The 65,000-nt window shown below is 37.1% G+C and overlaps 1 long non-coding RNA gene across 1 annotated transcript; it reads right to left on the bottom strand.

Moving 5' to 3' along the window:
* Positions 1–18,164: 18,164 nt before the first annotated feature.
* LOC137631958 (uncharacterized) lies at positions 18,165–50,068 on the bottom strand. The gene is made up of 5 exons (XR_011041963.1): positions 49,983–50,068; positions 29,461–29,651; positions 29,168–29,280; positions 19,096–19,228; positions 18,165–18,795 (listed from the first exon to the last, which is right to left on the bottom strand). It is a non-coding gene; the product is annotated as an uncharacterized lncRNA (long non-coding RNA).
* Positions 50,069–65,000: the final 14,932 nt, after the last annotated feature.

The raw sequence follows: 65,000 nt of genomic DNA, 5'->3' as shown, positions 1-65,000 counted from the left end.
GAAGGATGGATGTATTGGCCTTGTGTGAGACAAAGATGAAAGGAAAGGGTGAAGTGATGTTTGGTGAAATGTCTGGTAGAGTGTCTGGGATTGAAAGGGGAAGAGCGAGAGGGGGTGTGGCTTTATTGTTCAGTGAATGGATGACAGGTAAAGTAGTGGAATGGAAGGAGATATCATCTAGGTTAATGTGGGTAAGGGTTAATGTGGGTAAGGGTTAGGTTGGGTAGGGAATGTTGGGCGTTTGTCAGTGCGTATGGGCCAGGTAGTGAGAAAAGTGAAGAAGAGCGGAATGAGTTCTGGAGTGAATTAACTAGGTGTGTAAAAGGACTGGGTAGAAGGAATTATGTAGTTGTTATGGGTGACTTAAATGCTAGAGTGGGTGCTGGAGAGGTAGAAGGTGTCATTGGGAAATATGGCGTACCAGGTGAAAATGAGAGTGGTGAGAGACTGGTAGATATGTGTGTTGAACAAGAGATGGTAATAAGTGCTAGCTTTTTTTAAAAAGAAAGATAAAAATAAGTATACATGGGTAAGAGTGGCAAATGGAAGAGTAGTAGAAAGGGCATTAATGGATTATGTGTTGATAACAAAAAGAATGTTTGGAAGATTGAAAGACGTGCACGTGTTTAGGGGTATGGCTAACGGTATGTCTGATCATTTTTTGGTGGAAGGAAAATTGGTTGTAGCAAAAGAGTGGGGGAATAGAGTAGGTGGATGTAAAAGGGAGCTAGTGAGGGTTGAAGAGCTAATAAAACCGGGGGTAAAAAGTAAATATCAGGAAAGGTTGAAAATGGCATATGACGAGGTGAGAGTAAGAGAAACTGGTAATTTAGAGGAGGAGTGGAAGTTAGCAAAAGAAAATTTTGTTGGGATTGCAAGTGATGTATGTGGCAAGAAGGTTGTTGGAGGCAGCATGAGGAAGGGCAGTGAATGGTGGAATGAAGGAGTGAAGGTAAAAGTGGAAGAGAAAAAAAGGGCTTTTGAAGAATGGCTGCAGAGTAATAGTATAGAGAAGTATGAAAAATATAGAGAGAAAAAGGTGGAAGTAAAGCGCAAGGTACGTGAGGCAAAGAGGGCAGCTGACCTGAGGTGGGGTCAGGGACTGGGTCAGTCATATGAAGAGAATAAGAAGAAGTTTTGGAAAGAAGTGAAGAGAGTAAGGAAGGCCGGCGCAAGAATTGAAGAGACAGTGAAAGATGGAAATGGAAGGTTGTTAAAAGGAGAGGAGGTAAGGAAAAGGTGGGCGGAATATTTTGAAAGTTTGCTGAATGTTGAGGATGATAGGGAGGCAGATATAATTGCGGTTCCAGGTGTTGAGGTGCCAGTGATGGGAGATGAGAATGAGAGAGAGATTACAATAGAGGAAGTGAGGAGAGCACTAGATGAAACGAGAGTAGGAAAAGCATCGGGTATGGATGGTGTGAAAGCTGAGATGTTGAAGGAAGGGGGTGTGACTGTACTTGAATGGTTGGTGAGATTGTTTAATGTGTGTTTTGTGTTGTCAATGGTACCAGTAGATTGGGTCTGTGCATGTATTGTACCACTATATAAGGGTAAGGGAGATGTGCATGAGTGTTGTAATTCAAGAGGTATTAGTTTGTTGAGTGTAGTTGGAAAAGTGTATGGTAGAGTACTAATTAATAGGATTAAGGATAAAAGAGAATGCAATCTTGGAAGTACAGGGTGGTTTTAGAAGAGGTAGGGGTTGTATGAATCAGATTTTTACAATTAGGCAGATATGCGAGAAATATTTAGCAAAAGGTAAGGAGGTGTATGTTGCGTTTATGGATCTGGAGAAAGCATATGATAGAGTTGATAGGGAAGCAATGTGGAATGTGATGAGGTTATATGGAGTTGGTGGAAGGTTGTTGCAAGCAGTGAAAAGTTTCTACAAAGGTAGTAAAGCATGTGTTAGAATAGGAAATGAAGTGAGCGATTGGTTTCCGGTGAGAGTGGGGCTGAGACAGGGATGTGTGATGTCGAAGTGGTTGTTTAACTTGTATGTTGATGGAGTGGTGAGAGAGGTGAATGCTCGAGTGCTTGGACGAGGATTAAAACTGGTAGGCGAGAATGATCATGAATGGGAGGTAAATCAGTTGTTGTTTGCGGATGATACTGTACTGGTAGCAGACACAGAAGAGAAGCTTGACCGACTAGTGACAGAATTTGGAAGGGTGTGTGAGAGAAGGAAGTTGAGAGTTAATGTGGGTAAGAGTAAGGTTATGAGATGTACGAGAAGGGAAGGTGGTGCAAGGTTGAATGTCATGTTGAATGGAGAGTTACTTGAGGAGGTGGATCAGTTTAAGTACTTGGGGTCTGTTGTTGCAGCAAATGGTGGAGTGGAAGCAGATGTACGTCAGAGAGTCAATGAAGGTTGCAAAGTGTTGGGGGCAGTTAAGGGAGTAGTAAAAAATAGAGGGTTGGGCATGAATGTAAAGAGAGTTCTATATGAGAAAGTGATTGTACCAACTGTGATGTATGGATCGGAGTTGTGGGGAATGAAAGTGATGGAGAGACAGAAATTGAATGTGTTTGAGATGAAGTGTCTGAGGAGTATGGCTGGTGTATCTGGAGTAGATAGGGTTAGGAACGAAGTGGTGAGGGTGAGAACGGGTGTAAGAAATGAGTTAGCGGCTAGAGTGGATATGAATGTGTTGAGGTGGTTTGGCCATGTTGAGAAAATGGAAAATGGCTGTCTGCTAAAGAAGGTGATGAATGCAAGAGTTGATGGGAGAAGTACAAGAGGAAGGCCAAGGTTTGGGTGGATGGATGGTGTGAAGAAAGCTCTGGGTGATAGGAGGATAGATGTGAGAGAGGCAAGAGAGCGTGCTAGAAATAGGAATGAATGGCGAGCGATTGTGACGCAGTTCCAGTAGGCCCTGCTGCTTCCTCCGGTGCCTTAGATGACCGCGGAGGTAGCAGCAGTAGGGGACTCAGCAGTATGAAGCTTCATCTGTGGTGGAAATGTGGGAGGTTGGGCTGTGGCACCCTAGCAGTACCAGCTGAACTCGGCTGAGTCCCTGGTTAGGCTGGAGGAACGTAGAGAGTAGAGGTCCCCTTTTTGTTTTGTTTCTTGTTGTTGTCGGCTACCCCCCAAAATTGGGGGAAGTGCCTTTGGTATATGTATGTATATCAGAAAAAGTACAAAGAAGGACTTTTTCACCGGCCGTCACAGGTCGACCCAGAAAAAGTTTTGATGTCAGATGTGGAAAGGAGGCAATAGAGCTCCAATTACTATAGAGTCCTATTCTTCATCATAACATTGGCCTGTTTTGATAACAAATCATCGCATGTAATTAAAGATAATGCATACAAAGTAATCAAATAACATTCGGAAACAAATTGAATTCCTTAAGTATTTGGTAAAAGCAATTCACTCATTTATCCTATAGCTATGAGACTCCTGGAGATAAAAGACATGTAATCATCAACTACTTTCATGCACGAATATTCTTATTTGAAATCACTCAACAGCAGCTTTAAGATAAAATAAATCATGCATTTTTCTTGAAAGATATATACAGTAGGTGTATTTACGATACTGTACTTTAAAACACGTACTAAAACTCAACCCAAGAGATTTGGAGGCAAAGCTTGGGAATCCAAAGGTACCTGAAGATACCAAACTTTTATTTCTTAGTGTGATGATTACGAATAAAAGAAGATTCAAGAAATGAGTTGGAAAGGGATACTGGTAAACCTGCAGACATGGAAACACAGTTTCAAATAACCTGTGCAAATCGTTAACAGATCTGCCTAAGTAAAAGAGGCCAAATAATCACTTGAAAGATGAACCTCCAGGTGATGTATGTACTAAGCTAATATGTATCTTCCATCATACAGATGAACTTGTGCAGTGTCTGGAATAATTTATAGACCATATGTTTGCATATTTAAGCAATGGGATTGAGAGTTTACTTTTATAAGATGACAAATTTTCTACCCATATGAAATAAGGAGATATATAAATTCTTCAAAATCTTAAGATAGATGGAGTTACCACAATGTGCCCTGTTTATTACAATTTTTTTCTAAACATCAGTAAAAGTATCATTAGAAAATAGATATTATTTCTAAACTTCAATGTAAATAATTTCCATTAGTGTTAATTTTCAAAAACTCAATCCTTATGATACCAGGTAGTTAAAAATATAACCTCAATAAATTAACCACTGAAAAAATTTGAATCATACAGTAGATATACAATCTTGTCCCTAGTTCATATAACAGTTTATTAAAAAAGCCATGTTGAAATTCATTAGATAAAATATATTACTGAAACTCCCATGTCCCTACTAATTTCTTTACCAGTAAAATGATATTTTAATTATAAAATAAATTTTTGAATATACTTACCCGGTGAATATATAGCTGCAACTCTGTTGCTCGACAGACAAAAAACTGTACAAAAAAACTCGCCAGCGATCGCTATACAGGTTGCGGGTGTGCCCATCAGCGCCAACTGTCGGCCAGATACCAAACTCCATGCGAACAAAGACTCAATTTTCTCCTCATCCCACTGCGTCTCTATTGGGGAGGAAGGGAGGGTCGTTTAATTTATATTCACCGGGTAAGTATATTCAAAAATTTATTTTATAATTAAAATATCATTTTTAAATATTTAACTTAGCCGGTGAATATATAGCTGATTCACACCCAGGGTGGTGGGTAGAGACCAGTTAAATATGTTTACATCTTATGAGCTAAGAGTTTTTATTTCATTTTAGAAGTTATCAAAATAACAAAAACAAAATAAATAGGTACCTGGTAAGGAAGTCGACTTAGACGATTACTCTGCCTTATAAGTACGTCTTCCTTACGGAGCCTCGCGATCCTCTTAGGATGCTGACAGACCCCTAGGAGCTGAAGTATCAAGGGCTGCAACCCATACAACAGGACCTCATCAAACCCCTAATCTGGGCGCTCTCAAGAAATGACTTTGACCACCCGCCAAATCAACCAGGATGCGAAAGGCTTCTTAGCCTTCCGGACAACCCATAAAAAACAACATTTCAAGAGACAGATTAAAAGGATATGGAATTAGGGAATTGTAGTGGTTGAGCCCTCACCCACTACTGCACTCGCTGCTACGAATGGTTCCAGTGTGTAGCAGTTCTCGTAAAGAGACTGGACATCTTTCAAGTAAAATGACGCGAACACTGACTTGCTTCTCCAATAGGTTGCGTCCATTATACTTTGCAGAGATATATTTTGCTTAAAGGCCACGGAAGTTGTTACAGCTCTAACTTCGTGCGTCTTCACCTTAAGCAAAGTTCGGTCTTCCTCACTCAGATGTGAATGAGCTTCTCGTATTAACAATCTGATAAAGTCTGACCAAGCATTCTTTGACATAGGCAAGGATGGTTTCTTAACTGAACACCATAAAGCTTCAGATTGGCCTCGTAAAGGTTTAGTACGCTTTAAATAGAACTTAAGAGCTCTAACAGGGCATAAGACTCTTTCTAGTTCATTGCCTACGATCTCTGATAAGCTGGGAATATCGAAAGATTTAGGCCAAGGCCGAGAAGGCAGCTCATTTTTTGGCTAGAAAACCAAGTTGCAGCGAACAAGTGGCTTTTTCCGACGAAAATCCGATGTTCTTGCTGAAGGCATGAATCTCACTGACTCTTTTAGCCGAGGCTAAGCATACCAGGAAAAGAGTCTTAAGAGTGAGATCTTTCAGGGAGGCTGATTGTAACGGCTCCAACCTGTCTGACATGAGGAATCTTATTACCACGTCTAAATTCCATCCAGGGGTAGCCAAATGACGCTCCTTGGTGGTCTCAAAAGACTTAAGGAGGTCTTGCAGATCTTTATGTTGGAAAGATCTAAGCCTCTATGCCGGAAGACCGATGCCAACATGCTTCTGTAGCCCTTGATAGTGGGAGCTGAAAGGGATCGTCCTTTTCTCAGGTATAAGAGAAAATCAGCTATTTGAGCTACAGAGGTACTGGTCGAGGATACAGAAACTGACTTGCACCAGTCTCGGAAGACTTCCCACTTCGATTGGTAGACTCTAATGGAAGACGCTCTCCTTGCTCTAGCAATCGCACTGGCTGCCTCCTTCGAAAAGCCTCTAGCTCTCGAGTGTCTTTCGATAGTCTGAAGGCAGTCAGACGAAGAGCGTGGAGGCTTTGGAGTACCTTCTTTATGTGTGGCTGACGTAGAAGGTCTACCCTTAGAGGAAGACTTCTGGGAACGTCTACTAACCATCGAAGTATCTCGGTGAACCATTCTCTCGCGGGCCAGAGGGGAGCAACTAACGTCAACCTTGTCCCTTCGTGAGAGGCGAACTTCTGCAGTACCTTGTTGACAATCTTGAACGGTGGGAATGCGTAGAGCTCCAGATGTGACCAATCTAGGAGGAAAGCATCTATATGTATTGCTGCTGGGTCCGGGACTGGAGAGCAATAGATTGGAAGCCTCTTGGTCAGCGAGGTTGCAAAGAGATCTATGGATGGTTTACCCCAAGTGGCCCAAGGTCTCTTGCACACATCCTTGTGGAGGGTCCATTCGGTTGGAATTACTTGCCCTTTCCGACTGAGACAATCTGCTATGACGTTCAAGTCGCTTTGGATGAACCTCGTTACTAGGGAGATGTCTTGACCTTTTGACCAGATGAGCAGGTCCCTTGCGATCTCGTACAACGTCAGTGAGTGGGTACCTCCTTGTTTGGAGATGTACGCCAAGGCCGTGGTGTTGTCCGAGTTTACTTCCACCACTTTGCCTCGAAGGAGATACTCGAAGCTTTTCAAGGCCAGATGAACTGCCAACAGCTCCTTGCAGTTGAAATGCATGCTCCTCTGACTCGAGTTCCACAGACCTGAGCATTCCCGACCGTCCAGTGTCGCGCCCCAGCCCAAGTCCGATGCGTCCGAGAAGAGAACGTGGTGGGGAGTCTGAACAGCCAGGGGAAGACCCTCTCTTAGGTTGATATTGTCCTTCCACCAAGTCAGACAAGACTTTATCTTTCCGGAAATCGGGATCGAGACCGCTTCTAGCGTCTTGTCCTTTTTCCAGTGAAAAGCCAGATGGTATTGAAGAGGACGGAGGTGTAGTCTTCCTAGTGATACAAACTGTTCCAAGGATGACAGCGTCCCCACCAGACTCATCCACAGCCTGACTGAGCAGCATTCCTTCTTCAGCATCTTCTGGATGGATAGCAGGGCTTGATCTATTCTGGGGGCTGATCGTCTTGTTGTTCAGCAACGTCCTCATCAGATAGTTCCTCATCCGAAAACTGATGAGGAAACGGCAACGGAGTGGGCAACGTCTGGCTCGCTGAGTCTGGTCGCACTGGTGCAAGCGTGACGGAGCCGGACGCAACGTCATGGAATTGCTGCACAGTCTGTGAACTGTCAACAACCATGGGTGCGCGAGGAAGCACAGCGTCCACCCGAGACTGTCTAGACCGTCTGGGTTGTGCAGTCAACACCATACCGGGTTACTGAGGTTGACGCACCACGTCAAAACAAGTCACCTCTGATGGTTGTTGAACGTCCTGAACGTCAACAACCACCTCCGAGCGTCGCTTAACGTCAACGTGCGGCTGCCAACCCACACTGGGTCGCATCGGTGGAGGAACCACCTCAACTGGTAGACGCGAGGTTACCTCAGCGTCAACAGGACGCACAACCGACCGGTTGGAAGGTTGTTGGCCAGAAGGTTCAGCAGCAACCTTCTCCGCATTAAAGTCCTCTATCAAGGACGCAAGCTTGGACTGCATGTCTTGCAGCAAAGCCCATTTAGGGTCTACGGGAGCAGGTGCGGCAACAGACGGGGTTAGCGACTGAGGCGGTACCGCTTTCCATCCCTGAAAGCCTTGTTTATGCATGACATAATTGTACAGCAAAACTTCAAAGGCTCGAAAACAGCTGTGAAGTTGACCTGTAAAAAACTTGGAGCGTCTCCTGGCCAGGCGCCAGGGAGAGTCTACGAGATTTGAGAAGTCTATCTGGGCAGAGGCAGGAACTCCCAAGCCGAGAACTTCTCTCGTGTCATATCAGACTCTCGCTTTATAAGCCAGTTTAAAAGAAGGGAAAGCAAAGGCTGTATCCCCCAAACTCCTCCTGGTGATAAACCAGTTGCCTAGCAGACGTAAAGCTCTCTAGGAGAGCGAGAGAGCACTAGCTTATAAACAACGGCTTCGAAGTAGCTAGGCCTAGTGTAAGCTCTGACGTTTAGGCGAACGAGGAGCAGCAGTTACAAAAAGATCCGGACAAAGATCCTTAAAAATCAGCATGATCTAATTAAAGTCCATAGAGGGCTAAGCAGCTTTAGGCTCCTCTCCGTCTGACAGAGTCCTCAAGGGAATGTCAGTAGGAGGGGGAACAGCAACTTCCTCATCTAAAGGAACCTTGTCCGATAAAAGCTGAGTCTCAAGCAAGGGAGAGACCTACCGTGGTGGCAATGCTTACAAGCAGAGTCCACACACACTGGTGCATTAGTAGCGGACCAGGACGCAACGTCATGTAACTGCTTGACAGTCTGTGAACTGTCAACAACTGAACTGTCAACAACAACAGGTGCGTGAGGACGCACAGCGTCCACTCGAGACTGCTTTGACTGCCTAGACTGAGCAATCAAAACAACTCTAGAATGCGGAGGTTGACGCACAGCGTCAAAACAAGTCAACTCCGATTGTTAGCGAACGTCCTGAACGTCAACAGGAGCATCAGCAAGTGGCCTAACGTCCAAATGTGGCTGAAAATCCACACGAGACCGCATCGAGTGTGGTTCTAAACAACCTGACTGACGTGACTTAGCTACACCAACGTCAACAGGATGCACAAAGGAACGTTAGGTTGGCTGAAAGCCAGGATATCGATGAGATAAACGGCTAGACTCAACGGACTAATCGGCAGAATAGTCTTCCATAAGGGAGGCAAGCATATTCTGCATGTCTTGCCGTACAACCCATTAAGGATCAACGGAAATGGTTGCGGTAAGAGACGAGGGTAACGTCTGTGACCGCAACACTTTGCCAACAAAAAAGACTCTCGGAGTCTGTTACGCTTTTGTTAGGCGGCGAGCAGTTTTCCGATGACTGCATAGGGTCAGAGCTGTCCTAATGGCTGCAACCAGGACGCTGGACCTGTCCTGAAAGGACTGACTTTCGCTTAAGGGTCTCGAAACCTTGTTACAGGTTTCTTATGCGAAAAGCCTTCGGATGACGAGGAGAAAAACGTCTCTCTCGCCTTATGGTAGGGGAGATCTTGGTAAGATACACCCAATACCATAGAGGGAAACGTCTGTTCGCTGATCAAGGCCTCTCGAACCCGTAAGTCGTACGACATTACTTCTCCCCTGGGCTTGGGAGCTTGCAAGAGGTCCCGGACTAGGTGAACGATAGGCACGAACAGACGAACCCTCGGACGCAACACTGTAACACTTTGCGTAATATCACTTAATCACTACGATTTTCTGTTTTGCACTTATTTCACTGAAATCGAAACTTTTACTGATTTCTACCTGAAGCACGCAATTCTACCCTCATCAAAAGGTAGTAAATGCGAAATCAGGCGTATAATGCAAGCACATTAATACCAGCAAAAAAACAGAAAACATCTTTTAAGATAAAAGAAAAAAATTCAGTGGTTGGGGAAGAGAATAAACACTAGTTCATTCAAAACTACGTTTTCAATCTCTCACCGTACATTGCCTGGGGACGAGAATAAAACTAAAAACGTTTTATCCTTTCTCCCCGTACAGAGACTAGGGACAAGAGTAACTCGAGAACAACGTTACCCGCTTGAACGGAACGTTTTCTCTCCTCTCTCTCCCTCCGTCTCTATCTCTCTCTCTCTCTTTCTCTCTTGATTTCGCACCTAAGAGAAGAGCCCAATTACGTTTCGTCAAAAAAACATGTTATTTGACCAAAGGAAAAAACTGAAAGGTTTTTCAATTAAAAAGTTCCTTTAAAATAGAATTTAAAACATTTAAGCTTTGAAAGAAGAATGAACAAAACGTCAGAATCGATTTACTCTTTCTGCAAAGTGAAACCGTGATACACTCTCTCTCTATCGTAACGATAGAGCGCAAACTGCGTAGCATAAATAAACTAAACGTTAGTTCATCTTTGAAAACAGTACGAAGACTATTCAAAGAAAGACTATTCAAAGAAATTCTTTCATAAAATATTTCATTTAAAAAGTTTTAAATCCTTAGCTCTTTAAAAGCTATTTACGATTTAAAGGGCTCAACGTTGATTAACTTCGGTTTCCAAGTTAGGACCGCCTACTCTCAGGAAAGGTCGCATATAAACAAAACATAAATAAAATTTATTTTTTATGTTTATTATAAATGGAAAGTTAATCGAAGAGGAAAATCTATAATTAATTTATAACGTGATAAGATAATTACTAAAAGCCTAAACACACTTCCGTCTAAGGGAAGGGTCGGCCATTTAAAAGTCAAAGAAAGTCCATACTCTCTTTGTCACCAAAAATTAAATCTATCCAAAACGAGTTCAAGATTTAAGATGAAGATAAAACACCTGGACTGCGAAAGCTCAAACCAGAATATAGTACTTCACCAAAGATGATGGGAAAAACTCCAGGTTTCAACAGCGAGTAAAGTACGTCTTGTCGACACGTCGACAGAGAGAAAATCGAGTCTTTGTTTACATGGAGTTTGGTATCTGGCCGACAGTTGGCGCTGATGGGCACACCCGCAACCTGTATAGCGATCGCTGGCGAGTTTTTTTGTACAGTTTTTTGTCTGTCGAGCAACAGAGTTGCAGCTATATATTCACCGGCTAAGTTAAATATTTAAAAATATCATATATATATATATATATATACATATATACATATATACATATATATATATATATATATATATATATATATATATATATATATATATATAAAATGCATTCATTTAATGTAACTTAATGCAATACTCCATATTATAAATTTATTCCTGCATTTCATCATCCTTATTAAATACGGAATAGTCGACACACACTGCAATATTGACTCTCCTGCACTCCCTTGGCATACAAAGCACGACCCTGTTTACATAAGACTTATGCGTATATTGATTTACATACTCTGTTCATACACCATGTACACGTTTCACCACCAGCACATCATATAGTGTTTTTGTCTAGGTCGACTTAAATTTTTTTTCTATATCTCTCCCTATCCGATACTGAGTTTTTCAGTTTCCTCTCATCCTATTATAAAGACTAGCCTGAGAGAACAGTCATTTAAAGAGCTACCCACCAACCTCAAAGGTTGAACTTTCTACATAGGGACTTCTGAAATTTGTTCTTGGTAGAATAAAAAGGATTCATTTGTACTTTTATTCCTACCATTTTATTTTTCAACTTGAGTGGACAATTATTTTTTCTTCTTTATGAATTTTTCCTTTAAAGGCATATACTTTAGATATAAACCATACTAGTCACTTAAACAATAAATTCCTATCATGATAATGACTCAATCAAATCCTTCCTATCATAATGCAGCTCAAATTATATTTGCCCGCCAAAAAAAAAAAAAATTAAAAAAAAAAATTGAAAACTGCTACCTTGTCTGACAAAAATGATAATTTACTGCAAACACTCACCACTGTAAACCAGTCTTGAAATAAACATTAATTCAGGAAGATTGACTGTACTAAAAAACCTAATCACAATGTTGCAAAATCAAAGTAACTGACTATCCTTATAAAGATAAAGCTAACAAATTATTGTTGTTAAATCTTCCACTCTGTTGCAAAAGCAAAGTAACTGACTATCCTTGTATTGATAAAGCTAACAAATTATTGTTGTTTTATCTTCCACTCTGTTGCAAAATCAAAGTAACCGACTATCCTTATAAAGATAAAGCTAACAAATTATCATTGTTAAATCTTCCCTTCTGTTGCAAAATCAAAGTAACTGACTACCCTTATAAAGATAAAGCTAACAAATTATTATTGTTAAATCTTCCCTTCTGTAGCAAAATCAAAGTAACTGACTACCCTTATAAAGATAAAGCTAACAAATTATTATTGTTAAATCTTCCCTTCTGTAGCAAAATCAAAGTAACTGACTACCCTTATAAAGATAAAGCTAACAAATTATTGCTGTTAAATCTTCCACTCTGTTGCAAAATCAAAGTAACTGACTATCCTTATAAAGATAAAGCTAAAAAATTATTATTGTTAAATCTTCCCTTCTGTAGCAAAATCAAAGTAACTGACTACCCTTATAAAGATAAAGCTAACAAATTATTATTGTTAAATCTTCCCTTCTGTTGCAAAATCAAAGTAACTAACTACCCTTATAAAGATAAAGCTAACAAATTATTATTGTTAAATCTTCCCTTCTGTTGCAAAATCAAAGTAACTAACTACCCTTATAAAGATAAAGCTAACAAATTATTGTTGTTAAATCTTCCACTCTGTTGCAAAAGCAAAGTAACTGACTATCCTTGTATTGATAAAGCTAACAAATTATTGTTGTTTTATCTTCCACTCTGTTGCAAAATCAAAGTAACCGACTATCCTTATAAAGATAAAGCTAACAAATTATTATTGTTAAATCTTCCCTTCTGTTGCAAAATCAAACTAACTAACTACCCTTATAAAGATAAAGCTAACAAATTATTGCTGTTAAATCTTCCACTCTGTTGCAAAATCAAAGTAACTGACTATCCTTATAAAGATAAAGCTAACAAATTATTATTGTTAAATCTTCCCTTCTGTAGCAAAATCAAAGTAACTGACTATCCTTATAAAGATAAAGCTAACAAATTATTATTGTTAAATCTTCCACTCTGTTGCAAAATCAAACTAACTAACTAACCTTATAAAGATAAAGCTAACAAATTATTATTGTTAAATCTTCCCTTCTGTAGCAAAATCAAAGTAACTGACTATCCTTATAAAGATAAAGCTAACAAATTATTGTTGTTTTATCTTCCACTCTGTTGCAAAATCAAAGTAACCGACTATCCTTATAAAGATAAAGCTAACAAATTATTATTGTTAAATCTTCCCTTCTGTTGCAAAATCAAAGTAACTAACTACCCTTATAAAGATAAAGCTAACAAATTATTGCTGTTAAATCTTCCACTCTGTTGCAAAATCAAAGTAACTGACTATCCTTATAAAGATAAAGCTAACAAATTATTATTGTTAAATCTTCCCTTCTGTAGCAAAATCAAAGTAACTGACTATCCTTATAAAGATAAAGCTAACAAATTATTGTTGTTTTATCTTCCACTCTGTTGCAAAATCAAAGTAACCGACTATCCTTATAAAGATAAAGCTAACAAATTATTATTGTTAAATCTTCCCTTCTGTTGCAAAATCAAAGTAACTAACTACCCTTATAAAGATAAAGCTAACAAATTATTGTTGTTGAATCTTCCACTCTGTTGCAAAATCAAAGTAACTGACTATCCTTGTATTGATAAAGCTAACAAATTATTGTTGTCTTATCTTCCACTCTGTTGCAAAATCAAAGTAACCGACTATCCTTATAAAGATAAAGCTAACGAATTATTATTGTTAAATCTTCCCTTCTGTTGCAAAATCAAAGTAACTAACTACCCTTATAAAGATAAAGCTAACAAATTATTGCTGTTAAATCTTCCACTCTTGCAAAATCAAAGTAACTAACTACCCTTATAAAGATAAAGCTAACAAATTATTATTGTTAAATCTTCCCTTCTGTAGCAAAATCAAAGTAACTGACTATCCTTATAAAGATAAAGCTAAAATTATTGCTGTTAAATCTTCCACTCTGTTGCAAAATCAAAGTAACTGACTATCCTTATAAAGATAAAACTAACAAATTATTATTGTTAAATCTTCCCTTCTGTTGCAAAATCAAAGTAACTAACTACCCTTATAAAGATAAAGCTAACAAATTATTATTGTTAAATCTTCCCTTCTGTTGCAAAATCAAAGTAACTAACTACCCTTATAAAGATAAAGCTAACAAATTATTGTTGTTAAATCTTCCCTTCTGTAGCAAAATCAAAGTAACTGACTATCCTTATAAAGATAAAGCTAACAAATTATTATTGTTAAATCTTCCCTTCTGTTGCAAAATCAAAGTAACTAACTACCCTTATAAAGATAAAGCTAACAAATTATTGTTGTTAAATCTTCCACTCTGTTGCAAAAGCAAAGTAACTAACTACCCTTATAAAGATAAAGCTAACAAATTATTGCTGTTAAATCTTCCCTTCTGTTGCAAAATCAAAGTAACTGACTATCCTTATAAAGATAAAGCTAACAAATTATTATTGTTAAATCTTCCCTTCTGTAGCAAAATCAAAGTAACTGACTACCCTTATAAAGATAAAGCTAACAAATTATTGCTGTTAAATCTTCCCTTCTCTTGCAAAATCAAAGTAACTAACTACCCTTATAAAGATAAAGCTAACAAATTATTGCTGTTAAATCTTCCACTCTGTTGCAAAATCAAAGTAACTAACTACCCTTATAAAGATAAAGCTAACAAATTATTGTTGTTAAATCTTCCCTTCTGTAGCAAAATCAAAGTAACTGACTATCCTTATAAAGATAAAGCTAACAAATTATTATTGTTAAATCTTCCCTTCTGTTGCAAAATCAAAGTAACTAACTACCCTTATAAAGATAAAGCTAACAAATTATTGCTGTTAAATCTTCCACTCTGTTGCAAAATCAAAGTAACTAACTACCCTTATAAAGATAAAGCTAACAAATTATTGCTGTTAAATCTTCCACTCTGTTGCAAAATCAAAGTAACTGACTATCCTTATAAAGATAAAACTAACAAATTATTATTGTTAAATCTTCCCTTCTGTTGCAAAATCAATGTAACTGACTATCCTTATAAAGATAAAGCTAACAAATTATTGCTGTTAAATCTTCCACTCTGTTGTAAAATCAAAGTAACTGACTATCCTTATAAAGATAAAGCTAACAAATTATTATTGTTAAATCTTCCCTTCTGTAGCAAAATCAAAGTAACTGACTATCCTTATAAAGATAAAGCTAACAAATTATTGCTGTTAAATCTTCCACTCTGTTGCAAAATCAAAGTAACTGACTATCCTTATAAAGATAAAACTAACAAATTATTATTGTTAAATCTTCCACTCTGTTGCAAAATCAAAGTAACTGACTATCCTTATAAAGATAAAGCTAACAAATTATTGTTGTTAAATCTTCCACTCTGTTGCAAAAGCAAAGTAACTGACTATCCTTGTATTGATAAAGCTAACAAATTATTGTTGTTTTATCTTCCACTCTGTTGCAAAATCAAAGTAATTGACTATCCTTATAAAGATAAAGCTAACAAATTATTATTGTTAAATCTTCCCTTCTGTTGCAAAATCAAAGTAACTAACTACCCTTATAAAGATAAAGCTAACAAATTATTGCTGTTAAATCTTCCACTCTGTTGCAAAATCAGAGTAACTAACTACCCTTATAAAGATAAAGCTAACAAATTATTGCTGTTAAATCTTCCCTTCTGTTGCAAAATCAAAGTAACTGACTATCCTTATAAAGATAAAGCTAACAAATTATTATTGTTAAATCTTCCCTTCTGTAGCAAAATCTAAGTAACTGACTACCCTTATAAAGATAAAGCTAACAAATTATTATTGTTAAATCTTCCCTTCTGTTGCAGAATCAAAGTAACTAACTACCCTTATAAAGATAAAGCTAAAAAATTATTATTGTTAAATCTTCCCTTCTGTTGCAAAATCAAAGTAACTAACTACCCTTATAAAGATAAAGCTAACAAATTATTGTTGTTAAATCTTCCCTTCTGTAGCAAAATCAAAGTAACTGACTATCCTTATAAAGATAAAGCTAACAAATTATTATTGTTAAATCTTCCACTCTGTTGCAAAATCAAAGTAACTAACTACCCTTATAAAGATAAAGCTAACAAATTATTGCTGTTAAATCTTCCACTCTGTTGCAAAATCAAAGTAACTGACTACCCTTATAAAGATAAAGCTAACAAATTATTGCTGTTAAATCTTCCACTCTGTTGCAAAATCAAAGTAACTGACTATCCTTATAAAGATAAAGCTAACAAATTATTGCTGTTAAATCTTCCCTTCTGTTGCAAAATCAAAGTAACTGACTATCCTTATAAAGATAAAGCTAACAAATTATTATTGTTAAATCTTCCCTTCTGTAGCAAAATCTAAGTAACTGACTACCCTTATAAAGATAAAGCTAACAAATTATTATTGTTAAATCTTCCCTTCTGTTGCAAAATCAAAGTAACTAACTACCCTTATAAAGATAAAGCTAAAAAATTATTATTGTTAAATCTTCCCTTCTGTTGCAAAATCAAAGTAACTAACTACCCTTATAAAGATAAAGCTAACAAATTATTGTTGTTAAATCTTCCCTTCTGTAGCAAAATCAAAGTAACTGACTATCCTTATAAAGATAAAGCTAACAAATTATTATTGTTAAATCTTCCACTCTGTTGCAAAATCAAAGTAACTAACTACCCTTATAAAGATAAAGCTAACAAATTATTGCTGTTAAATCTTCCACTCTGTTGCAAAATCAAAGTAACTGACTACCCTTATAAAGATAAAGCTAACAAATTATTGCTGTTAAATCTTCCACTCTGTTGCAAAATCAAAGTAACTGACTATCCTTATAAAGATAAAGCTAACAAATTATTATTGTTAAATCTTCCCTTCTGTTGCAAAATCAAAGTAACTAACTACCCTTATAAAGATAAAGCTAACAAATTATTATTGTTAAATCTTCCCTTCTGTTGCAAAATCAAAGTAACTAACTACCCTTATAAAGATAAAGCTAACAAATTATTATTGTTAAATCTTCCCTTCTGTTGAAAAATCAAAGTAACTAACTACCCTTATAAAGATAAAGCTAACAAATTATTGTTGTTAAATCTTCCACTCTGTTGCAAAATCAAAGTAACTGACTATCCTTATAAAGATAAAGCTAACAAATTATTATTGTTAAATCTTCCCTTCTGTTGCAAAATCAAAGTAACTAACTACCCTTATAAAGATAAAGTTAACAAATTATTATTGTTAAATCTTCCCTTCTGTTGCAAAATCAAACTAACTAACTACCCTTATAAAGATAAAGCTAACAAATTATTGTTGTTAAATCTTCCCTTCTGTAGCAAAATCAAAGTAACTGACTATCCTTATAAAGATAAAGCTAACAAATTATTATTGTTAAATCTTCCACTCTGTTGCAAAATCAAAGTAACTAACTACCCTTATAAAGATAAAGCTAACAAATTATTGTTGTTAAATCTTCCACTCTGTTGCAAAAGCAAAGTAACTGACTATCCTTGTATTGATAAAGCTAACAAATTATTGTTGTTTTATCTTCCACTCTGTTGCAAAATCAAAGTAACCGACGATCCTTATAAAGATAAAGCTAACAAATTATTATTGTTAAATCTTCCCTTCTGTTGCAAAATCAAAGTAACTGACTACCCTTATAAAGATAAAGCTAACAAATTATCATTGTTAAATCTTCCCTTCTGTTGCAAAATCAAAGTAACTGACTACCCTTATAAAGATAAAGCTAACAAATTATTATTGTTAAATCTTCCCTTCTGTTGCAAAATCAAAGTAACTGACTACCCTTATAAAGATAAAGCTAACAAATTATCATTGTTAAATGTTCCCTTCTGTTGCAAAATCAAAGTAACTGACTACCCTTATAAAGATAAAGCTAACAAATTATCATTGTTAAATCTTCCCTTCTGTTGCAAAATCAAAGTAACTGACTACCCTTATAAAGATAAAGCTAACAAATTATTATTGTTAAATCTTCTCTTCTGTTGCAAAATCAAAGTAACTGACTATCCTTATAATGATAAAGCTAACAAATTATTTTTGTTTATTTTACACTCTGTAGAGCAAATTCAAATTACTGTGCACCCACACTACCAAAAAAGGAAGTTTAAATTACTGTTGATCCTCATCCCTATAATGTAAACTCAAAGTACAAGTTTCCCTTGTCAAATTAATTGCATTTTCATTAATGCTCACTCTCCTATCCTTAAGTGGATCCATTTTTATATATGCTCACCACGGTAGAGCAGACTTGAAACAAATATTTGCAATAAAAAATAAATGAACATTTTATCATGATAAGAATGACTTACTTAACATCCTAATTACTGTATGTCCAAGTTAAATTAAACCCTATCAATAATTGCTCCCTATTCAATGGTTTACTTTCTAAAATTTAGTATTCAAATAAATCCTCATATAAAGAAGCTGATTCCCATTAAAAATTCATTATCATATACCTAACAAACTTCCTCTATTCATTAACATGGAGTAAACGCCAAAATACTTTGCCCATCAAAATAGTCATTAACCTTTTTCAAATCCATGATATACATACAATTATGATCTCAATCATACAGCAGATTTAAATACACTTTTGAATATTTATATAAAAATCAGTTGCAGTTCCCTTCATAACCCTCGCTAAACTCAAGTTTTAGTACTGAAGAATCAGCATTACTTCCACTGACACAATTCAAAATTAGATTATAGTAGAATCAACACTAAATACTCTTTCAATTACTCTCTCACTTCTTACACTAAATACAGCTAAGAAAACATGGTAGATTAATAAAATTGAGATACGACTGTGTATTCAGTACCATAGTAGATATTAATCTACAAAACTGGTTGAGATAATATTAAACGGAGAGCAGATAAATTATCAATTATTATGATAAATCTCTTCAAATGACATCATCCATAGTGAATTTTCATTGAGGATCCTGAGTTGAAGCCTTGTTAGTAAGATGGAGAATACTCAATGCACCTGTAATAAATATCAGAACTATTATAAATGGCAAAAAATATATATATAAGTAAACATACTTCATCCATGATGTGCAAATTTCAAAATGGAGGCTTACATGTTTTTTATTAGTAGTAATTAATTGTTTTTTTTTTAATCAAATCACACAAAGTATTAAGTGAAAAAATAGTCAGTCAGTCTTATACCAAGAGAAAACTGCTATAACAAAAAATATAAGACAGTAATTTTCTCACTTATAATTTATACAATATTTGTAAAATTGCCAAAATGAATGAACCAATGAATCCCTGCAAAATTTACCTTTCGTGCAAAATATTCCAGCATCCTTATTCTAATTTTTCTTTGGGATACCATGAGCAACAAATGATCATGCTTAAAGCATAAGTTTTAATGCGTTGACATAACAGCAGACAAAGTAAGTCTCCTTCACTAACTGTAAAGTAAAGAAAGGAAACGATTAAGACCGGAACATTTCAGCCCTGTGAAAATTAAACACTACATTGACAAACATACATGGTTCTCATAACCCTGTTTGCATAATTATACATATTTAAATCTATTTGTATTTTTCCTAAACAAACAACCCTGAGACTTTTAATAGGAGTAGGACTTCAGCGTACCTTGAAACGGCTGTTTCAACTTTTAACATAGTAGTAGTAGTAGTTGGAAGATGGATGGTAAACCCTGCCCTAACATAACCTTCAAATTGACCTTAACCTAGGACTTGCGGAGTATTTACTCCGGTAGTGTAACTTAGATGTCTCAGGTTTTTATGGTTAGGAAAAAACAATTGCTTATGAATTAGTGCTTGTGCCTACACATACAAACCTTTCACTTTTAAAGCGACTCAGTCTCAGGAGGGAGGAAGTCACTAAAACTGACCTGGCTGGTTTACTGAGCACAGGAAATTCAATGGACTTTGGTCTTGAAAAATTATAAAGTGGCGACTCCTGTCAACCTTATAACAAAATGAGCCGCATATGACCACTTGGGTAACATAATAACTTGAAAGCCCACCCAGTCTACCAGACATCATCTTTCACAACCTTATTTCACAGCTAAATTTAAGACACCTTACATAATCTTGTTTCATAGCTAAATTAAGCTGATGCTGGTTCGATGACCCAGAAAAGTCTTACAACACAATTAAAAAAGATGTCTTGAATAACAATTCCAGAATCCAAATGGTTTGCTAGTTCAGAAGGATAATTACACTTTTCTGGAGACAGAACTAAAGAGCTATACCATACTCTCTTAAGCATAAAAAAGCACTTTGAGAGTGCGGACCTCCATCACGGCAGCTTATTTCTAAAAACTAGCTTGCCTTAGGGTTAATTGGGTCAACCTACAACTTTCAAAATTGAATCACTTCAGGTCTTATTGTAAACTTAATAACTGAAAGTTTCATTACTCTATGAGTAAAATTGTGGCCAGGAAGTTGTTCACACACAGACAAACAGGAACAAAAAACATAACCTCTTCCAAACTTCGTTGGCAGAGGTAATCACCACTCTGTCCTACTGATACCAGAGGTTAAAAATAAAATAAAAATGGATTGACTGGTGTTCAGTTCCATATTTTCTCATAAGAATAAGGATCTGGTTCAACAGATTATCAAGAAAATGAATAGCAAACAAGTCATTCATCCTGATCCCCAGCTGAAGCAAACATGATAGCACAAACTTTTGCGACCATCTAAATCTACCAAACTCCCACAAGGCACTAGATAAAAATAGATTGCTCTCCTTTGTAATAGAAACACTGATCAATGATGCTTGCAACATGCCTAACAACACGAATGTTCCCTATATGATGGACAAGCAGGGACAGACCTCATTACCTATGCCATGCTTAAAAACATGGGCTACCCTGCTATAGCTGTATATCTTCCACTATTTACCAGAAGTCCTCAAGATAAAATTTGTCCTCGTCTAAGGAACCACCAAGAAGCTCAACTCATCCACAAGCTAAAAGATGACAATACCTACAGAGACCCCTTCATCTTATAAGTTGCACAGAAAGTTATTGAAAGAAGGGTACTTAACCGTCTCAAGTGGAAAATGGGTCCCCTACACTACGGAATCTAATGGCTGCACAAAACACGGGTACTCATGAGTGCTTAACACCATCAATGACAACAAAGCTCTGGTCATCTTTCTTGAATTTGAAAAACTATGAACTTGCCAGTTCTCCCATGCTTTTTTCCCTGGTTCATAAAAAAGCTAAAGGTAACCTTCTGGCATGGACACAGAAACACGTACACACTTGTAAATTCAGTCACCTTTCAAGGTGCTACTTTAACTTTTATTCCTTCATATATGGCACTCCTCAAGGGGGCATCTTAAGCCCATTACTCTTCTTTAATCTCCTTCGTGGATCTGAAATGTTCATATAAGCTGTTGATATCTGCAGTGTTCCCACACCTCATCCCACACATATTGCAAAAAATGCAAAGATCAGAAAACTCTTGAACTCTAGCTAAATCTAAATAAGACAAAAAACAATAAATTTTTACTCCTAATCTCATTCTTGAAAATAATCCTATCAAATGGGTTCAAGATTTTACATATCTAGATGTCATCAATAATAACAAAACTTCTTCCTATTATTGTACACAGGTTAATCGAGACAGAAAATTACCAGCCGGCACTCAGCAATGAAGAAAATCCCCTTTAACAAAAATTGATATCACTACATTTGAAGGAAATCCTATATCACAGTCAATAAGAACACAAGGTGAATATGCCGTCCCTGTACTTAGCTGCCTCTCTCCTGCCTTAAAAGCTTTCCTATAAGTCATACAAAATAATGATATTCCACTCATCACAGTTGCTCTCATGTGGACAAGGCACTCCAAACATTGTGCCCCTAGCTATTAAAATGAGTGTAACAATGAGCTGTATAATCTTTGATACTCTTAAAACTGACAAGAAAACTCTTCTCAAAAATAGAAATGACAGATTAATTAACTTTTATGAAGCTGCATACCCACCCATATACTGGAAGCCTATTAGATTCCATCAATAGAATTAATATACAACAGGCAGCACTCTCATTAAAGAAGGATAAGTTACATAAAAATTACATTTCCCTGCTCCTTGGATAAAATGAATCTTTTGACAAATTTCAGTTTCTCCGGCCTGCTAAACCTTCTGTACACCTAAACAAATGAAAAGAGTTCCACAAATTACTATTATATATATATTACTGCCAAGTGCCTTGGTAGATAGATAGACAAGCTAACCTATAACCCCAGTTGGAAAAGCGAGATGCTATAAGCCCAAGGGCTCCAACAGGGAATAAAAGCCCATTGAGGAAACAAATAAAGAAAAACACACACTACAAGAGTAATAAACAGTTAAAATAAAATATTTTAAGAACAGTAACTACATTCACACACATTTTTCATATATAAACTATAAAGACTTGGCAGCCTGTTTACCATAAAAACATTTGCGCCAAGTTTGAACTTTTGACACAAGGAGACAATACAATTCATACAGACTCCAAATTTGACATTCAAACACTCAAAATGTAATACAGAGCTAATATCCACCAATAAAGCCTTAGTTTTTGTAAATTCATAAATAAGCAGATAAATAAAAACTATTTGGATCTCTAGTCATGTTGGAATCCAAGGAAATGAAGGTCTACTTGTAAAACGTGCTTTGCGCTGCACTGTATACAATAAGCATAACTTTGCACCCCTCTCACAAGCAAATTAAAAACAAATGATACCCTACGGCATTTTTCAAGAATTGAGAAATAAGACAACCTCTCCTTGCTCGATCTTGATCTGACAAATGGTATGTAGAGATAACTAATCTCACCTTAAATAAAACCCTACCAATAAACTAACCCTGAATTTCTTCTCTATTATACACAAAATTGACATCCAAAAAATTTCCCTTTTTCTAATAAAATCTAATGGTTCTTCAGAGAAATTTTAACTATCTCTAACTACAGTCTCTCAATTTAAATCTAAGGTTAACTAGTCTCTCAATTCAAATCTAAGGTCTCTCCACACAATTTTTAACTTACTATCTTACTTTCATCGTTTGTTTCTTTCATGCGAGTATGTTTCCTCTTTCCCCTTCGTCACAGCAAAAGGCTCCCCAAAAATTCAAATATTTTCAACTACCGAGAATCAATGCTCTATACAGTATTTGATTTGGTAAGGTATGGAAACTTCCCCTTTCTTACCGTAATTGACTTATTTCCTCAAGGTGTTTACTGGGTCCCAACCACAAAAAAGATGGTTTACATATGCCTAGGAAGTTGTTATATAGCACTTTAAGTGTCATCAAAGACCATCTTTTCCAAACCTTCTCACTTTCCTGTTTCTTCACGGCAATATCCTTCCAAAGTCCCATCCACATCTATTCAATTACAGACAAACTACACACTACCTTTCATTTGGCATGGGATGGAGCCTTCCCAAAAATTTCCTTACAATACCCCTACTCTCCCACACACAAGTCCCTTTCCTTCTCCTATATCGAAACTCATTTGTTTACACAAGCCTGGGAAGTTATTACAAAACCGTTTCTGTTTTTCTAACATATCCTCGCTGACGTCATCTCCCCAATGTTTTTCCTTCCCCTCCAACACACACCTGTCCTTGTTTTCTTTTTAGCTATTCTACAATCAAAGCTCAAAATTTACAGTCGCAAAATATCTCGCCCACTTTTCTCTCTCATATCAAGTCCTGTTTCATTTATTAACTTTCTCATTTAGCTAATACTCAAAGCTAGTAATATTTCTATCACTTATGTATTTATCGTGTGTCCATAAATTCTAGTTTTGGTTTAATGACTCAAGTAAAAAGAATTGCTCTAAATTATTTAGAAAACAAGTTCTGCCTCATATGCAATTTGTTTAGTTTGGTGTGTTTTGGCAGGAATAAGAGAAAACTCTTCTGTAGTTGGTCCCGTTAAATGACAGCTATGCCGCCACCAATGCAATGGATAAACTTGTAATTAACCAGTGCAACCAAGAAACTCTCAACAATGGGTCGCCATGGCATTTTGACTTACCTTAAGTTACATATCATAAAAAAAAAATTTATAAGTTCATAAAAAAGGATAGTAAACTGAATTTTTAGGAATATGACAAACTTATAACAGAGTTTGTATTTTTCCTAACATACAAACCCTCATTCTTTACTATAGGAGATATTCTAGCGCGAGCTGGAAAATACGGCAGAAAAACCTTAACAAGGTCGTTAACGACCGGACAGGTAATTACCCACCTGTTGGTGGTGGGGGACCGCCGGTCGGTAGCTGCTGTTTACCTTCAAACCGATTATAGTTAGGACTATCCTAGGGGGCGGCGATGGAAGGAAGATTTGAGTAAAGAATTCGGGTTTGTATGTTAGGAAAAATACAAACTCTGTTATAAGTTTGTCATTTTTTCCTACACAAAATACAAACCCTCATTCTTTACTAGAGGAGACTTAGTCTTGAGGCCAGGGTGGCCAAGGAGTTCCCTATCTTTAGGGAAGATAGTCCTCAGACTAGACTCTTTTGAAGCAACAATCTTCCGAATTCTTTCTTTGTAGATCCCCAGAATCTCAGTACGACTGAAGGTTTGCAACTTCATGGAAACAAATGTTTCAGGATGAAGTGGGTCAGGAACATTCGACTCGGACCCCTTCAAACTTAGGATTCCCCCGACCTTGCCAAGGGGAAACCTCGTGACCACGAGTATAACTTATACTCTGTGAGAGGAAACAGAAGAGTATCGTACCTTATTTCCATTGGCGAGTCCAGCCGAAACTGGATACAGGCTAGGATCCCCAGATGTGGGGGAGAAGGAGACGAAGAAGATCAAAGGATGTCCTTAAAATCTAATGTAACCCAGAATCCTCAACCAATGGTTACTGTCCCCTGAAAGGGCGTAAGGTAGTAACAGCATCTGTTGACCTGTCACAATAGGCCCTATAAAACGGGTGTCTAGAGACCTATGTGTCACGTCGCTCAAATAGTGAGCAGTGAATGTAGAGTGGCGTTTCCAGACCCCAACAGTTAAGACTTGGGAGACTGAGAAAAAAACTCTAAAACGCCAGAGAGGCAGCCACTCCCCTAACTTGATGGGCTCTGGGTTGTGCTGCCTCTGGGTCTCCGTGAAAAGACCTCGCAATAACTTTCTCAAGTCAGAAAGAGAAGGTGTTGCGAGAGATTCTCTTGTTTACCCTGTTGGAACAAGGAAGAGATGACGGAGACGTGGTCTGAAAAGTCTGGTGCGCCTCAGATGTTTCTTTGACGCCCTGACTGGGCATCGTAACGACTGGACTGCATCCTGTGTTACCTATAAGGAGTGGAAATTTTCCAAATCTCCCATTGGTAGATGAAGGATTATGAGTCTAGCCACCAAGCCTGGTACGATGTTGCGAGACACTTGCCCCCTCCCCCCTATCTCTTAGAATGGGTGGTGTAAGAGACCATGTAGCTAACTAACCCTTTTAGTGGAGGACAGAGGTACGAGGAAGATGGTCTTAAGGTTCAGAGAGTAGTCTGAGGCCCTTAAGGGTACATAGGGCAGACCCTTCAGCGAACTTAAGACATGTCACAAGGAGATGGTCTAATCTCAAGTGGGGGCAAGATCACTCCAACACCGAAACAACCAAGGTGATGTCTTCTTCAGGGCGGAGAGGTCAACCCCTTCTCCGTCTACAGACGAGGCTCAAGGCTGCGCAATAGCCCTTAATCGCCGAGACTGAGAGAAGCTTCCTCACTGAGGAACAAAAGGAAGTTTGGGAACTACTGATCCTTCCTTTTGAGAATCCAATTGTTTCACATAGTCGCTGTTGTAGCGGTTAAGAAGACCATTGTCTTAGCCCCAGCAGTTAGGACTTCTTGTAGGAACTGCCTAGAGTTTGGTTTGACAAGTCCTCGTGGCTCGCAAGGTAGCCAACTGTATCAGACCACGAGTAAGCCAGAAGGGACATTGAAGTCGCTTCCCTTGCCGAGGCTTCTGTGTCTGAGAAGAGCCTGAAGAGTTGAGTGTCTCTTCAAGGATAGCTTGGTGTGAGCCTCGCCGTGAAGTATCTAAGAACAAAGGAGAAGGACGACGTCTCTGAACTCGGGGAACAGACCAGGTTTAAAGGTCGCTAAAGAAAGGCAGAGGCGATGGATAGTGACGTTCTTAGAGTTCCTCGACGGCCGCACTCACGAGGAATCCTCAGGCTGCGATAATTCCTCGCATGTTATTACAGGAAAAAGTGGAGACGCGAGTAGCAGACAAACCTTATATCTTACCCCTCGTATCTTTCTTGTCGAAAGGGGAAGAATGGTAGGAGTCAGAGTGTCTGGAGGTAATGGCGAAGACCGCTGAGGAGAGTCGGAAGGCTCTGTCATAAGAGTAAACTCTTAATGACGATGATAGCGTGCATAGCGCTAATTGTGCGCATGCACGGACACTCTGTGCTAATTGTTAGCAGAGCCCAACTACTCACATAACTGGAACTCGAAGGTTCCAAGTCGTGTGAACTCAAAAGTCCAACGCGACAGAGGCCCGAAGGACTCCTAAAGTCATGACAACCCGTAGGATAAACATAACGAAAGTTTAAAGGCTCCCGATCACACCCGGCGAAAGGGTGATCGTCACGAGACCCAGAGGAGGCAACGTGAGGGGAACCAGTAGGATCAAAAAGACATCTCCTACCAGCACGAGGGGGAGAACGTCAGGGATGAAAATAACTCCTCCGCAGGGTAGATTGTTCTCCCGAAGGAGAATGTCGCTTGATGCAAGGCTCTCGCTCTGCCCCTGGAGGAGAAGCAAAAAGCGTAAGAGGGAGGAGCGTAGATCAGTAAACTCCTACAAGTTTCTCTCGTGAAGGTAGGAAGTTTCTCCCTAAGGAGATGGCCTAAAACAAGCTTTCTCCCTGCCCTGTGGGGAAAAGCGTAGGCGTATAACTTTTCTCTCTCAACGAGGGAAAAGTTTTCCCGAAGGAAGGATTGCCAAAGGCAAGATTTCTCCTCTCTCTATGGGGAAACGCGTAGGTTTAATAATTTCTCTCTCGCGAACGAGGGAGAAGAGGACATCGCCTAAGGCAAACTTTCTCCCAGACCTATGGGAAAAAAGCATAGGCGTAATAATCTCTCTCTCGCGCACGAGAGAAAAGTTCTCCTGAAGGAGAACGTCGTTTAAGACAAGTTTTCTCCTAGTTCTAGGGAAAAAACGTAGGCGTAAAAAACTCCCTCTCGTGAACGAGAAAGGAGTCCTCCCAAAGGGGACTTGGCCTAAGACGAGCTTTCTCCCAATTCATGGGAAAAAAGCATTGGCTTGATAATCTCTCTCGTGAACGAGAGAGAAGTTCTCCTGAAGGAGAACATTGCCTAAGACAAGCTTTCCCCCAGCTCTATGGGAAAAAAGTGAAGGCGTAATAATTTCTCTCTCGTGAGCGAGAGAGAAGTTCTCCCGAAGGAGAACATTGCCTAAGGCAAGCTTTCCCCCAGTTCTATGGGAAAAAAGCGTAGGCGTAATAATCTCTCTCGCGCGAACGAGAGAGAAGTTCTCCCGAAGGAGAACATTGCCTAAGACAAGCTTTCCCCCAGTTCTATGGGAAAAAAGCGAAGGCGTAATAATTTCTCTCTCGCGAGCGAGAGAGAAGTTCTCCCGAAGGAGAACATTGCCTAAGGCAAGCTTTCCCCCAGTTCTATGGGAAAAAAGCGTAGGAGTAATAATCTCTCTCTCGCGAACGAGAGAGAAGTTCTCCCGAAGGAGAACATTGCCTAAGATAAGCTTTCCCCCAGTTCTATGGGAAAAAAGCGAAGGCATAACAGTCTCTCTCTCGCATCGAGAGAGAAGATCTTCTGAAGGAGGGCATCGCCTAAGGCAAGTTTTCTCCCAGTTTTACGGAAAAAACGTAGGCGAAAAAATCTCCTCTCGTGAACGAGAAAGAAGTCCTCCCAAAGAGGGACATCGCCTGAGCCCAGCATACCCCCAGGGAGAAGTTCCCCACGAAGGAGGCATAAGCCGTAGACTTGCTTTTCCCCAGCTCCAGAGGTGTAGGCCTTTGTACCTCATACCTTAACACTTTCCATGAGGTTGGGTTTTTAGTACAGTATAGTGTATTCCTCCCACAAAACCATACAGAGGAACCAGGCAGACTCCAGTGCATCAGACTGAGATTGTCCTATGCTTCAGAGACCTTTTCCTCAGAAGGCATCGCACCTGATGATTTCAATATCATCTCTGGAACTCTACAACAGGCAAAGAGAAAGCAGCAGTAGCAACACATACCGATATCCCTTTGGAATTGCAATGTTGTCTGTGCTATTGTTTCTTCGCTATGGGACAATTCTTGGCACTAAAGAATCAAAGTTTGTGGTAGCCATACTCCCTTACCAGTTGGGAGAAAAATGGTAAGAATCACGCATTCATAAATTCTACCAATTGGACTTCGTGTACTTCTTTCTTAATGGGTTCTTCTTGCTCTCACTTCAGAAGTTGTAGCAAAGATGAGGCAGGGGAGGGAGAACATGAAGTTCGTCTTCTCAGGAGTCTTGCAAGCTGGAAACCATCCTCTCACAGGGAAGAGGCCACAACACAGGCAGGAGATACACCCTTAGTGCTTTCCTGGATCAGTCGACATTGAAGGAAAGAAGGGCAGCACACCTAACCTTGATACTGGCAGGAAAGGAATTCTTCTTCTGACAGAACATTAACAATATCCATGGCAAACCAACACACTAGGGTTCATGTTGCTGCACATACAAGGGATAGAAATGCAACAGACATGCTGCTCAACAATAACAAGCATGTTGGATACCAGCACATAGAATAAACAACTGCAACACAATTATAATTGTCAGGAAACTGCATATCCTTGGCTAATCCCATTAACATCTCCGAGTACTGTCTGTAAAACCATTCATTTAATTTGAAAGAGATAGAAAAAACAAAGATCCAGATGAGAACACCAAGAAGTAGGTCTGAACTCCCCAGCAGCTAAATTCAAAAGTATAGGTACACTACCACATGAGTGGGCAGCCCTACCTGCCACCTACTAATACTACCTTGTTACAAGTTTAAACACTTAGTTTTAGGTTGAAGGTTTATATTGTGTGCGGAAACAAACTAAAATAACATCCTGCATTGCTAAATCACCAATTTCCATTACAGTATACTGTATATATCTGTAATTCATGATAGCATGTGTTCACTTCTGAATAGAAGTTACAGGTAATGAATGCAAATCATATAAAACAATAATAGCCAAAAGTAAGGGTTGTAAAATATTAGCACTGTTGATTTGAAAATAAAAATCTAATAGACAATTTCTCTTGCTTTTATCATTTAGTAATATATTTCAATTACTACACACTAGTAAATAAAGAATGGACCAATAAATTCCTGCAAAACTTACCTGATGTGCATCAATTCCAGTATCTTTACATAAATTTCTATTGTGGTGCATATAAGCAGCAAATACACCAAGCTTGAAGGAAAGTTCTGGTTAAACGTAGTCGACTTTCCGAACTGAAAAAGCAGAGAAAGCATATTTACATCTAGACATTAATTGCTTGTAATAAAAAAAATTGAATAAACTCTTTTGATGCTCTAACATTGTTTTTTTAACAAACCATTTCAGTGATTGAATATTTTGAAAATTCACAACAAAAATTAATGTGTGTCATTAATGTGTGTTGAGCAACTTACATGAAATGACATCAAGGTGATATGGAAACTAGATTCTTTAAAGAATAATCTAGATGATTATGAGGTTTGTAATCGTTTTCTTCTGCATTACACAGTAGAAATGCATTTAAATTCAGGACATTGAGCAGAAGTATTTCTCCCAAGAACAAATTACATGCTGTACTAATAATCTGGCTATGGTTCCACTGTACCTGTAATCAAGAACTGCATTACAAACCAAAAGCATTATTGAAAGCACTACCGCTGCAGTCTACAAGTAAATATGCATTTACAACACTCCCCAAATCATTAATATCACTGCCCTATTTCAATGGTATTTTTTCCAAGCCTATATATATTTCTAAAAACAAATCTCTCTATTGAATTAAAAGCATTATAAATAATCTACCAGTCCTCTTTGTGATCATCAGGTAAATCCTTCAGGAATGAATTAAATAAAATATTAATCTTTTTAAAAGAGGTAGGCTGATTAAACGAAACAAGGAAAAGATATTCTAGTTTTAATCCTTTTAGAGATTATGTTACACTAGTTGGTAAATAAGGATTCACACACATCAAAGATTTGCAAAAATTATATTCCATGCAAATTTCCTTTTGAAAGGATGAATTCAATTTGAAAGGATAGATTCCATTTGAAAGGATGAATTCAATTTGAAAGGATAGATTCCATTTGAAAGGATAAATTCCATTTGAAAGGATAAATTCCATTTGAAGAATAAATTTAATTTGAAAGGATAAATTTAATTTGAAAGGATAAATTTAATTTGAAAGGATAAATTTAATTTGAAAGGATAAATTTATTTTGAAAAGCTAAATTCCATTTGAAAGGATAAAATCAATTTGAGAGAATAAATTCAATTTGAAAGGATAAATTCAATTTGAAAGGATAAATTTAATTTGAAAGGATAAATTTAATTTGAAAGGATTAATTTAAATCAAAAGGATAAATTTACGCTGTATATAAGCAGAGAGCTTGAATGCCCTATAAGAAGAACAAGGTATAGGAAAGAGGAAATAAGGAAAAACAGAAAAATAAGGAATGAGATGAGGAATAAAAGGGTAAAGATGATGATGATAATAAGAGCAGCACAAGATGAGGAGGAATAAGGAGTAGGAGAAAGAGCAGCGAAGAAATAATAAGGAACAAAGGAGGAAGTAGATTTAGGAACATTGAATGAAGAAGAATAAGTTGTAATTCTCTTAAAGGTCATAGGTTTGTATTACACGTAGGAACAAAATGATGCTTTACCTTCAGTTTCACTTTCTAATTGGATGTAATTTGAATGTTTTCTTATTAGGTAAATTTGGTTCCTAAAATACATTTTGACTATTGTTTTTTGTAGTACGAACAATCATATCACTCCAAAAAAAAATATACTATGGTGAATCTTTTTTAATGAGGCGCATTTGCACCCACTCGCAGGGGTGTCCTTTTAGCTCGGAAAAGTTTCCTAATCGCTAAATGGTTAGATAAAACAATTCTAGCCAATCAGCTAGCAGGAAACGTTTTCCGAGCTAATAAGGCACCCCTGCGAGTCGGTGTAAATGTGCCTCATTATAAAAAACAGAGTATAGCTGACTAGCATTGATACAAATAGATTCAGAAATTCTTAAGGTTTCATATCAATTACATGTACAGTAGTGGGTTTGGACTTGGGTCCTGACGTATCTGCTGAACTACTTGCATTCTCTCTGTAATTACTGTTAACTATATAACTTATATTTCCTGTTTTCTTCACATTTAAATTCTGATGTTATGCTTAAAGACAGAACAGCACTATTGTTCATTGCAGATAAATCAATTCCTTAGGAAACGCAAATAAAGTCGTAAATCATACTTGTCATTAGATATACGCTAATTTCCACATGATACAACACACTGTAACCCTAAGCTGTAAAGTACCAATACAGTAGGTACAGTGAGGTTATACTTTACAAAAAATCATTGTCTTCCAGAATTCCAGATAGTTTAAATTCATAATCATAACAATATATTGCACAGTACAAGAAACTAAATTCCAGTAAACAAGAAACTAGTTGAACTAGAATCTTCAACTTTGAAAAAGTATTCATTAGGCAACATTTACATGGAATACTATCTTAGACTGGCAATGGTCAGCAATCATCACGATGCCTAGTTTGAGGTTGGAGTATCATAAATTTTTAAAGCATTGTATTTTTCCCGAAGTATACAACCCGGAGTCCTTTACAAGGAGTACATTATATTTCCTGCGTAGCTTGACGGCGTCTGTCAAAATTTTAACAAATTTGCAGTCAAGAAGGTGAGGAAGATCATCTCCCCTCGAGAATAACTTGTGACAGGCAAGGATATGTCATTTCTCACCAACTTTGCAGGACTTAGGATAGTAGAGGACAGTTTTGAGGGTAGAAGCCCTCTATGCTGTCGTTCAAGTGTGATCGCTAAAGCGACCTGTGAGCCTGTAAAAAGTGCCATGCAGATTGAGCTTCCTAGAAAATTCAAGGTCTAGATGACTCTCATGAAGTGTAGACTCAAGTCCTACATGAAAATTTGGATCAAGAGCAGCACAGTATCCTTCATCGCAGTTTGAGGAGTTTTTCCAAACGTAGAAAACAGCTTATCTAAATACCATCGACATGTGGCTGCTTAAGAACGATCAAAGCTATGCTGAGACTCAAAAGTCATCTTCCGATTACTTAGTAATCGGAGAAATGGGAAAACAGGAGGAAAGAAAGTCTTCAACATTCTCAAAGATGTCAGATGTCCTCAAATGCTGCCAACGAACTGAAACTGCGGGAATACGGACCATTTCTTATTCAGCTGATATGGTGAGCAGATGACACGATGGTGAAAACTTCAAGAGAAGCTTTTCTTCCCTACAATGAAGTAGGGATCACATACCCACCCTTTTACCAGGGTCCCTCTTGACTGAGTATGTTTGCTAGAACACTTCCCTTGCCTGCAAGAATATAGAAAACATCCCTACTATATGACAACTTCCCATGAGAGCTCCTGCTTGACAGGGAATCGTGAAAACGTCCCTTTTCTGACATACTGTAAGTCAGAACGGACGCTCAACAATTCAACACTACAGAACGCTTTACCAAACTCCCATGAAAAGCTAATAAAAAGCAATGTTGCATGTGACTGGTAGGTTCAACGGTCAGTTATATTTCTATGCGTCACATTTTTTAAACAGATAGCATATTCAGGTGGGTGACCCATCCATCCCTGGATACATCTGTGGGACTCATTCTCTAGAAGTGAGGATTTCTTGCCATAAGGATCGTCATAATGGTACCAGGTTAGATTGAACATTGATTGCTGACTAGTGATGGTACAATTACTACTAGAGTGATCATTGGGGAGCCGTTGGTTAAGAACTAGCCCATTTGTCAAACAAAAGAATTCTCGACAACTTACAATGAGTGCAAGGACTTTATTAATCCTATTCTTGGTTTTAAAGATCTCTGCTTTGGTAGGTAACACACCAAAGTTGGGTACATACTGTACAGCCATAATACATTGCACAAATAATACATAAATGTTCTTGAACCTTCCATTTCTCATAAAAGTGGCATAGTTCTATTGAATGCCAATTTACCTTGCCCTACACCTAACTGCACACAGGATTCCCAACCTTATTTTTTCTTTCACGGATTATCCCCAAGTGTGACATCTGACACACGAGGGTCCGTCAAAATGCAATCATGCAAAGACGATACGTGAATCCGAAGCCCACATGAAGCATGTCCAAGAGGGAATATCTAGATTACATCAGAAGCACCACCTCTCATAAATTGTTATAAACAATGAAGCAGAGTTTCTCAAGGCAGGGGTCAAGATCAAAAGTGAACAGACAAATTACGGACAGTGAAAGCAAACCGAGAATTTTTCTTTCAAATTCTGTAACCACATTAATAGTCACCGCCAATAGTAGAATACTGGGTTCAAAATGGTGTATATGAAGAGATCAATTCGATTATGCGAGTTCCGTCCTAATAAGGTAGTACTGTATACTACAATAAAATACTTTATTTGGAAGAAATATTTACTATATATGAAAATAAAATCTCAAAAGTATTACAATGTAACAATAACTAACCATTAACCAAGCAACTTCAATATAACAACATAAGACTTCTTGTTTCTATCATTACATAAGCAATTTATTAACTCGTTCTTTGATCCCCATACCGAATAAACAAAATTATTCTTTGCCATTAGTGCTATCGAGTTATGTGCTTAAGAGAAATTACAGTACCAGTCATCAACCAGAAACCGTCCTTCGTTAGGTTGGCATAGACTATATGATGTTGGGAACCATCCTTTTAATTATTTTTTTCTTTTTATCATATGCTAGGGCAGAACACACAGGTCTTTTATCATGTTTCAATGTATTGTGATTCAAGATGATGATCATGATTTAGATTGCCATGTGGATTGGCATGACACAGGATCTTGCCAAAGAAGCCCCCCCAAGAGAGGTTCATCTGCCTCAAAACAACATTATACCAACTTCTATAATTCTTGCAGTATTGCGCCTTTTACAGGGATGGCATGTCTATTAGAATTGACTGCAAAGTGGTTAGAAACGCTTCTCGTTCATTTAGTACAATGATGAAGAGAGCACCAAAAATTACCTCGTCAGCAAAAAGGTCTTCCTAAACGTCCAGCATTTAGGAAAGGGTACTACTATAGCATGATTCCTACCCTCATTTTCTGTTCCTAACTCAATATGGGGATTCAAATCTACTATAGGGCAATTCCTACCAAGCAATCAAATAAATAATGTAATATTCCCCTTCCAAGGGGAATTAAGCATTACCAAACCAACTAAACAAGCAAACAGTGTAAACCAAACGACCATTTTACATAACCTAATCTAACGTGCGTTTTATGGAATTTTTTAGCATGTTTTACAGAATAGAATAGATAAAAATAGTGTCAAGAAGTGTGTTTTATCTATCCTCCTTTGGTAGGAATCACCTCATACCCAAAAAAAAATAGGGTAGGAATCACACTATACAGTAGTAGAATCCTGATGATAGGAATCACACTATAGTAGCACCTAGGAAAGTCTTTCCTTTAATAGTCTGGCTGCATTCTTGGATCCCAACCAAAAAATAGTTTGAAACCAAAATGAAAGTTTCAACACTAGTTCCGGACGACGGACATGGATGACGATGACATGAATGCATCAGCTTCATCGAGCCACGACTGAATCGGGGTCCGTAATTGAAAATCTATGGGCGCTTCTAGCCACAGTTCATTACACCTAAACACGGTCCTTCAGGAGCTGTTTTCAGTTTTAAATATACAATCATTACTAGCTGAGTGCCAGAGAAGAAATGAATGTTATTTAAGCATATATGCACATATCAAGAGAGGGTGCTAGCCACTCCCTCTTTGTTTTAACCTCCAAAAGACTCCACACTTTAACAATGTTTACTACTATTGGTATCGATAAAAAAAAGTTTATTTAACCACTAGAGTGATGTTCAATATCACAAGCTTTAAAAATAAAGAATAAGATTTTTTAAATGTTGAAAGTCTTCACCCAGCTCCTATGTTCTAATTTCTATTTTTCTTTGGGTAAACCACATGAAAACAAAACATTTCTTTTCAATACATTAACTGCAAATGCAACAAAGAAATAAAAATAAACTATAGTATGATATTTTTCCAAGCTGTTGGTTAATGTTTCCGAGTTACGAATATGTAAGTCTTGTTGCGTTCATACACTTCTTTCCACTTGAATTGACTCCTACACATCGTCACATTGCGCACTTTTAACCTACATATGCAGTAGCTCCACCAACTGAGTACGGTGCTCCAATGAGAAGGCGGCAGTTTTGAGAGCAAGACCTGTTTACGCATGCTTTACACTTTATCCATCTTTATCTCTGACGATTTGACTATGACTAATTTCAAATTACCCAATGAGATTCTAGGTACAATATACTAATCATGTGTTTATTGGGTTTTCATAAAATGTTGGAAAATGCACTTTTTGGCAGTTCATTTCATTATAAAATCCCCAATTCCTCATGTCAGTCATGAGTCTCATCATCAACAATTGCGAGTGTTGTAAAATGAACCACTTTAACACCGTCTTACTCTATGTAATAATTCCAACCCTTTGACAATTTTACGTAAACCTGGTGTTCTTCCAAGAAATATTAAGTGTCCTAACCGTGTTAATTCATCACGCCAAAGTTAGGAACCCTAAACCCCTTGTAGCGTAATTTGGGGCTTACCCAGTTACAGTCGTTCCGATGCTATTGCTACCCTTCACCCAAAAACAGACTCGGACTAATAACGTAAGACAATATGCCACCCTGGATCAGCTTAATAATAAAATAGCATATTACGGTACCTTATTTAGTGACCCAAGTGGATAGCGTGCACAGCACATCAGTGTACTGCTTAGCAGATCAGAGGAGCAATGATATTATAATTACTGTACTCGAAAGGGAAGCGAGCCACAGTGGAGTATAAACCGGTTTTATTTTACATTTACGCAAATTTTAACCAGCATATTTCAATAAATCATTACTAGTACATTCATTTATCTCTTATAACCATCAATCACTGGGAAATAATAACCAAGGCAATCAAATTCCAAGTTGAATAACTGATAACGCTGAAATACTAGCACATAGGGCTAACACTTGTAGCGAAACATATTCCGCTTGCCAGAACAAAGGTAAAATATAATGTTTAATTGCAATGACGCAATCATACTGTTGAGGACAACCCAATAAATCATTAGCTCAATCAAGTAATGAGGTATCTTTAATACAATGACCATCGTTACGAAAGACCCTAGAAAATGGGATAGAAAGTCACGTTTCCTAAGTGCCCACAAGTCCTGGCAAATTTAAGCTCCTGTGTTTTGACTGTGTTTCATTTGTATTACAGTACTGGATTTTGATTACGGTGACTTTTTCTATTATTCCTGGTTTTCATGATGAATTGCAGATTATATATTCACCGGCTAAGTTTAATATTTAAAAATGATATTTTGATTATAAAATAAATTTTTGAATATACTTACCCAGTGAATATATAATAGCTGACGTCTCGGACGGCTCGACAGATACCAAAAAACTCGCGAGCGATCGCCGTGAAGGTTGCGGGTGTGACCACCAGCGCCGACTATCGGCCAGGTACCGCATATACTTGTCAAGTTCTCCAGTTCTTCTCAGTCCGCTGGGTCTCTATCGGGGAGGAAGGGAGGGCCTTTAATTTATATATTCACCGGGTAAGTATATTCAAAAATTTATTTTATAATCAAAATATTTTTAAATATTAAACTTAGCCGGTGAATATATAATAGCTGATTCACACCCATGGTGGTGGGTAGAGACCAGTATTAATGCAATAAAGGCGTATATGCTCATGAGTTTTTGACAATTATATCATAAAAAAACCCACTTAAATATAGGTACCTGGTAAGGAAGCTGACTCTGACGATTACTCTGCCTTATTAGTCCGCTTTCCTCACGAAGCCCAGCCATCCTCTCAGGATGCTGAAAGACTCCCAGGAGCTGTTATATCCAGGGCGACCACCCATACAACAGGACTTCAACAATACCCTTAATCTGGGCGCTCTCAAGAAACGACATTTGACCACCCGCCAAATCAAACAGGATGCGAAAGACTTCCCAGTCTTCCGTACAACCCAAGACAAGATTAAAAACATTTCAAGAGAAGATTAAAAGGATATTGGGATTAAGGGAATGTAGTGGTAGAACCCTCACCCACTACTGCACTCGCTGCAACAAATGGACCCAGGGTGTAGCAGTCCTCATAAAGAGTCTGGACGTCTTTTAAGTAAAATGAAGCGAACACCGACTTGCTCCTCCAAAAGGTCGCGTCCATAATACTTCGCAGAGACCTGTTTTGCTTAAAAGCCACCGAAGTTGCTATCGCTCTCACTTCGTGCGTCTTGACCTTAAGTAAACAACGATCTTTCTCACTTAAATGAGAATGTGCCTCCCGGATTAAAAATCTAATAAAGTACGATAAAGCATTTTTAGACATGGGCAATGAGGGCTTCTTAACGGAGCACCATAAGGCCTCAGACCCACCTCGTAAAGGTTTAGTACGAGCTAAATAAAACTTAAGAGCTCTAACTGGGCACAGTACTCTTTCAACCTCGTTGCCTACGATTTCTGACAGGCAAGGTATATCAAAAGATTTAGGCCAAGGACGAGAAGGCAGTTCATTCTTGGCCAAAAAACCAAGTTGAAGCGAACATGTGGCTTTATCTGTAGAGAAGCCGATGTTTCTACTAAAGGCATGGATCTCACTGACCCTTTTAGCCGAAGCCAAGCACACCAAAAAAAGCGTCTTTAGGGTGAGATCCTTCAGGGAGGCTGAATGCAATGGCTCAAACCTGTCGGACATCAGGAACCTTAGAGGTCTCGAAGGACTTAAGGAGATCTTGGAGATCTTTATTATTTGACAGATCCAAGCCTCTATGTCTGAACACAGAAGCCAACATGCTCCTGTAGCCCTTAATAGTGGGAGCAGAGAGGGAGCGAACATTTCTCAGATGCAGGAGAAAGTCTGCAATTTGGGCTACAGAGGTACTGAAAGAGGAAATAGAGGATGACTTGCACCAATCTCTAAAGACCTCCCACTTCGACTGGTAGACCTTGATAGTAGATGATCTCCTAGCCCTCGCGATCGCTCTGGCTGCCTCCTTCGAAAATCCTCGAGCTCTTGAGTGTCTTTCGATAGTCTGAAGGCAGTCAGACGAAGCGCGGGGAGGCTTTGATGAAGACTCTTTACGTGGGGCTGCCGTAAGAGATCCATCCTTAAAGGTAGACTCCTTGGAACGTCTACCAGCCATTGAAGTACCTCTGTGAACCACTCTCTCGCGGGCCAGAGGGGAGCAACCAACGTCAACCTTGTCCCTTCGTGAGAGGCGAACTTCTGCAGAACCCTGTTGATGATCTTGAACGGCGGGAATGCGTACGCGTCCAGGTGAGACCAGTCCAGCAGAAAGGCATCTATGTGGGCCGCCTCTGGATCTGGGACTGGAGAGCAATAGGTCGGGAGCCTTTTGGTCAAAGAGGTCGCAAAGAGGTCTATGGTGGGCTGACCCCAAGTCATCCAAAGCCTCTTGCACATGTCCTTGTGGAGGGTCCATTCTGTGGGGATCACCTGACCTCTCCGACTGAGACAGTCCGCCAAGACGTTCAACTTCCCCTGGACGAACCTTGTCAACAGTGAGATGCCTCGATCCTTTGACCAGATGAGGAGGTCCCTTGCGATGACGAACAGTGTGGGAGTGAGTGCCTCCTTGCTTGGAGATGTACGCCAAGGCTGTGGTGTTGTCCGCATTCACTTCTACCACTTTGTTTCGGAGAAGACTCTCAAAACTCGTCAAGGCCAAGTGAACAGCCAACAGCTGCTTGCAATTGATGTGAAGGCTCCTCTGATCCGACGTCCAAAGACCCGAACATTCCAGACCGTCCAGAGTCGCTCCCCAACCCAAATCCGACGCGTCTCAGAATAACACGTGGTTTGGGTTCTTGACCGCCAGGGAAAGACCCTCTCGAAGACTTATGTTGCTGTTCCACCAGTTCAGGCACGTCTTTACTGGCTCGGAGATCGGGATTGAAAGTTTCCAAAGTCTTGCTCTTGTCCCAATGGGAGTCTAGATGGAACTGGAGAGGGCGAAGGTGAAGTCTCCCTAGCGAGATAACTTGTTCCAGGGATGACAGAGTCCCTAGGAGGCTCATCCAACTTCTCACTGAGCAACGGTCTTTTCTCAGCATGAGGCGGACTTTGAGCAAGGCTTGATCTATCCTGGTGGCAGACGGAAAAGCCCGAAAAGCTAGACTGCGAATCTCCATCCCCAAATAGAGAATCGTTTGGGAGGGATTCAGTTGAGACTTCTCTAAGTTCACTAACAGTCCCAACTCCTTTGCAAGATCCAAAGTCCATTGAAGGTCCTGCAGACAGCGATGACGGGACGACGCTCTGAGTAGCCAGTCGTCCAGGTACAGGGAGGCTCGAATCCCCGATAAATGAAGAAATTTTGCCACATTTCTCATGAGCCTCGTAAAAACAAGAGGAGCAGGGCTGAGGCCGAAGCACAGTACTCGGAACTGGTACACCACATTCCTGTATACAAACCTCAGATACGGTTGAGAATCCGGGTGTACAGTGAACCCTCGCTACTTCGCGGTTCGACCATCGCGGATTCACCACTTCGCGGGTTTTTTCCATAACCCATATATATATACATATAGCGGATATTCCGGAAAATTCGAAAATACCGCGAAATCTGAAGACAACCAAATACGATATTTTGTTACCTGTAATTCCATTAATACTGTAATTAGTAATATCTGCTCTTACTGATTGTTCATTGCATTACCTATGATATATAATTCAGCACAGAAAGAAATAAAACACAAAAAGAGAATGTGATCATACGATAATACAGTACTGTATACAGTACGTAGTAAAATTAAATCGAACATGAAACGCAAATCAGATGCAGTCATACCATATTAGAATGGTGTAAGGCTGCTGATGGCTACTACAAATGTAATGGATGTGCATCTTTTCCATGATTCTTTTGTATGTACAGTATACGTACGTAGTACTGCATCCAATAATATTCTTTGTTGCAAAAATCACATTTCGAATAAGCGTACGAGAGAGAGAGAGAGAGAGAGAGAGAGAGAGAGAGAGAGAGAGAGAGAGAGAGAGAGAGAGAGAGAGAGAGAGAGAGAGAGAGAGAGAGAGAGAGAGAGAGAGAGACACACACATCCTACAAAAGAATAAAATACTGTAGCATACGTAAAGCTATTATTACAGTGAACCCTCGTTTATCGCGGTAGATAGGTTCCAGTCGCGGCCGCGATAGGTGAAAATCCGCGAAGTAGTGACACCATATTTACCTATTTATTCAACATGTATATTCAGACTTTTAAAACCTTCCCTTGTATGTAGTACTGTTAACAAACTACCCTTTAATGTACAGAACATTTAATGCATGTACTACAGTACCCTAAACTAAAACAGGCACAAATAGTAAAGGTGATTTTATATCATGCATTTCCTAAACATGCTAAAAAGCACGATAAAAAATGGCAACCAATGTTTTGTTTACATTTATCTCTGATCATAATGTAGAAACAAACTGGAGGTAGAGCTTTGCTTATTACCCAGACATATTTCCCATACTTTTCCCTTAGAACTACATCACATCTTCCTACTTTAGATATATATATATATATATATATATATATATATATATATATATATATATATATATATATATATATATATATATATATGTGTGTGTGTGTGTGTGTATATATATATATATATATATATATATATATATATATATATATATATATATATATATATATATTTATATGTATACACATATACATACCTACATATATACATAAATACATGCATATATATATATATATATATATATATATATATATATATATATATATATATATATATATATATATATATATATATATATATATATATATTACTGTATATATATGGGTTATGGAAAAAATCCGCGAAGTGGTGAATCCGCGATGGTCGAACCGCGAAGTAGCGAGGGTTCACTGTATTATTGTTATTATTATTATTATTGTTGTTGTTAATAAAATTATTATTGTTATTATTATTATCATTATTATTATTATTATTACTGTATTATTATCATACGATAATTCAGTACTGTATACAGTACGTAGTAAAATTAAATCGAACATGAAACGCAAATCAGATGCAGTCATACAATATTAGAATGGTGTAAGGCTGCTGATGGCTACTACTGTACGTACAGTACTACAAATGTAATGGATGTGCTTCTTTTCCATGAATCTTTTGTATGTATACGTACGTAGTACAGTACTGCATCCAATAATATTCTTTGTTGCAAAAATCACATTTCGAATAAGCGTACGAGAGAGAGAGAGAGAGAGAGAGAGAGAGAGAGAGAGAGAGAGAGAGAGAGAGAGAGAGAGAGAGAGAGAGAGAGAGAGAGAGAGAGAGAGAGAGAGAGAGAGACACACATCCTACAAAAGAATAAAATACTGTAGCATACGTAAAGCTATTAAATATTGTTATTATTACTGTTGTTGTTGTTAATAAAATTATGATTGTTATTAATATTATCATTATTATTATTATTATTATTACAGTACTGTACTGTATTATTATCATTATTTATTATTATTATTATTATTAATAAGTACGTACGGTATGCGCGGGGTATCTTGTACGAGTTGGTAACCTACGCATCATATACTGTAAGACGGGTTGTGATTGGTTCAAGCGCTGATAGATGACGAATCAGAACTCAAGTTTTGTTATCTAGCCTGTGATTGGTGTTTTGCCATCATCTCCAGCTTCCAGCATCTAGGTTCTCGCAGGCCCGGGTCATCCACTCTCTGTTCCCATGTATCGCTGAGTAGACGTTCTTAAGTTTGTGAATCTGTGCTGTGTGCGACCTTTTTAAGTTGAACTTTTTGTCAAATCCTACTGTACAATGGCTCCCAAGCGTTCTGCTTCTACTAAGGCTGGTAGTGAGCCTAAACGCCACCGAAGGATGATGACGATAGCTGAGAAGGTTACGCTTCTCGATATGTTAAAAGATGGTAGAAGTTACGCGCCATTTTGGCATCAACGAATCTACTGTTCGCTATATCAAGAAGGACGAGGCGAACATTAGAAAGACGGCTGCAATCACCTTTAGCAGATCAGCGAAGCGAGTCGTTACAACGCGTAATAAAACGATCGTACGCATGGAAGGTGCTTTAGCTGTGTGGATTGCCGACTGCCAAAAGAAGAACATAGCCTTGGATACGAACACCATCCGAACAAAGGCTTTGAGCTTGTATGAGAATTTTGCTGCAAAGGAACCTCAAGACGACGACGGCAACCATGCTGAAGATGATGATGATGCAGATGATCCTCAACCAGGGACATCCACTGATTCCCAGCCTCAGAAACGTTTTTCCGCCAGCAAAGGATGGTTCGCGAAGTTTCAGAAACGCTTCGCTCTGAAAAGCGTTTCCCTGCATGGCGAGGCTGCTTCGGCTGACACTGCCGCTGCTGAAACTTACGCGAACCAGACATTCAAGAATATTATCGCCGAAGGTGGATACAAGCCGGAACAAGTCTTTAATATGGATGAGACCGGCTTGTTTTGGAAGAGAATGCCGTCGCGAACTTTCCTGTTCAAAGAGGAAGCCAAAGCCTCTGGCTTTAAAGCATTCAAGGATCGCGTTACCCTCGTGATGTGTGGCAATGCTGCTGGATTTTTGCTAAAGCCGGGGCTTATTTATAAGTCGAAAAATCCTCGCGCTTTGAAAAATAAAAATAAGAATCTCCTTCCCGTGTACTGGATGCATAATCAAAAAGCATGGATTACGAAGATGCTGACCTCCAACTGGTTCCATCAGTGTTTTATCCCGCAAGTCAGCAAATATCTCTTAGAGAAGGGCTTGCCATTCAAGATCCTTCTCCTTATGGATAACGCTGGTGGACACGCAACTGACCTGTCGCTCGAGGGCATTCAGGTTGAGTTCCTGCCACCCAACACCACGTCATTAATTCAACCGATGGACCAGGGGGTTATCAGGGCGTTCAAGGCCCTCTACACGAAGAACACCTTGGCGGACCTCGTTGCGTGTGTGGATGCTGCCCAAGATGATGAGGATGAAGATTTTAACTTGAAGGCGTACTGGCGGCAGTACACCATAGCCACGTGCCTGCAGAATATTCAGAAGGCACTTCAAGAGATGAAACCTGCAACTGTGAATGCGAGCTGGAAGAAGTTGTGGCCCCAGATTGTTTACGACGACGAGGGATTTACACCTGCTGAAATCCAACACTCTGCAATACGCAAATCTGTGCAGTTGGCTGCCATAATTGGAGGTGACGGGTTTGGCGACATGACGACTGAAGACGTCGACGAGTTGTTGGACTGCCATTCCTAGCCCCTAACTGACGCAGACCTCGAAGACCTGACGAAATTGGCAAGCGAAGACGAGAGTGAAACCCAGGAAGAGACCCAAGAAAATGTCGAAGAAACGGGCTCTCTCTCTCTCTCTCTCTTGTAAATTGATTTTTTAAGTTTAAAATTTACATTTACTGTACGTACGTAAAACAAACAAACAAACAAACAACTCACTCACTCACTCTCTCTCTCTCTCTCTCTCTCTCTCTCTCTCTCTCTCGTAAATTGTTTTCCTGCTTTGCTACGTACAATATGTACTGTACAGTACTGTATGATTTTATATAGATACGGTAAATTATATTTGTATGGTAACATATTTTGTAAATGCTTTTACTGTAAATACTGTACTGTATCATTATTTATCACTTTCATCATGCGCGTTAAATGCCTTCTTTGTTCTGAGCGTGGTTGTTTACTGAGCGTACAGTACTTTATGACGCCGTCGTTTCAGGCGGCGTCATAAAGAAAAACATTTCATTTGGAAGTCCTAAGAAAAATACGTAAACTAAAACATTGGTAATAAAAAAAATCAACATACTGTATAATCAATATAATCGATGCAAAAACTAACCTATACATATATGTGTACACTAAATGAGTTTGTTTCTTCATTATGATCAGAGATGAACGTAAACAAAATATTGGTTGCCATTTTTTATCGTGCTTTTTAGGTGTTTAGGAAACGCATGATATAAAATCGCCTTTAATATTTGTGCCTGTTTTAGTTTAGGGTGCTGTAGTACATGCATTAAGTGTTCTGTACATTAAAGGGTGGTTTGTTAACAGTACTACGTACAAGGGAAGGTTTTAAAAGTTTGAATATACATGTTAAATAAATAGGTAAATATGTCACTACTTCGCGGAATTTCACCTATCGCAGCCGCGTCTGGAACCTATCTACCCCGATAAACGAGGGTTCACTGTATAGGAATGTGGAAGTACGCATCCTGCAGGTCGAGAGAGACCATCCAGTCTCCCTCTCTGACCGCAGCTAGGACGGACTTCGTGGTCTCCATCGTAAATTTTGTTTTGACAACAAAAACGTTGAGCGCACTGACATCCAGCACTGGCCTCCAACCTCCTGTATGCTTTGGGACTAGGAAGAGACGGTTGTAAAATCCCGGTGATTGAAGGTCCGAGACTTTCACCACCGCTCCCTTCTCTAGCAACTGAGACACCTGCTGTTGTAGTGCCTGTCTCCTTGACTCCTCTCGATACCTGGGAGAGAGGTCTAAAGGAACTGCTACTAGAGGAGGTCTCCGTACAAAAGGTATTTTGTACCCCTCCTTGAGCAACAACACAGACTCTCGGTCTGCACCCCTCTTCTCCCAGGCCTGCCAGAAGTTGTTCAGTCTGGCCCCTACCGCTGTCTGAGGACGTGGGCAGTCAGACTCTGCCACGGGAGGACTTGGATCCTCTCCTCTTGCCTCTTTTACTGTGGGCACGAGCGCCTCCCCTACTGGGGGCTCTGCCACGAAAGGGCGGGATAAACCTCGTAGCTGGGGTATCGAGCTTGGGTCTTACGACATAAGACGATGAAGGAGCAGCCTTGCGCGCCGACGTAGCCATCAGGTCGTGGGTATCCTTCTGCACCAGAGAAGCCGCAATATCCTTGATCAACTGCTGAGGAAACAAGGCAGATGACAACGGGGCAAAGAGAAGCTCCGACCTTTGGCAGGGAGTTACTCCTGCCGAAAGGAACGAGCAAAGAGTCTCCCTCTTCTTAAGGACTCCTGCCGTAAAGGTAGCGGCGAGCTCATTAGAGCCATCACGGATGGCTTTGTCCATGCAGGACATAATAAGCACGGAAACATCACGGTCAGCCGAAGAGATCTTCAAGCTCAAGGCTCCCAGCGACCAATCTAAGAAGTTAAAAACTTCGAAGGCCCTGTAAACCCCTTTGAGGAGATGATCAAGGTCCGAAGAGGACCAGTAAACTTTAGAGCGTCTCATGGCCAGGCGACGGGGAGAGTCTACGAGGCTTGAGAAGTCACCCTGGCCAGAGGCAGGAACTCCCAAGCCGAGAACTTCTCCCGTGTCATACCAGACGCTCGCTCTAGAAGCCAGTTTAAAAGGGGGGAAAGCAAAGGCTGTCTTCCCCAAACTCCTCCTGGTGATCAACCAATCGCCTAGCAAACACAAAGCTCTCTTAGAAGAGCGAGAGAGCACTAGCTTATTAAACGATGGCGTCGAAGTAGCTAGGCCTAGCGTAAACTCTGACGGAGGCGAACGAGGAGCAGCAGTTACAAAATGGTCAGGAAACAGATCCTTAAAAATCAGCATGATCTTTTTAAAGTCCATAGAGGGCTGAGCAGCTTTAGGCTCCTCTCCGTCTGACAAAGTCCCCAAAGGAATATCAGTTGGAAGGGGATCAGCGACTTCCTCATCCAACGGAACCTCGTCCGACAACTGCCGAGTCTCATGAAAAGGAGAGACCTGCCGAGGCGGCAACGCTCGACAGGCAATGTCCACAAGCAAAGGAGCAGCAGTAGCAGAAGAGGAAGCGACGTCACGCCGCTGCTGAAAGGACTGAAATCCTTGAGACTGACCAACAACAACAGCTGAAGTTGATTGACGCTCGACGTCACGTCGGAACTGCATTGACTGCATAGACTGAGCAGGCAAAACAACCTCCGACTGCGGTGACTGACGCTCAACGTCACGTCGAGGCAACGGAGCCGGTCGGCGAACGTCAGTGCGGGGCTGCGGCGGCAGCAGCTGAACGTCAGTACGAGACTGCAGCAAGGGAGGATCCACGTCACGTGACTGACGTGAAAGACTACTGACATCACGTTTCAAAGTACTAGAAACGTCAGCACTAACGTCAAACGGACGAGTAAATACTCGTTTGGGCGGCTGACGGCCAGAGTCTCGTTCAGCGTAATGGCGACTCGAAAGCAAAGGATCATCGCGAACCTGCTCAACGTCATACTCTTCCATAAGGGAGGCAAGCTTAGACTGCATGTCCCGCAGGACAACCCACTTCGGATCAACAGGAGTCGGAACGGGCCGTGACGTCGGTAACGTCTGTGTTGGCAAAACATTGCCTCTACCGCGACCCTCGGACCCCGTGTTACGCTTGCGCTTAATAGGCGAACAGTCTTCCGACGACTGCAAAAGGTCAGAGCTGTCCCAATGGCTACAGCCAGGACGCTGGACCTGTCCTGAAGGGACTGACTTTCGCTTCAAGGGTCTAGAAACCTTGTGCCAAGGTTTCTTGTGCGATAAGTCTTCGGAGGACGAGGAGAACACAGTCTCACCCGTCTTATGGTAAGGGCGATCTTGACGAGAAACGTCCGATACCAAAGAGGGAACGTCTGTACGTTGGTTAAAGCCTCTCGTCCCCTTAAGTCCTACGACATTACTTCTCCCTGGTGCAGGGGAGCCTGAAAGAGGTCTCGGACTAGGGGAGCGACAAGCACGAACAGACGAACCCTTTGCGCACTTATCACTTTATCACTACGATTTTCTGTTTTACCACTCTGACACTTCAACAACTTAACATCTGACATGAGTTGGTTACGGTCCGATGCTAAGGACTCAACTTTTTCGCCTAAAGCTTGAATCGCAAGAAACATATCCCGCATGGACGGTTCATGAGTGCTAGTAGGGGGTTCAGGAACAACTACTACAGGGGAAGGATTAGGTTCAGGGGCATGGGAGGAGGAAAATTCCAACGACCTAGAGGAGCTTCTCCTCACCCTATCTCTCTCCAGCTTACGAGTATATTTGTCATATTCAAGCCAGTCGAATTCCGACAAGACCACGCACTCATCACACCGATCTCCTAATTGGCAGGATTTACCCCGGCAATTAGAACAAACGGTATGTGGGTCGATAGAGGCCTTGGGAAGACGTTTGTTGCAATCCCTCGCACACTTGCGATATTTAGGTTCAGGGATAGGAGAAGGGTCAGCCATATTGAACAATCAGAGAAAATCCAAGTCAAAACCAAAGTCATCAACAATAAACACTAGCCAAAAAAAGGGTTTCAAGAGTTTAATTGAAGAAAAAACACCTGTCACAGCGAAAGCCCATAAACAACCAAAATAAAGTACTTCACCAAAAAGGTCGAAAACTCAAGGTCATCAGCAAGCGGAACCAACTTGTCGACAAGACCGACAGAGAAGAACTGGAGAACTTGACAAGTATATGCGGTATCTGGCCGATAGTCGGCGCTGGTGGTCACACCCGCAACCTTCACGGCGATCGCTCGCGAGTTTTTTGGTATCTGTCGAGCCGTCCGAGACGTCAGCTATTATATATTCACCGGCTAAGTTTAATATTTAAAAATACCATACAATTAGACTGAAATATTGTATATTATAAAGGGTTTCAAACGTAACTGATGACGACATATAGCGTAACCCCAAAGCTTTTCAATTACGGTAGTCGACCCTCCATAACTCAAAAACTATGGATTTTCAATAGAAATCTTTATCAAAATTGTTCAAAACACACAATTACATTTTCCTATTTCTTAAAGCCGTAGAAGATAGTTAAAATATAGAAATTTACCCATAAACCATTAGAGGGACATGATGTGAATTATAGGCAATTATGATACATTAATAGTGAACTGCGTGCCTGGGGTGGTCAGCAAATCTAAGTTCCGCTCGCCAAAACAGTGGAGCAATAAGATTATGTTTGAAAGCAAAGCGAGCCAAGACGAGTAAAATCTATTAGAACAGAGGGTTTTATTACAGTTACGGACAGGGAAAACTTTCCTAATGAAAAGCAACTTTATCCTATATAAAAATGCAAGTTTCCTTAAAAATTTACACTTTTTATTAACTGCAAATAAATACTTAATGATATATATATATATATATATATATATATATATATATATATATATATATATATATATATATATATATATCTATATCTATATATATATATATCCACCAATAATGGGGGACCCCCAGTGGGAACCCAGGGATTTGGATGGGGAAAACATTGTTATTACCTCATCACACCCAGTTTTTACGTAAATACTTGCTCTGAACAAGTTTCCCATGCAAGTTCATTCAAGTTTACTTTATAGACTTCGTGCTGTTTCCATTAACCAATCACATACGCATACCATACATATGGAAAATTGCCACAGGGGGGTAATATTTCCCCACCCCCTTTTCTTATTGCTTCAATTGGTCACATCAGTCCCTTCCCAAGCCTTTTTCCATGTTAAGCCTTTGTCCATGTTCTACTGTTTGTGTACTATAATAGAACTTCCTATAGAAACCTGTAATGGTTGTAATTATCAGCACTAGAAGCCGCAGGGAAGTTTCATGGATATTACCCCCGATGATCAGCAGCCTTCGACATCCCGATCATAAAGAAAGTCATTATTTTTGTTTTAAGTTTAATTAACTGGATAGTGAATGCAGTTCATTATTAAAGTTATATTGATGTTAGCGTGCACAGCTCTACATCACCGCTTGCTAGTACATACGGAGCTTGGCGTTTTCATTTTTCGGCGAACGAAGCGAGCCAAATGCGGAACAAAAGCCATTAGATTTAGGGTAAAACATTACTGTTAGTGCGCCCTGCTCAACATTACCACTTGCCAGTACACACAGAGCTTGGTTTTTATTTTTTCGCGAGCGGAGAGCGCACGGCAGAGCAAGAACTACTAGATTTAGGGTAAATCATTTTGAACATAAAATATATGTTTTCCTATAATAAATAATGTGATTTCATTGAGTTAGACTTCATTTCAATTACCAGTTTTAGTGAGGGTGTAGTGGGAAAGTAGCCGAACTGGTTGTTCTGTTTGCAATTGAAATGAAGGTCAAATTCGGTTAAATCACGTTATTTTCTACAGGAAAACATTTGCTGTTTGAAATGTTTCCCGGTCTGTAAAAATAATTTTACCGAACAGAGCATTACACCGCTTGTGATCGGGCCATATTAAAGATTTAGATAACGGTACTCATCAGAAAACGGTGGTCGACAAAGGCACCTCTGTCTTATCTAATAAGTATGTGGTTTCACTCTCATTTCTGCATGAAAAAAAAACTTATGTTAGTTTTCTTGTTTACCCAACTCCCACCTTGAGAAACCCCATTACTCTTGGGGTATGTGGGGTGGTAGATATAAAAATGTGGTTCATCATGCAAAAATGCCATGATGGCGTCTTCCAAAATTTGACTAGCTAATCTCTGAATAATCAACTGGTAATGGTGGTAGGCTATAGTTTAGAACAGACTACTATACCTTACAATACTTTTGTATAGGGTATAGTTTTACAAACTCGGTGGCTACCCTAAATCAATTAATTAATTAATTCACCAGTAAACATTAATTACATTCAATCACAAAGAGAACTGCAGTATCTACAGTACAATACATCCATTCAAATAAAGATTTTCAACCGGCCAATACGGCCTATCTAGGTTAAACGTGGAGTCTTCCAGGAGAGAATTTGAAATGTAGCTCAAGTAAGTAATTAACGAATGACATAATGGCAAAACATTACATATAAGAGAAACAGTAACACTAATAACAACTTACATTGGAATTCACAAGCACATTATATCGGAACACTTAAATTTTACAGATTTTCAGCCAGGAAGTCTAACTTTAGCGACAAATGGCGGACAGTGACACACTGTGACAGGAAAGAACAGTGTAGCCAGATAGATATTTTACAAACTCTCCCTAAAGGATATTATCACAGGAATTCATTTTACCATAAATGACCCATTTTCATGATATCTATCGTTCGAATTCATACCATGATGTAATTAAAAATTATATATATCTTAAAATGCTTCTTAAATAAGATATAATCGCTTAAAATATGCCATAGGGGAATTAGTTTCTGAAGTTTTGGCAATACTGCTGGTTCTCAACCTTTTTATTTCGAGATGAAACCTCCATATTTAAAAAGCAACACATTCATCATAAAATAAAGATACAAAAAATAATTGTGAGAAGAAATAATAACTTTTATGAAACACAAGAAAATTAAATACAAAACTACTACGGGAAATATTCTCCGATCTATGAATACTGTACTGTGAAATCTGAATTAAAATTACATAGAGATTTACAGCGTTAAAGCTATTTTGGTACTACTTGAAAACTTACAATCAAGTCATATGATAATGATAAGTAGCAAATTCACCCTATCTAAACATAGCACATAATAACTATTGAAATATTTCGAAGTAAGATATTTTAATAGACATGACAATATGGATACCCACAATTCATAAAATGACACAGAATTATTTCATTAACAAATGAACAAGTCTCCGGATATGGTATAGTATTTGACATAGCATATTTATTGCAGATAAAAATCTGAATAAGGCCAAAAAACAAACCATTTCCAGAGAAGATAAAAAGGAAGTACATGCATTAAGTTTGCATAATAATATAGATACACAGTTTCATTTTCCATGTAATAATACATTATTCATTTTCATGTCTTCGCAAGGGAAACCTGAAGTTAAACTGGGGTTGAACAGAACTATATGTAGAGAGAGAGAGAGAGAGAGAGAGAGAGAGAGAGAGAGAGAGAGAGAGAGAGAGAGAGAGGGGGGGGGTTTAAAGGTAACCAAATACACTGCAATTTTTCTTTGTATATTACAGTAAGATTTTATACACACACACACACACACACACACACACACATATATATATATATATATATATATATATATATATATATATATATATATATATATATATATATATAGTAGGCCTGCATATGTACACGTACACACATATTATATATATATATATATATATATATATATATATATATATATATATATATATATATATATATATATATATATACACATATATATAATGTGTGTACGTGTACATATGCAGGTCTACTGTATATATACAGATAGCCTATATGTATATATATTAAAAAATATGTATAATATATATATATATATATATATATATATATATATATATATATATATATATATATATATATATATATATAAACACACAACAATAATGCAGCCGTTTCTAATCCACTGCAGGACAAAAGCCTTGGTCATTTCATCACCACGCTGGTAATTGCGGATTGGTGATGATGGGAGCCTTTAGACTGATCGTTTACAGCAAACCAATCTAGTATTGGTGACCATGATTAGTATAACTTTACTGATCATGGCGAATATAATATTATTCACTACAAAATATCAGCAAAGTTTAGACAGCAACCATTTCAGAACTCAAAATTACCAAGGTGGATATTCGGTGTAACTATAAAATTTAACCACAAAAAATAGATAAGTTAAATAATCATGATTTCTTTATGTCACACGTATAAAATATATTAATTTAAAGTAATTCATACTAACAGCACTTTGTGATAGAATCTTTTATAAACTAATTACATGGAAATAGTCTAAAACGTTTTTCTTCTTTTTTTTTTTTACTTGGCAACATTAACTTAGAAAACAACTTTACGTTAAGTTAATATCGCCATATTTCAAAAGGGCACAAACCTCACTAGTGTAGATTGCATAATTAAATTTCTACCACAATTCTAAACTGAATGATTAGAATAATAAACCAAATTTATACATAAGCATGGTATTTGATCTCCTGTCTAGCGTAATCATATGTTTGAATAATCATTTGCACGAGACCATCAACGGCACCTAGTGACGATTGAACAAACTTCGAAACAAAAACATTAACTGGCACCTTTATAAAGCTTGCATGAAAAGTACCAAAATATTGAGCAAAAAGCGTAATATTTCAATATTTTGATGCTAAATATATATTCTGTTTTAGATATAGATTTCTTGAAATGATATTTACGTTGAATTTATTATCTATTTTTTCTTTATTAAATTATCTAAAATGTAAGTATTGGTAGCAACCTACGGCAAAGTCTGATACGAAATAACTATTGTTATTAAATTGTGAAAAGATATTATAAATAATTTTTTTATAGAATATATTATTTTATATTATATAATAAAATATTTTATTATAAATATATGGAATTAGTCATTTTTGCGATGAAAAAATAATAAAGTACGAAGGTTTCTGCTAAAAAGGGCTGGTAAACTTGCAGAACGTAAACAACTTTAGGAAAATTACACTAATAAATCGTACCAATAAATTAAATAGATAAATTTTCATAATAATCTTTTATCTTTAAAAAAAAATATTAAAAAAATAAAATATAGGGAATATAAGAAGCCAATATTAAACTCTTAATGCGTTATAATCGGATTCCTTACCTTCTTATAAATTACGAAGAAATTACTAAATAATAATTAATTTATTAATTTTTCAGCTTTAAATGTTGAAATCGATGTGACTGAACTCATGCTCAGTAATTTTGTATTTCAAAGTTTCATAAGGTTATTAGTAATAATAATCTATTCATGTCGGTCTTATTTGAAAGAAAATAAATGTAATTCTCGTGATATTATTATAAGAGATAAATAAGTTAAATGTAGAATAAATGGCAGGTACAAGTCGAATATTATTTCACCTGTTGCATATTTCGGTAAATATATATATATATATATATATATATATATATATATATATATATATATATATATATATATATATATACATACATATATATATATATATATGTGTGTGTGTGTGTGTGTGTGTGTGTGTAAGTGTAAGTGTAATTATTATTATTATTATTATTATTATTATTACTACTACTACTACTACTACTACTACTACTACTACTACTACTACTACTACTACTACTACTTGCTAAGCTACAGCCACAGTTGGAAAAGTAGGATGCTATAAGCCCAGGGGCTTCAACAGGGAAAATAGCCCAGTGAGGAGAGGAAACAGTGGAAAATAGAATATTTCAAGAGCAGTAACAAAATTAAAATAAATATTTCCTACATAAACTATAAGAACTTTAACAAAATCAGAGGAAGAGAAATAAGATAGAATAGTGTGTCCGAGTGTACTCTTAAGCAAGAGAACTCTAATCCAAGACAGTGGAAGACCATGGTACAGAGGCTATGGTACTACCTAAGACAAGAGAACAATGGTTTGATTTTGGAGTGTCCCTCATCTAGAAGAGTTGCTTGCCATAGCTAATGAGTCTCTTCTACCCAATAAACTTTGCATAATGTTCGAAATGATAAGATATAGACTAAAGTGCCAGTATTTATACTATGACAATTATAAATTCATTACAAAAAGCAAAGGAACATTAATAGAAAAAGGTCCAAAAATCAGTTAAACAATGTCACAGAAGTTGAAATTTTCCAGAATAACATTTCGTTAAATTGTTCGACACTCCAGAAAAAATGACGGAAAAACGTGTGCACACAAATATTGTCTACAAAACACATACTTTTAGATTTAATTGTAATGCATAAATAATAATGTAGTTTTTACTTGTGGGTTACAAAGAGATGACATCTGATGGCGACAAAGGCTTGGTACAGTGTAGACATATTTCTCTATACAGTACTACCCTTAATGAAATAATCTTAATTTATTATGATATATAATTATAGATAACATTGTTATATTATCATATTATTATGCAAACTAGTATTATAATGTAATATAGTCTGTATAATAAAGAATAATATCTACTATTTACGAATCTAATCGATTAAAAGCTATTTGAAACGTTTCTATCATCTGGCCATACTTTTATAACCTAAAACTTAGAGAAAAGCCTTACCTTTGCTTAATTTAGCCATGTTTAAAAAAGACAATTGTAATTTCCACCAAATAAACCATCATTGTGTAATCAATATGGCTATTAAACCTAATATTTAAAGTATGTATACAAAACTGTTTTCGTAGATAAAACTTTGACTAGAATCTCAGATAATAGTTATGTTCGAAGCTTGTTTTACAAGACCACCAACGTCATCTAGTAATAGTTAAATGAATCTATCAAAATTAATGAAAAAAAGAGTAACTAGCACTTTTTGACAAGTACGAAAAAGATACCCTATTTTTGAGCAAGTTACGTAGTATTTTATTATTTTGATACTGAAAATATGTATAGAAATAGGTAAATATTTACTTCATGCAAATCAAAGTTGTATGTACGTACTGTATTTTCTTTATTAAATTATTCAAAAAGTAACTGTTGATACCTCTCAGAAATTAACCTCTGTTCCAAGATAACTATCGTAATCTGAACTTGAATAAATTATATTGAATAATAATTTTCATGAAATATAATATAAAAAATAGGAATTCTTAAAATTGTTTTACATTCATTGGAATTTTATAGCTATTTTGGTAAATATTATGAAAACTATAAAGGTGTCTGCAAAAATGGTTTTGGTAGCCAAAGAGCGGGAACTTAAAAATTACGATAATGAAGCTTTGCGAACATTTGACTAAAATAAAACGCACATGAGAGAGAGAGAGAGAGAGAGAGAGAGAGAGAGAGAGAGAGAGAGAGAGAGAGAGAGAGAGAGAGATAAACTATTTATAACAAACGAAAGTTATAAACCAGGAATCCTGTTCTAACCACAAAACTTTTGCAATTGTCTTTGAACCGACTGGCGCTGAAAATAGCTTTACTTTCAGCCCTCACTGTAAAGCTATTAACAATGATCATGGAAGCTTTATTTCAATGAATAATTTCCCCACTGTTATATTGCATCTTGTAAATGAAAATATATTAGGAAAGCAAACGTTTTGAAGGTGGACGTAATGCAAAGTTTTAACAGAAACATTGTCAAGAAACGTTATCTTTTAAGATCGAAGAACTTCCAATACGTTTATTCCATTGTGCATAATTCGAAACCATAATGTTTCGTTTAAAATTATATAGGCTTATAGCCAGAATTTTGCATTCTTGGTAAACACATCTTAAGAGATTCTTTTAAAAAAATTATTAATTCATCTTTTCCTTAATAATTTCACACTTTTATTTTGCCCTTAGAGGTCTTACAAAGTCAATTTCAATATATTAGGTATTGTATTCACATTGGTCTTATTGTGAAATATACTAGAGTAATTCAGCCTAGTTCAAACAGCATCTATAACGTTTAAATCGCTTCGAGGAGACTAGAATTACTGACGGATATTTGTTCAGAGAGCATCTATAACCGTTAAAACGCTTCCAAAGACAAATTACGACCGCATCTTTCCTCAAACCACCTCCATAACGTTTAGAACGCTAAATTGAATGTAGAATATTACACTTTTGAACTGCTACACATTTCTTTATATAATTCTCCATAAGTTATCAGTTTTATTTCTGTAATAACCTCATTATTGGCACTGGAAGAAGGACTTCTGTGTACTTCACATATTGATACGAGCCAAAAGTAACCCAGAAAGTCTTGAGGGCCGCACAACAACACATCAAGGGCCGCATGTGGCCAGTGCGCCGCTCAACCACACATCGAGGGCCGCATGTGGCCAGCGGGCCGCACAACAACACATCGAGGGCCGTATGTGTCCTGCGGGCCGCACAACAACACATCGAGGGCCACATAACAACACATCGAGGGCCATACAACAAGACATCGAGGGCCGCACAACAACACATCGAGGGCCGCATGTGGCCAGCGGGCCGCACAACAACACATTGAGGGCCGCATGTGGCCAGCGGGCCGCACAACAACACATTGAGGGCCGCATGTGGCCAGCGGGCTGCACAACAACACATCAAGGGCTGCATGTGGCCAGCGGGCCGCACAACAACACATCAAGGGCCGCATGTGGCCAGCAGGCTGCACAACAACACATCGAGGGCCACATGTGGCCAGCGGGCCGCAGGTTACCCATGTCTGCATGGATCTAATTGCTTGAAATAATGGTAAACGTTTCTCAAATTTGTCAAGAATGTTGGGTAACCGAAACCAAAGGAATCATTTCACGCTTGGTTAGTATCGCCATGGATAAATAAGGCATTCACATTATTACTTGGCATTTCCATTAGCTAGCAATTAAGATCGTTACCAAACCAGATAATGAAAATACCAACAAGGAAATCTTCATTTCCATCATATTTACACTGATTTCCGAAATAATTGTATGGTCAAATTCCTTTTTATAAGTGACTACCAACACCACCTAGTGACAATTAAATGAACCTTAAAACTAAATAGACTAAATTATTATTATTATTATTATTATTATTATTATTATTATTATTATTATTATTATTATTATTATTATTATTATTATTAGCTAAGCTACAATTCTAGTCGGAAAAGCAGGGCTCCAACAGGGAAAAATAGCCCTGTGAAGAAAGGAAACAACGAAATATATAAACTACAAGAGAAGTTGTGAACGTTTAAAATAGATTATTTTAAGAGCAGTATTATTATTATTATTATTATTATTATTATTATTATTATTATTATTATTATCATTATTATTATTATTATTATTATTATTATTATTATTAGCTAATCTACAGCCTATTTGGAAAAGCAGGATGCCATAAGCCCAAGGGCTCCAACAGGTTATAATAGCCCAGGGAGGAAAGGAAACAGGGAAATAAATAAACTACAAGAGAAGTACGGTAATAAACAATTAAAATAAAATATTTTAAGAACAGTAACAACATTCAAATAGACCATTCATATATAAAATACAAATATTTGGGCAAATACAAGAGGAAGAGAAATAAGATAGAATAGTGTGCCAGAGTGTACCCTCAAGCAAAAAAAAAACTGGCATGTCTTCTGACTCGCGTGAAAAAGATATGTAATCTATGACTACAGTATATTAATGCTGGATCTGTAATCCTGAGTAGGTGGAGATTCCCTGAAATGTTTTCTGAAATGGCTGTAGGCTTGGAATCTTTAGATAAGATAGTGACAAAATGTAACTGCTAATATCTTACATTAAAATGTAATATATTAATAATATGTATTTACATATCTTATTAATATCATAGGTAGTTAGTTGATATTTGGGGGAATATTACGAAATATGTAAAGGGTTTTGCTAAAGTTGCTGTGGTCAACAAGAAGAGGGAAACTTGAAAATTATGATTATAAAACTTAGTCGAACATTATACCCAAACTAAAGCAGAGAGAGAGAGAGAGAGAGAGAGAGAGAGAGAGAGAGGAAGGAGAGAGAGAGAGAGAGAGAGAGAGAGAGAGAGAGAGAGTGGGGGGGAAGAAATAGAGAGAGAGAGAGAGAGAGAGAGAGAGAGAGAGACAGAGAGAGAGAGAGAGAGAGAGAGAGAGAGAGACAGACAGACAGAGACAGACAGACAGAGACAGACAGAGAGAGAGAGAGAGAGAATAATAGGGTAAATAAAGGATTTGTATATGAAATTTACTTAATATTTACATAATAGGTAATGAGAGAGAGAGAGAGAGAGAGAGAGAGAGAGAGAGAGAGAGAGAATAAGCTCCTTTTCACAATCCAAAAAGTATTTTTAGCCTGGGTGCTGCTCTAGCCACACAATGTTTGCACCTCCGATGGAACTGCATTTAGTTTGGAGCTATATTGCTTAGAGTCAATATTGCAAAGTTATTAATAGTGATATAATTCAAGTGGCTTTAATTTAAAAAAAAGATAATTCTTTCTCTATAGCAGAGACATTGTAGATTTCAAGGAAGAGTTATTAAAAAAAAAAAAATTATTTGCTAACCTTCAACAGATTTCAAGGTTTAAAGGCCGCTCATAAATGGCAGAGGCAAGGGACAGTGACATTGCCCCATCGAGCAGGGCACTGTCCTAGAGACTGACCATATTTACATATGATTAGCGCCCAAGCTCCCTCTACTCGCAAGCTAGGCCCAAGGAGGGCCAGGCAATGGCTGCTGATGACAAAGCAGATAGACCTATAGGCTACCCCAAAAACCCCATTCTTAGCTCAAAAGGATGGTGAGGTTGCAGCGACCAAATTAATTAACGAGTTTGAGTGGGATTCGAACCCCAGTCTGGCGTTCACCAGTCTGGGACGTTACCTATCAAATTTTAACAATTGTAGCTATGCATTTAATTTTGTGCAATTAGTAATCCAAAAATAAAATTTTTGATGATGTAAAGCAGGATTTATTTAATCGTTTTACTAATTAAATTCCAGAGATACGTAAGACAAAAGAGAGACTTGATTTTCTATTTAATTATATTTCCCCTTAGAATATCAATGTGCCTGCCCTAATGCTCTGCCATTTTGTATTTTCAAGTTTTATAAAGTTATTCACACTAATGGGATATTCATCTTCGTTTTAAATGAAAGCAAAATAAAGTGATTGAGTGATGCAATTAAGAGATAAAAATCTAAATAAAATGGGATATTCATCTTAGTTTTAAATAAAAGCAAAATGAAGTGATTGCATGATGTAATTAAGAGACAAAAATCTAAATAAAATGGGATATTCATCTTAGTTATACATGGAAGTAAAATAAAGTGATTAAGTGATGTAATTAATAGATAAAAATCTAAATAAAAAGTAGACTAATGGGATGAAATTAGTCGACTCTTATTTCAACTGCTACAAATTTTACCGTAAAATTCATGTTTTATTTTTATGTCAGCAATAACTTGATGTAATTAATAGATAAAAATCTAAATTAAAAGTAGAATAATGGGATGAAACTAGTCGACTATTATTTCAACTGCTACAAATGTTACTGTAAAATTCGTGTTTTTTTTTTTATCTCAGCAATAACTTGATGTAATTTATAGATAAAAATCTAAATAAAAAGTAGAATAATGAAATGAAATTAGTCTACTATTATTTCAACTGCTACAAATTTTACTGTAAAATTCATGTTTTTTTTTTATCTCAGCAATAACTTGATGTAATTTATAGATAAAAATCTAAATAAAAAGTAGAATAATGAAATGAAATTAGTCTACTATTATTTCAACTGCTACAAATGTTACTGTAAAATTCGTGTTTTTTTTTTATCTCAGCAATAACTTGATGTAATTTATAGATAAAAATCTAAATAAAAAGTAGAATAATGAAATGAAATTAGTCTACTATTATTTCAACTGCTACAAATTTTACTGTAAAATTCATGTTTTTTTTTTATCTCAGCAATTACTTGATGTAATCAATAGATAAAAATCTAAATAAAAAGTAGACTAATGGGATGAAATTAGTCTATTCTTATTTCAACTGCTACAAATTTTACCGTAAAATTCATGTTTTTTTTTTTTTTTTCATCTCAGCAATAACTTGATGTAATCAATAGATAAAAATCTAAATAAAAAGTAGACTAATGGGATGAAATTAGTCTATTCTTATTTCAACTGCTACAAATTTTACCGTAAAATTCATGTTTTTTTTTTTTTGTTTTTTTTTTTTTCATCTCAGGAATAACTTCATTGCAAGCAGTGAAAAACAGGACTCCAATTAGCTTTTGCTTGGAAATACAAATCAGGAGTTTAGGATCGAATCCTTTTTAAATTCACATCCTTCTTGGTAAAGTTTTCTTTCAGATGTCGAAGTTTATGTTCAAAACTTGGATTAATCAGTTGATTTGGCCTTTTTAATATCATCAAGATGAATTCTTTTTTTTTATTGAAGTAGGGAAGTTGAAAATGTAATTTTGCAATGGATTTTTTTAAATTCTATGAAGAAATGCTAGCTAATCAAGACACTGTTCTTCGTAATTTTTGAAGCTATGAGATATAAAATGTAATTTTGCAATACAGTCTTTAAATTCTTAGCAGAAATGCTAATTAATCAAGACAGTCTATCGTAATTTTTGAAACAGAAATGAAATGTAATTTTGCAATACAATCTTTAAATTATATGCAGAAATTCTAATTAATCAAGACACCGTCCAAAGAAATTTTTGAAACTATGAGATATGAATTGAAAGGTTAGGCTTAAAAATAGCCTACTCACGAAATCTGTTACTTGAAGACAGCATTCAAAGGCACACTGAATGTAGCCTAATGTTTAACTAACATAGGCCTATGTACCATGGCCTTCCACTGCCTTAGATTAGAGTTCTATTGCTTGAGGGTACACTCGGGCACAATATTCTATCTTATTTCTCTTTCGTCTTTTTTCTAAAGTTTTATAGTTTATATATGAAAGATATAATTTAATGCTGTTACAGTTCTTAGTATATTCTCTTTTGATTATATATTACTTCTCTTGTAGTGTTTTTTTTTATTATTTCTTTGTTCCCTTTCCTCACTGGGCTATTTTCCCCTGTTGGAGCCCTCGGACCTATTGCATCTTGCTTTTCTAATAAGGGTTATAGCTTAGCTTGTAATAATAATAATAATAATAATAATAATAATAATAATAATAATAACAGTCAGACATTGAAAAGTTGTTTTTATACTGAGTTCTTCATTGTGTTATCGAATAGACATGAAGATATGGATTAAATGAAGATGTAAGTACAGCTGTGACATCTGAAATAATTATATTGGAAATTTAAATATCAAATACAAAGAAATAAATGAAAATCTACCAATCTACTACGTGAGGGCTGTGTGGTAACGGTGTAGCCATACTTTTTAATTCAGAACTGCTCATGTTGGAGTAATCTCAATTTACCATTTTTGATATTTCACAGAATAATTATGAAAGAAACATTCTTTGATGTATTAATATGTAATAGAGCCAGTATTATAAAGCATATATAACCTTATTTAAGGCTTTAGTTACTTAAGAAGAGATTTGAAACGTTCATCTCAATTGGCAACATCGTTGAGTACCATATAACTTAGAAAAGAAACTCACGGTTTGTATATCCTGCCATATTTAAAGATGGTATGAACGTTATCACTGCAAAATGCTTAATATATCACAATAATCAGGATAAATCTTAAGCTAATCATCTACAGTATAATTTACTTATTCCTCAAATACACGGTATTTATCATTAAATCCAAATAATCTGGTATTCAATGCCTCTCTTAATGACCTTCAAGGAAATCTGGTGACATTAAAATGTTACTCGAAGAAATGAAATAAAAACAGAAACTGGCCCCTTTTCTAGCTTGAAGAATAAAGATTGTCGAATTTTTAGTAATCTGATATTCTTAAGATTATTTTGACCATAGGTTCATTTTATTCAAATAGTTATAAATTGACTTTCATATCATTCAAATTGATTTCAGCTTCTGAAATATCTTAAATAAATTCTTTAAAAGTGACTGCTGATAACTCTTCATAAAAACAGTCTCCTCTAAAGTAACTATTGTCAAAACACTATAGTTAGTTATATTAAATACTTTTTTAAAGTTAGTTGATATTATTGACTTTATATATTATTGTTTTCAATAAATTTATATGAAATTAGTTTATATATTGATGAATATTTGATTAACCACGAAGGTTTCTGCTATGTACGTTTTGGTAAACATGAAAAGAGAGGCCGAGACTTGAGAAATATTACGAAAAGAAAAAGCTAGGGAACAGAAAACTAACATAAAGCATATACAATATATATGAATCTATATTATACATGTTTAAGTATATATATATATATATATATATGTATGTATACACATTATATATATATATATATATATATACATTGTATACATATAGTATATTTATACATATATATTGTATATATGTATATATATATATATATATATATATTTATTTATATATATATACATTGTATACATATAGTATATTTATACATATATATTGTATATATGTATATATATATATATATATATATATTTATTTATATATATATACATTGTATATATATATAGTATATTTATACATATATATTGTATATATATATATATATATATATATATCACAGACGTAGAAATGCAAAGTTGAAAGAAATTATTAAGATAAGGCCCACACATGACCACAAACAACCCTTACAGAATAAGGAAGATTCTTATCTGAAATTGAATAAGTCAGTTAGAAATATATGAGGATGTAATCTGCTTATTCTATCAGGGAACTCCAACCAGGGTCATTGTTATCTGGAAAACAGGCTAAAATAAACAGGATTTTTGGCATTGTTTTCATCTTATTTTAATGTTGTTACTGTTCTTCAAATATTTTATTTTTCCTTGTTTCCTTTCCTCCCTGGGCTATTTTCCCTGTTGGAGCCCCTGGGCTTATAGCATTCTGTTTTTCCAACTAGGGTTGTAGCCTAGCAAGTAATGATAATAACAATAACAATAATAATAATAATAATAATAAGAGGGAGATTGTATGACCTTTGAATTTTTTCTTAACGCCAGAAGATTTGTACCTATTTAAAGCTGATTTGAATGGCAATTAACGAGCTTGGAACTGACTAATGACCAAGCAAACGTGAACCAGTAGAGCGCAGACCTCCCCCGCGCCAGCTTATTTCGTAACCTTTTGCTCCCCCTTGACCTTGACCTTTGACCTTAACATGTATCAATTGACGTGGATTTTCACACACTTAAATATGAACCAAGTTTGAAGTCTCTGTGACTATGATGTTCAAACTTATGGCTGATTACGTGAATTGGACATTTTGCTTGACAGTGACTTGACCTTTGACCTTGAACTTCCAAAATTTAATTATTTCCAGCTGATTACATAAAAGGTAATTGCTGTAAGTTTCATTACTCTACGAACAAAATTGTTTTCAGGAAGCTGTTCACGAACAAACACACACATACGAACAAACAGGGCTTGGCCAAATTTAAGGCTGATTATGTGAATTGAACATTTTGCTTGACCGTAACCTTACCTTTGACCTTGACCTTCCAAAATTTAACCATTTCAAGAGTTTTGCGTAGCAGTTAATCCCTGCAAGTTTCATTACTCTACGATTAAAATTGTGGTCAGGAAGCTGTTCACAAACAAACATATAAATGAACACACAAACAGACATAACCCTTCCAACTTCGTTGGCGGAGGTAATGAAAATAGTACCTGGTATCTTCTCTATCCTTGCACTACAAACTTCCAATAGTTACGAATTGATTATATAATACTTTAAAACTTAATACTAAACTTATATTTCAAAATAGACATTGTATTACCACTGCATGTTGGGAAAATTCGTTGCAATATTCTAGATTAATAATGGTAGGAAACGGTTTTTCAATAAAAGCAGTGTAATAATAACTACACTCATTATTTATAGGCAATAGCTTTGTCGAATATTCTTTCATATTTATAATTATTGGGGAAATATTTTTTTGATGGAATAATAGAGAAACAGACTAAAATTTTGATGAAAATGATTACAACTTTGAACGTTTCTGCTAACCAACTTTTGGCCATCGGTATAGGGGAAACGAGCCTAAAATATGAAAGTTACGAAAAGTAAATAGATTATTTTAGAATAGGGGAATATCCTAGAGAGAGAGAGAGAGAGAGAGAGAGAGAGAGAGAGAGAGAGAGAGAGAGAGACCCAATATACAAAGAAGGAATTAATATGATGCAAGTTTGGCATAAGGAAAGTCTTGATACTATCTTAAACCAGGACAGGAATAGATGACTTTTTGTATTTTGCTCTTCTCATCTTGATTAATACCTTTTGTCTTTTCGTGTTCGTATGAGCTGGAAGAGGGTAATCAACTTTACTCCCTTACTTTAGTTTCAAGGGTTCTTCATTTGACCTAATTGTGCAGATGAAAAAGGTATTTACAATGAATAAGAAAAAAGGAACCAAATATATCACGAGAGTTGAAAACAATTTATTTTTACACCTCGGCCCCGCTGAGCAATCCTATTTCAATTATTCTCATTATTCTCCTACGCCCTCTCTCTCTCTCTCTCTCTCTCTCTCTCTCTCTCTCTCTCTCTCTCTGACTGGAGATAACCTAGAATCGATTCCACTCAAGGCATGGGATGAATTGTAGGGGATATGCTAACATCATGTGAGCAAAAGAAATGGACATGGGCAGGACATATAATGAGAATAACAGACAATAGATGAACATTAATGATATAAGAATACGCCCCTAGAGATTACAGAAGAAGCCGGGGAAGGAGAAGACGATGGATTGACGAACTAAGGAAGTTTGTGGGTGTGGACTGGCACCGAAAGACCATAAACAGACACAAGAGGAAGGACATGTCTGAGGCCTTTGTTCAGCTGTGGACTAGTAACCGTTGATGATATATATATATATATATATATATATATGATGAATGGATGTCAGTAATATTAAAAATTGGGAAGACTCTCTTTGAGATGGAAGATTTACACTTTATGGAGTCAATCCTCAGGGAAGAATGGGAAGATGGTTAAAATGCTTGCATACACATACTTAACACTTGTAAATACATACATACATACATACATGCATACATACATACATATGTTTATATATATATATATATATATATATATATATATAAATATATGTATGTATGTATGTATGTATGTATATATGTATATCCAGTATGTATACAGTATATTATTGTTGATGGGGATATAATTATAATAAACTTGCTTCATTAAAGGGAATCAAATTCCGCCCCCATAAATATACAATAATGCGCTATTATAATTAATAGCCTATACATATGGTTACTATATCTGTTATAAGGGTGGCCACGATTTAAATTTCCTAGATAAAAAAAAAAAAAAAAAAAAAAAAAAAAAAAAAAAACAGGAATACTGCAAGCTCTGTCCTTTACTCTGTAACAAGCTGTATAGATAACTAAGTTC

The sequence above is a fragment of the Palaemon carinicauda genome, chromosome 40 (assembly GCF_036898095.1).
Source record: "Palaemon carinicauda isolate YSFRI2023 chromosome 40, ASM3689809v2, whole genome shotgun sequence".
Taxonomy (NCBI): Eukaryota; Metazoa; Arthropoda; class Malacostraca; order Decapoda; family Palaemonidae; genus Palaemon; species Palaemon carinicauda.
This window is presented reverse-complemented; position numbering and strand designations above follow the sequence as displayed.